At 43.2% G+C, this 72,089-nt stretch overlaps 3 long non-coding RNA genes across 4 annotated transcripts; 2 read left to right on the top strand and 1 right to left on the bottom strand.

The window, feature by feature from the left end:
• Positions 1 to 15,005: 15,005 nt before the first annotated feature.
• LOC139080799 (uncharacterized) lies at positions 15,006 to 16,428 on the bottom strand. 2 transcript variants are annotated; one of them, XR_011535594.1, is made up of 2 exons: positions 16,166 to 16,428; positions 15,006 to 15,287 (listed from the first exon to the last, which is right to left on the bottom strand). It is a non-coding gene; the product is annotated as an uncharacterized lncRNA (long non-coding RNA). The 2 variants fall into 2 exon arrangements; XR_011535593.1 differs by having other exon boundaries at positions 15,006 to 15,257.
• A 12,809-nt stretch (positions 16,429 to 29,237) lies between these two features.
• On the top strand, positions 29,238 to 47,659 carry LOC139080760 (uncharacterized). The gene is made up of 3 exons (XR_011535501.1): positions 29,238 to 29,630; positions 36,498 to 37,332; positions 44,791 to 47,659. It is a non-coding gene; the product is annotated as an uncharacterized lncRNA (long non-coding RNA).
• Positions 47,660 to 62,990: 15,331 nt separating this feature from the next.
• On the top strand, positions 62,991 to 65,597 carry LOC139080782 (uncharacterized). The gene is made up of 2 exons (XR_011535539.1): positions 62,991 to 63,396; positions 65,195 to 65,597. It is a non-coding gene; the product is annotated as an uncharacterized lncRNA (long non-coding RNA).
• Positions 65,598 to 72,089: the final 6,492 nt, after the last annotated feature.

Genomic DNA, 72,089 nt, shown 5'->3' with positions numbered 1-72,089 from the left:
CAGAGTAGTCACAAAAGCTCCCCATGTGGAGGCGGGCCAGACATTTGTAAAAAGCTGCAGCTGTGACGCTGAGTGTTTACAAAGAGCTTTAGAAGTAAGATAAGGTCTTTTTTATGATCTCTGTTCCCTTTTTTAAGGAGAAAATGTTTCTTGAGATAAATGCTCTCATCGCTTAGTAATCCTACAAGCCTGGTGCTGAAATCTACAGTGAGATTAATTTTTTTTTTTTTTTTTGGTCAGTCATACACAATTTTTTTCACATTCAATGGAAGAAGAGTGAGAAGAAGGGATGGTAAAAAGGATCAAAGTTACTTAAATGTACACCTTCTATGGATTTTTTTCCCTGTTAAAAAAGGCAGTAGATAGATGGAAGGAGCATTTGAATGGATTTACAAGAAGACTCAGGCCCTCAGTAACAGCTTATTGATTTCCTCCTCTGTGTAGGCCCCGCTTTAGGCTCTGAGAACAGAACTGGACAGAGACCCACTGTCCCAGAGTTATAATATAGCGTGGGAGAGAGACATTTATCAATTAACCACACAAATGAATGCACAATTATAAATGGCGTTGAGTATTACAGTGTTCAGGATGATGTGAGCACGTAGGATGCAAGATTGATCAACCCTATGGGAGGGATGTGGAGTGAAGTCAGCAGAAGAAGGGTGAGTGCCCCAGGCACAGGGAAGGGCATATGCAAAGGTCCCTGGGAGACGATAGAGCTTGGTGGAGGCCAGGAGCAGAAAGAAGGCTGGAGCATCTTGAGATTAGGGAGCAGGGGGAAGAGAGGGATGAGTTGGAACTGGAGAGGCTGGAAGGAACCGGACCACATAGGGCACCAGAGGCCACAATGAGAGTTTTGGTTTTTGTTCCATGAGATGTGAAACACACAAAATGGTTAAAACTATATAAAAGCACATGGGGAGGTTGAGAGGGCAGTGGGGGAGGGGAGTAATTAGATTTACATTCTAAGGATGCCCTGGCTGCAGGAGAAAGCCCGGAAGCTTGGAGGGAGGCCACTGCAGTGTGGGATTGCCAGGGCCCAGGGTCTGGACTAGGGGTGACTGGAGACAAGGAGAAATGAACCAGCCAAGAGATGTAGGGGTGAAACCGGAAGGACTCAGTCACAGATTGGATGTGGGGAGTGCTAGAGAGGGAAGTGCCAGGGCGACTCCAGGTTTTTCCTATGCACCTAACAGAAAACATTAGTTTTTTCAATTACTTTTGTTTATACTTGTGTCAGTTTCCTAGAGCTGCTGTAACAAAATTCATGCAAACTAGGTGGCTTGAAAGAACAGAAATTTATTCTTTCCTCCTTCTGGAGCCCAGAAACCTGAAGGAAGGTGTGGGCAGGGCCAGGCTCTCTCTGAAGGCCCTAGGGCAGGATGCTTCCCTGCCCCTCCTTGTTTCCGGTGTTGCCTGCAATCCTTGACCTTGCTTGTCTTGTAGCCGCCTCACGCTGCTCTCTGCCTCTGCCTTTGCATGTCCTTCTTCCTTAGTGTGTGTCCTGTCTCTACACGAAATCTCCCTCTCCTCTTCTTGTTAGGACACCACTCATTGGACTTAGGGTCTACCCTAATCCAGTACAGCCTCATGTTAACTTGGTTATATTTGCAGATACTCTTTCCAAATAAGGCCACATCCACAGGTACCTGGGATCAGGAATTTGGTATAACTTTTGGGGGCCACAATTCAAGCCACTACATCTTAGGATAACATTCTATTGTGGTTGTTGATGTTGTACATAAACATACAATATATTGATATTTTCTCTGCACGCCTCAGTGGTCCTCATTCTTGTATTCCAACTTGTCAGTTTTATATAGCATGGTCAATTTCAACAGCCCTACAAAGGAGTCAGAATTGATGGAATCTGTATTATGAATTCATTTGATAGCTTACTGGTTTCTCTATTGTTAAAGACATTCCTTGTTTCCCTAAAAGGTTTTCCAGTTGAAGTGTTATATGGCTAATTTCATTGATGACTTTTACATTTTCCTTAACAAAATATGGTGAAAGATCATAACTATGTTAGATGCAGTCTCCAAAGATGGTAGCTGTAGAAGTCTATTAAGAATATCACGTGTGAGGGGTCTTATTGCCCTGGAAGAGGGCTTTACCGGTCCACATCCCCCACTCCTAGAAGAACTTATGCACCTAAGCCTTACCAAATTTATGGCAGTTCTGCTATTGAAAAATAAGCCCTCCCAAATGCATTTCCGTAAAGACATCATCCCACGGTAAATATGTCGCCCTCAAGGCAGAACCATTGTAAGTTTTCCAGAGTTAACATATTGTGACAAACCTCAAATTGTTGCAATACTTGTATATTTATCTATGCACAGGTATGTTACTTTACCAAAAGCAATGAGCCTGAAAAATGACCCAATTTATTCTCCTAAGTCCTTAGGAAAAATGGATAAGTTATTGTAGTTTTTCCTGTCCTATCAACATGTATATTTTGTATGTTTGTATACCCAGAATATGCTTTTCGAGTTCAGGAATACAATTATTTTCCTTTGTTACTTGGTCTGTCCCATTTATTATAGTCTACACTGCTGTCAGGATTAGATCAGGGTAGGCCTTTCAACTTGCCCTCTACCAAGATGTATAGAGTGTATTTCAGCCTACAGACAGACCTGTTCATGCTCCTACTGGCTGTGGTAAGGAAGCACTCCACACCCCACCGAGATCCCTACCCGCTGGCACTTGGGTTTTTTGGCCTCCTAAACACACCTCTGGGTCCCCTGGAGTCTCAGGATCTTGAATATTCCTCCTTAATTCAATTATAGCAACAAGCATCTTAATCTCAAATTCCTTAAATTCCTCTAACTCGGACAACTAAACCTGCAAGTCAATTCCCCACCATTCTTTTTCCCCTAGATTTATTGAGAGATAATTGGCATATAACATTGTGTAAGTTTAAGGTGCACAACATGATGATTTGATATGTGCATATACTACAAAATCCTTACCACGATAAGATTAGTTAACATATCCATCACCTCACATAATTACCATTTTTGTTGTTGTGGTGGTGGTGCTTAAGATACTTAAGATCTACTCTCAGCAACTTTAAAGTGTACAATACAGTATTGTTAATTGTAGTCACCAGGCTGTGTATTATATCCCAGAACTTATTCATCTTATAACTGGAAGTTTGTACCCTTTGACCAAAATCTCCTCTTTTCCCCCACACTTCAGCCCCTGGTAACCACCATTCTACTCTCTGTTTCTACAAGTTTGGCTGTTTTAGATTCCACATATAAGCGAGATCACGGAGTATTTTTCTCTCTCTGTCTGACATTTCATTTAGCATAATGTCCTTAAGGTCCATCCATGTTCTTGCGAATGGCAGGATTTTCTTCATTCGCATTGAAAATATCCTTTGTTATCACATTTCCTTTATCCATTCATCCATCAGTGGACTCTTAGGTTGTTTCCATATCTTGGCTATTGTGAATAATGTTGCAAAATGAATATATGGGTACAGATATCTCTTTGGGATAGTGATTTCATTTCCATCAGATATATACCCAGAAGTGGGATTTCTGGGTAATATGGTAGTTCCACTTTTAATTTTTTGAGGAAACTTCATCCTGTTTTCCATACTGGCTGAACCAATGCACATTTTCATAAACAGTGCACAAAGGTTCCCTTTTCTCCACATCCTCACCAACACTTGTTATCTCTCGTCTTTTTGATGATAGCCATTCTAGCAGGTGTGAAGTGGTATCTCATGGTTTTGATTTTCATTTCCTTGATTATTAGTGATGTGGAACACCTCTTCATGTACTTATTGGCCATTTTTATGTCTTCTTTAGAAAAATATCTATTCAGGTCCTTTGACCATTTTTTAATTGGATTATCTGTTTTTTTGCTATTGAGTTGTGTGAGTTCTTTATATATGTTGGATATTAGCCCCCTTATTAGATAGATGCTTTGCAAATATTTCTTCCACTCTGTAGGCTGGCTTTTTGTTGATTGTTTCTTTTGCTGTGCAAAGCTTATTAATTTGATGTAGTCCCATTTGTTGACTTTTGTTTTTGCTGCTTGTGCTTTTGTTGGGATAGCCAAAAAGTGTTTGCCAAGACCAATGTCAGGAAGCTTTTTCCCTGTATTGACTTCTAGGAGTTTTACTCTTTGGGGTCTTATGTTTAAGTCCTTAATCCATTTTGAGTTAATTTGCATGAGTGGTTGTAAGATATAGGTCCAGTTTCATTTGTTTGCACGTGAATATCCAATTTTCCCAACTCCATTTATTGAAAAGACTATTCTTTCCCCACTGAGTATTCTTGGCTCCCTTGTCAAATATTAGTTTGCCATATATGCATAGATTTATTTTGGCTCCTGATTCTCTTCTATTGGTCTATGTGTCTATTTTTATGCCAGTACCTTTATATTTTGATTATGATGCTTTGTAACATAGTTTTAAATCAGGAAGTGTGATACCTCCAGCTTGGTTCTTCTTTCTCAGAATTGCCGTGGCTATTCAGGGTCTTTTGTGGTTCCATAGCAATTGTAGGATTATTTTCTCTATTTCTGTGAAAAATACCCTTGGAATTTTGGTAGAGATTGCTTGAACTTATAGATAGCTTCGGGTAGTATGGACATTTTAATGATGTTAATTCTTTTTATCCATGACCATCTTTCCATTTACTTGTGTCTTCTTCAATTTCTTTCATCAATGTCTTATAGTTTTCAGTGCATAGATCTTTCACCTCTTTAGTTAAACTTACTTGTAAGTATTTTATTCTTTTTGATGCAATTGTCAGTGGGATTGTTTTCTTAATTTCTCTTTCTGATAGTTCATTGTTAGTATATAGAAATGCAACTGGTTTTTGTATATTGATTTTGTATCCTGCAACTTTACTGAATTTTTTTGTTAGTTCTAACAGGTTTTTTGGTGGAGACTTTAGGATGTTCTAGATACAAGATCATGTCATTTCTTTTTCTTGCCTAATTGCTCTAGCTAGGACTTCCAGTAATATGTTGAATAGGAGTGGTGAGAATGGGCACTCTTACCTTGTTCCAGATTTTAGAGGAAAAGCTTTCAACCTTTCATTATTTGATGTTAGCTGTGGACTTGCCGTATCTGGCCTTTATTATGTTGAAGTATGTTCCTTCTATACTCACTTTGTTGAGATTTTTTGTCATCAAAGGATGTTGAATTTTGTCAGATGCTTTTTCCGCACCTATTGAGATGATCATATGATTTTTATCTTTCATTCTTTGAATGTGGTATATCACATTTATTGATTTGCATATGTTGCATCCCAGAGATAAATCCCTGTTAACCATGATGTCTGATCCTCTTAAGGTGCTGTTGAATTTGGTTTGCTAGTATTTTGTTGAGGATTTTTGCCTCTATATTCATCAGGAATGTTGGCCTACAGTTTTTCTTGTGGTGTCCTTATCTGGTTTTCATATCAGGGTAATGCTGGCCTCATCAAATGAGTTTAAGAGTGTTCCCTTCTCTTTCATTTTTTGGAAGAGTTTGAGAAGGATTGGCTTTCATTCTTTAAAGGTTTAGTAGACTTCACCCATGAGCCATCTGTTCCTGACATTTTCTCTGTTGGGAGGTTTTCGGTTACTAATTAAATCTTCTTACTTGTTATTGGTCTGTTCAGATTTTCTATCTCTTCATGATTCAGTCTTGGTAGGTTGTATGCTTCTAGGAATTTATTTGTTTCTTTAGGCTGTCCAATTTGTTGGTGTATAACTGTTCATGTAGTCTCTTATGATCTTTTGTATTCCTGTCACATCTGTAACACCTCCTCTTTCATACATAATTTTATTTATTTGAGTCCTCTCCCTTTTTTTCTTGGTAAGCCTAGCTGAAGATTTGTCAATTGTTTACCTTTTGAAAAAACTAAATCTTGGTTTCATTGATCTGCACTATTCGTGAAGACTGATTCTGGCCAAGGTAGAGAATTAAAAAGAACGGAGCTGCAATTCGGTAGCGGGCTGGAACTTCATTCGTTCAATCCACCACCATTTGTTGAGCATCTATCCTGCGTCAGACGTTCTGCAGTGAACTGCGTGCAGCTGAAGAGGCAGGCGCTTACTGCAAGAAGCTCACAGTCTGGCATGTGACATAGAACAGAGTGAGTCATTCATTAGAGTAGTGATTGCTTTGCAGTAACTACTGGGAGAAAATGTGCTCTGATGCTTCAGATTCTGATACCTCAAACTGTAAACCAGGTTGCCCTGATTCCCTGGTGCTCTGGCTGATGAACAGCCCCATCCTGTTGGAACCGGTACCTGGGCTGGACATTTTCTCTTTGATACTCTGACCTACTGTGCATCTTACTCTGTGCCCAGGGAGACTGTGTTCTATGGGCTGCTTCAACGTCATCCATTGGCCTCTGGCTTACAGTGACATTTACAAGCAGAAACTCAGAAGACAGAAGGAACTGAGGTGCAGGGGGTTTGTCAGTGGCTTCCCCAAAGGCTGCGACTCCCACCAGGCGATCCTCTTTCTCTCTCAGGAATCTGATGATCACTCCTGCCCTCCTCACCTGGTTTGGGGGATGAAGGCTCCTTGCTGTAGCTGGTCCTGTTATGCTTCACTGTTCCATGTTAGTTTCTTTTACGCTTATCCACATTTTTGCAAATAATCACAACATTAAACTTTCCTTAATTATCTCCATTTAAAGTGCCATCTTTTCCTGCTGGGATGCTTGGAGTCTGCTTTGCCCTTGAACTTGTTGCTGAAAGACATGAGATGTTGGGATCATTTCTAAGGAATGAGATAGGTTGATATTCAAGTACCAAAGTTTGCAAGTGATTTACTTTTTTATGTAAGTTAGAACTGATTCAAATACGTGTCCTTAACAGCATCACTCTCCCCTGCATTCTTCTGCACTTTCCTTTGCCAGAGTGAAGGGACGGAATCAGAGCAGTCTAGCTGGGACTTGCTCGTGGGTGTGACACATGTGGGAGCACCATCTTGTGTCCTCCCAATATTCTCCCTAGAGTGGATTCCCCAGCCTTGGATCCCCTTTCTACGGGATGCCTTGTGTGCTCATCCTTGGATTAATGTGCTCCTTACTCAATACATTAATGGGTTAATAAATTAATTAATTAACCAATACAGTCAATATTCAATGACTGAGTGTCTGAACATCTGTTTTGGGGCACAGCCTCTGTCCCACCCAGAGTCCCCTAGGCATGCCTTCCCCACCCTAGCCCTTGCTACATTAGCCATTGTTGCTTCACAGACACATCTGGTTTCTCTTTTTGGCTTTTCAGAAGAAAGTGAGGGACACTAAGGAAGTTTACAGAAGCCCTTTAACTGAACACACCCTGGGAATTCCTTTACAAATCCTTCTGGGTTGGGTGGGTTTCTGTCGCAGGCTTTGCCTGGACACGTCAGATTCACATTGAAGGAATTCGCTAAAAAAAAAAACCACCTGGTGCTATGGGGTTGTGCTTGGAGCCATCGTAAGATGTTTCAGTTAATCGGCAGGTAAGGAACAATCAATTATCAACTAAAGTCAAAAGAAAACATGTGAGAAGAAGAGGAAGGAGAGGGGAGACCAGACAATTCAGCGATGTAGGCGGGATAAACTCTCCCAAGAAGCCCATCTATGGCTGCCCAGAAGTACATTCCTCTGTGAATTCCACGCTCTCACCACATGGTGCGGACGAGCCACAGATCACAATAAAGTCACAGAGGGTCACAGTCCAGAGTTGGAGACCTTGTTCTTTATTCCATATAAGTCACAAAAATGGAAAGCCCTTTTTCTTTTGCTAAGAGATCAAATTACAAGTGGGTTTGGGAAGGCAGTGGGTAAGCTTGCTCAGTTGGTTGGAAGGCATAGGATCCAAGTCTTTCTTCATAGTCCATTTCCTCTTTGTAGAAAATCTGTTTCTACAAAAGACCTCTGTTCTGACTTATTTAATAAAAAATGGAGTTCAACGGTTATTTTAAAAGCTTGTGATTATACAATCAGATCCACAATTACTCATTAACGCGAGATTTGTGAAGATACACGGTAACTAAATAAACTGCTTAGGTTTTTGAGGCATTATATGTGACTATATTTTTAAAAGCCCTCTTTTAGCAGAATATGACCGTATCTGATACCCAACTGATATTGGGCCACCCAGGATAAAAGGACTTAAAGTGAATAAAGGACACCCGTAAAAGACATGTGAAGAGGACGGGAAACACACCAAGTATTTAAACAGCTACCACGGAAGAGACTATTTCATATATTCTGGAAGATTATATCACAAAGGAGAGTTTTCCAAACGGTAAACAACAAACAAAAAACAGTAGAACTCTTTCTGTAAATAAAATCTTGCTCATCTGGGCAACACATAAAACTGAAGAAGCTGCTCGTGTTGATGCTGGGATGGGGCCCCAGGTCCAGTTCCCCCATCGCCATTTCTCTGGAGTCCCTACTTAAACTCCTGGCACTCTAAAGGGAACAGTTTGGAAACTTCTAGATGCCCTTGCTGCACTGTTTTCCATATACATTCAAGACGGTCCAAGAGTAAATGATTTTAAAGTATGGGAGGAGGAATGTTAGATACAATAAAGGACTTTAAAAACATTGGACAGAAGCCCCCCTAAAGAATTCCAGTGGGTTCTAACTATTGACAAAAGGAAAGCCAAAAAACACCTCTTCAAGTCACCTATAATCTGGCCTCAACCTCTCTCCTGCCTAGCCTTCCATCATTCACCCACCTCCACCATGTAATGCGCTATAACCCTGCCCTGGCTGGTCTGCACCCCTCTGCCACATCTGAAATGGAGCGAGCCTGAACTGAGATGAGCTGTAAGAGTAAAACTGGATTTTGAAGATTTTGTATGAAAAAAGCGTATACATATCTCATCAATAATTTTTATATTGATGGCATCACATTTTTGATGTACGGGGTTAAATAAAAAATATTTTTAAAATTAACTTTACCTGTTTCTTTCTCCCTTTTTTAAATGGGGCTGCTGGAAAATGTACATTACATGTGTTGCTCTCATCCATGGCTGGAATTATATTTCCACTACATAGTGGGGCTCTAGCCCAGGGTCGCCAAGTCAAAGAATCACAGAGGCTGGCTGGTAACACAAGTAGCCTCTCTGGGGTATCTGTGGATGGTGGTGAGGACCACGGAGAACCAAAGTATGTGCCCACAGCTAGGCAGGAGTGTGGGTCCAATTGTCCCTAAATTGCTTAAGTTTTTAAAGAGAACACTTGGAAATCTGGGCTATAAATGTGTGTGGAAGTGAGTGTCCATTAGTGTGCATGAATTTTCCAAATTTTGAACTCTTGGCAACTATTGCATAATTTAAAAAACTAACGTAGCACAATACTGTTCAAGCCAAAAAAAAAAAGCATGTTGGGAGCCAGACCCGGCCCACGGGCTGCCAGCATGCACGACACTCTTCGCTCTCTCCATCTTCTTGAGGACTGTGCACAAAGTCGCTTTATGCCCCACTAGCTGCAAGGGCCTCCCAGACAGGCTGTCTCAGATCTTCCCATGCCCAGAATCTCATCTGGAATCTTCTTGTTTGGAGGTTCTTAAATGGGAAATACTTCCCTCTCTTTCCAGGGTCTGAGCTGTTGTCCCGCCCTGAAGGGAGAAAGAGGAACCCGCTTGTTCACCACCCAAGACCCTTCTCTTTCGAACAACCACTTCTGCAGAACATGTGCCTGTTGCTGGCAAAGGGAGTTACTGAAGTTCTCTTTGTGCTCGTGCTGAAATTTCAAACAAACCAACAAACAAACTTGAAACTACAATACTGGGACATAATTTTAAAGTAAAGCCTGAATTTTACCTGGAGCCACAGAATCAGGAAGGGCTTTGGGACTCTTTCCTTCCAGATTCTTCATTGCCCAGGCTGCAGACTGCATCCATGGGGGAAGTGACAGTGTCACAGTCTGTAAGTGGCCAGGCTGGGACCAGGTTTTGTGTGGGCTGGCTCTCAATCCAGGCTCCTCAAAACCAGGCAAAGCTGAATTTTCTACCTAACCTGGTACCCTGAGTCATCAGATACGAAGGAGAATGTGTGGGGGTGTGAAACCATATGCTTGTCAACATCATATTTTTTAATGTATTTGACATTTTAGAAATACTGGAGATTTAAATTCTTCAGACAGTTTTTTTTAATCTGGTGATTTAAAATGTAACAACTTAAGTTTTAACCCTAGGTGTTAAATTTCCTCTCTGAGCCCTGCAGCCTGGTCCACTGTCCCGAATCCATGAGAGGAGGAGCTGATACAGAAGCAAAGACACCTGCCATGTGGTCCCACAGGATAGCTGCTCACCCCTGTGTTTCTGTACTGTACGAACCTAAACAATTTTTACATCTGAGATCTTTTCACTTTTCTAATAACACCAGTAAACATAAATCAAGAATCCTAAGTACATTATGTCAGCATTTGGAAGCCGTCTAAAGTGCCCACCACAAAAACCAGCAGAAAATTAAGATGAGAGAGAAAGAGAAAGAGTTAAAAACAACTGTCTCTAGGGGAAAACGAGTCCAGGAGTTCAGAAACATGCCTTGCGAGAAACTAGTATATTTAAGAAAAGACGGGATTTTCCAGCCACTGGTACATTAGCCTTGGGCTCCGAATTTGCTCAGCTCCTTGCAAAATCTTGCGTGGACCCCAGCGATGAGTCCACAGGATCATGTTTTCGGTAAAGTGTGTGCAAGTAGGATATTTTGGCTGTTCGTGGTCACGACTGTTGTATCTCTACATGTCAACTGCCCCTTTGTCACTCTCCCCTTGATGTCAGGTGGCACCAAAGAGTCCGAGGGATTTTTTAGGATCTAAAGAGAAGTTGAGTTGCGCTTAGATATCTATCTATCTATCTATCTATCTATATATCTCCAGTCACTCCTGTGTGCAGTTAAGTCGTTGCCAGCTGTCCCGATACAGGAATGGCTTCCAGGAGTCTTCCTTCCACTGACCTGCTGACTCACCGAGGTCAGACACAGAGGTACAAGGACACAGGACTTATTGCAACATGAATGTGTCCTCCAGTGCCTGACGCTGGATGCATGTGGGCAGTGGAAGAGAAACAAGGTTTGAAATGTATAGAGTCAGAAGTTACCTCATAGAAACTTCTTCCAACATCATGCATGAAAACTGAAGCAGGGGACTTAGTTCTCCTGGATGCCTATTCAAAATCAGATTTCTCTCCTACGGAACATACTGCACAATGCAGTGTGTGGAATTGTAAGTGTGTTATACCACTTTGTTCTTTGATGGGAATCATGCAAAATAGAATTTATCAGACCTCCTGTGTTTGGAGGGCACAAACTTGCAGCCACGTTCCAAAAGGTTGCATACGTCCATAGCAGCTCCTACAGGAGGGAAAATTGATGAAGATTGTCTCAAGTTTGATAGTGATCCTAAAACTTTACGCAGCATCATCAAAAATGAGTTGAGGGGGGCTGACCCCTTGGTGTAGTGGTTAAGATCAGCATACTCTCCTTTGGCAGCCTGGGTTTGCAGGTTCAGGTCCCAGGTGTGGACTTACACTACTCGTCTGTGGCCATGCTGTGGCAGCATCCCACGTTCAAAATAGAGGAAGATTGGCACAGATGTTAGCTCAGGGCAAATCTTCCTCAGCAAAAAAAAAAAAAGAGTTGAAAAGCTGGAAGAAACTTTTCTAACCAATCAATGGGAAACAATCATGCTCAAGGAAGGACTGAAGAAGCTTTTGATTTTCTCTATGGAAAATATTATAGAAATGGTTGCTATATGAAGAGATGATCAGAGTATGCAGCCAAAAATGTAGGACAGAGTATTAGAGTCAGGCAGCTAATTAATAAAAATAGTGTGATATTTTTCCATATCTGATGTTTTATACTTGCTAGCTTTTTAAGATTTTTAATATTTTGTGGCTTCTTTTCTCATTCCAAATTAATATTTTCACTTTTGTACCTAATTCTATGTTAAAATTTTTATATTAGTTTTCTTAAAGAGGACCACTCCCAAATTGTGTAAGCTTCAGGCCCCACAAACCAAGATCCACCTCTGCCCTAGGGTGAAATTGGAGAATGACATTCAAGAGAAACATGAAACCCACGTTTTTCTACGGGTAAAGGGGAAAAAATATAAGGTAAAAAAAAAAAAATCCTACCAACAAAGTAACTCAAAACAGGAAAATCTGAAAATGGTTAAGAGTCAGCAAAGAGAAACGAATACTCTGGACCATAGGTTTGCATCCTCACTGCTCAGCAATTTTCCTTCCAGAATCAATAGCATCCCCAGGAGTCAGTCTGGATGACAGGCACTAAACAGGCTTCCAGAAAATGTCAACAAAATGTCCAGATTCAGAACCTGGCTTCTCCCCCTGCAAGACCTCAGCCTGGCCTCTGGAGCTCCAGGCCAGATAATGAAATCCAACCTCTGCCTCATCATCCTTGAAGACAGCTCATCTCCCACAGGCAGATGCTGTTCCCTGTAAATGGATGGAGAGGAACAGACCTAACTTCTGAAGGCCTTGCGCTTTGCGTTTCTTTTTCCTGCCACAGGGATGAAGTTGTCCTGAGCTATCGATGTTCTTTTCCACTGCTGGTTGCATAAGGACTGTCCATGTTAAGCATAAATTGTCCCTTCCAGCCTTGGCCATGTCAGTAATAGACCTGATCCGCCCATAAATCATGCATTGGTTGATTTATTAATGCAGACAAAAGCTAAAACACGTTTCCTGGGCAAGGCAAAGCTTTCCCTCCAACCCTGTCTATCTCACCCACAGCTGGTCCTTATTCCAACTTGATTTTGTCTTGCCAACTCTAGACTATGACACTGACACCATCTTCTGGCCTTGCTTCCGTTTTGGCAACTCTGTAAGCTCCATTCCTGGCTTGGGAGCCCTGGTTTTGCCATGCTGAGTCTGCCTTCATGCTCCCTCTCCACCCAGAGACAAGATCGCACGGTCTTGCAGAAGTCCCTACACCTCACAGAGTCTCCTGGTTCTACCTTCTCTTCCTCCTCTTTGTACCCTTGTCCTTGCCCGTGTCGGAGTCCCTGGTTGCAGTCTCATTGCTGCCCCCTTTCTGCCCAGTCCTTCCTAATCTTCCTACTCTGTCTGTTTGATTCTGAATGTTGATTTTTGGCTCTGGGTCTGCAGCCCCATCCCCCCTCCATGCCAGGCCAGCTCCTGGAAGCCAGGCCAAGGCCGGATCCCTGGATATCCACCGCCAAGGAAAGAAATTGGGGTACACGCAGCTCAGTTCTGCTTTTCCCTTTGGTCTGAACTTTCCTGTTGCCCCTTTCATGAGCACACCCATACTCCAGCCCCCACCGTACAGAATTTCCCTGGCTCACCTACTCCAATGGTGGTATGAGGACAGGATTTGGCAACTCAGTTTATCCGGATAGAAGTGTTGGGAGTTATCTGGCCCAACACTCAGCCTGAGGCTGTGGCCTCCCCAGCACCCTGTGGTACCCAGCTTTGCTGTCTCTGGGTTCACCCAGCTCGCCTCCCTCCTGGTCTAGAAACCAGCCAGCTTCCCAAGACCGAGAACGCCATGTGCAAAGCTTGCAAGAGATTATTTACTCTGCAGGCCTCATTGTCTGATTTAACCCTTGCCCAGGAGCATCTGAGGGTGAAAGTCAGGCAGAAGAAAGTGATCACATATATATACCCTTTATCTTTCTTCATAGCTAGGTGGTAAGATATTTTTTTGTCTTTCAGAATCAGGAGGTACAAATGGCTAGTGTGTTGAAGAAAACCTTCCAAACATATTTTTGTTTGAAATAAACTTAATCCAAATGTAATATAATGCAAATTAAGCAGAAAAACTATTTTTGACAGCAAAATATGTATCATTTCCTAAAACACAGCATTTTGTTCATTGCAGAAATGGTTTCCATTGTTTCCTCAAACCTTGAAGGTATGTCTGCAGAACTTAAAACATGCTGAAGGCAACTTACACAAAAGGGAGTGCCCATCGGGCACTGAAAACTGAAGTCGAACGGTTGACCAAGAATTCAGGATATCGTAATTCCAACTTCAAACAGTGAAATATCCCAATTCTCCACTTCAGCTGGATTCCAGCCAAGGGAAACATGGAGAAGTTAGGTCTTGGTCTTAATCAGACAGAGGAAAGCTGAGCCGTATGCAGTGGCAGGAGGGAGCAACTTCCTGGAGGACAGTTTCTCTGGGCTTCCTCCAGACTCTCGTGGTGGTGGGTCCCGCCTGGAATTGCCACTGTTCGTGAACGGATACCAAAGATCACATCTGGTAAAAGGACCACAGGCCAAAGTGACATTGCCAGCATGGGTTGGCCTGGATTCTGTCCCATGTTCTATCCTGAATTCCGTTTGAAACAGTGATCCCAACAAGCAAGCTGTGGGGGGCATGGCTGTTCTCCAAAGGCTTCAGATTTAAAAGTTGTACAATACTCCCTTAAATATCGCTCCTGTCACTAACTCATTTTGTGTTGTTAATTCATTAATTGCTCTAAGTCCTTCTTGAACCGATGCAAATCACATCCAATCCCCCTTCTAGACATATAAGAGCTCTGAGCTTCTGTTTCCACTTGGGATATGATGTTCTCAAACCCAGCCCTGAGTACGGGGTGGTTGTGGGGGGTGGGGAGGGCAGCACTTAACCACTAGATGCAATGAAAGGAGCCAATGGGAGTCAACTCCTTTTGGATCAACTGCAATCAAAGACAGGCACGTGGTCCAACTGAGTCTCTGATCCAATGAGGAAGGCAGGAAACCAGGCAATGGGAGAACGGCTAGGGAAGAGGGGAGCTTTCTGAGCAAAAGGATGAGAGACATAGTTTTGAGAAACAAATAATTCACAAGCAACTTCTCAAAGAACTAGTGTTTTCTAGTCTCGTTAACCTATGACTACAAAATAAATTGCTCTTCCTTTTAACATCATATTTTTCTAGTAAGAGTCCCCTAATGCCCTAATTGCCAGCAATAACACCTCTGGTTTATGTCTCTCCAGGTATTTTTAGCATGTTTTTAAGGTACTACTTGTAGTCGTTATCTGTTGCTCCATAACAAATAATCCCAAACTAGCAGTTTAAAACAACACACATTTATTATTTCAGTTCCTGTGAGTCAGGAACCCAAGCATCTTAGCAGGTCCTCTGCTTCAGGGTCTCTCACAGGCCACAATCAAATTGTCAGCTGGGGCTGAGGGCTCATCTGAAGGCTCCGCTGGGGAAGGATTCACCCAAGTCCAGGTGGCTGCAGGCAAGATTCAGTTCCTTGCAGGGTGTTGGCCTGAGACTGCCCTCAGTTCCTTATGCACAAGCCTCTCCAACACGGCTCCTTGAGGGCAAGACAAGAAGGCAGTTGAGTCTGCAAGCAAGACAGAAGTCACATCTTATATAACCTAATCAGAGAAGTGACATCCCATGACCTTTACTGTATTCTCTTGGTTAGAAGCAAGTCATGAGTTCTGCTCACTCTCAAGGGAAGGGATTACATAAGAATGTGAATGCCAAGGTGGGGTCTTCAGGGTCCATTTTAGAAGCTGCCTTCTACACCACACTACCAGAATGGGTTGCTTAGATTCCCTGGCTTACTTGCCTGGTTCCCACTGTGATGGCAGCCTTGGCAGCCAGTGGCCTTAGGGAGATCATTATGTTGATGCTCATAGCTCCTTATAGCATGAGTGAGATGGGGCTCTGCCCTAAATGACACTTTACCAAGAGCCCTTGGGATTAGGAAAGAACAACTCACAGAGTAACGCACAGCTGCCCCTGAGGGGTCTGCTCTTAGGGTCCACACACAGCTCCCATCATGACTTCAGGGGTGCCCTCCCAGAGAGCTGCTCACCTGGATCCCAGTCCACATCCATGTGGCAGGGCCTGGATCACACCCACCACCAGAAACCCTGCAACTCTCCATTGTTCACAGTTGAGCCTCACTCTCCCAACCCCATCCTCCTCCCCTCTCAGTTCCAAGGAAAGGAAGGTCTACCTCTCTTAGACATCCCACCCCAGGATTAACCTTTCCTCCAGTGACTGAGGTTGGAAGCATCCATTCCCTCCCAGTGAAAAACCCCCTCCCACCGAGAATGTGTGGTCTGGCTCCATGACCTGAACAAGACAATCACAATCAGTCAAGACTCCAAAGCAAGAAAGTCCAAAATCACCTGTTGTCCATTCCCTCAGTCTTACTTATTCAGCCTTAGAAAACACCATGCAGACGTCAGTGTACAGCCTGTTCCTTACCTTATTCTTCCCTCCAGGGACAGGGGAAGAGAAGGTCAGCTGGACGTCTCTGCTGCCCTCATCTTTAGCTCCCAAACTCTTGGGAGCAAGTTCTTGGACAATCCTAAGGATGATGATATTCAGGCACAGTGTGGCCTGGCCCCAAAGGGGAACAGTGCCAGTAAAATGCCCAGTTTACATTATTGAACGCAGCATCTCAGCCTGGAGACTCTCTATTTGGGTTACTTTGCTGCATTCTGGGTTCCTTCAGAGCAATGAGTAGGCAGTCCTTCTGGGACAGAAGAGAGATTAGAAGATATTCTAGTCTCTGTCTCAAAAGGGAAAAACATCTTTTTGGATCCAAAATATCTGTCTTTCCAGCTTCAACATAATTCAAAGTCCTGTCCCCACCAGGCACTCTCTCCCAGTCCCCAGGGTGTCGGGTGAGGGGATAAAAGGAGGCCTGGCCATGTTATTCCTTTGTTTTCTGTAGGATAAGGCAGCCCTTCAACATGCTCAGTTGACCCTTACTTCTTCCAAACTTCAAGTGGTACTTTCTTCTACTGCTCCGTATATAACAAAGGAATCTAGCTATCATTGTGCACCCAGTTCTATGCGGAGACAACATGTCAACTGGCCATTGTCATCACCACCATGACATGAAGCCAGAATCCATGGAAGGAGCAAAGCACATGTCTCCCCATTGGGTTGAACTGTCCTCTCCCCTGGAATGTCAAACACCTCCAGCCCCGTGCTTGAGCCATCTGAGAAAGAGAGGGAGACTTGCATGCTGGATGCTGCCCCCATTTCCATCCTTCGATACTTCAGAAGGATTTAGCAGATTGCCTGGTCTTAGGTGTTGTGTTCTGTGGCGTGTGTCACATTGGGTGGGGAAAGGATGGTTAGGAGGATGAAGAGGAGTCAGTTGGGGAGATTCTTCATGATGGAAGGTGGCCTCCACCCTTTTCAGGGGGACTCTTGTGCTGGTTGTGTGAAAGGTTTACAGGACAGAGAATCTTAGGGGTGAAGGGCTTAGGAATAATATTTCCTACCTTAGCTTGGTCTGTGAAAAATGAACCAATGCCAGATGAGAGCACAGCCAAGCACAAATTTATACACTTCAAAGAATTTTTATTTCTTCAATCAGAAGAAACATGAAATTCCAGACTCTAGACTCTCTATTTCAGTTCCAAATTGTCAAATTGCTGAGGATGCAGTCTTTCTTAGAATTTGTTTGAAGAAAGCAGCAAATGTACGAGAAGGAAAAACTGTATTTTCCCCAAATGAGCTCCCTGAATTTGTAGAGTGTATTATTAAGCAAAGCTGTGTTGGGACAAGAATCATTTGACATTCCTAAAGGGTGACGCTCTGAGACTCTTCGGTCCCGGGACTGGCAAAACTCTGGAGAAATAACAGAGGAGGAAAATTTTAAAATAACGGAGAATCTGGAGTTTAACGTGGGAAGGAAGAAAGGCAAGCACTTTTATACACTTGGCTTCCTTTGTTAGCCCACATGCTGCTGGAGTGAATCAGAATGCCCCTGGTTCCAGATGGGCAGCCCCGCACCAGGGCAGAGGGCCTGGGAGAGCTGGGCGTGGGTTGGAAGCCCCACTCACCCCAGCAGAAAGCTGCCTTTGTGCAGGAACCAAACTGCAAAACTCTCTGCAGAGCCCCACAGTCATCCATCATTTAACGCCCTCCATTCATATTGACTGAACATGTCCTGGCACATGGACTACGTAAGAGTGCAATTCAAATATTAAGAGTGCCTCCACAAATATTAAATGAGCGCCTGTAGAACGCCAGTCAGAGAGTTCCCAGGGAACTACTGGGGAGAACAGATGCACCAGCAATGCTACCCGTACATCGCCCACTCTCTGGGCTACAGCGAGCCAAAGGTAGGGAAGGCACTCTAGCTGGAATACCAATGTGGCACAGGCCGAGTTGGGGGACCTCGCTCCAGGTGGTGCCACAAGAAAGTTGTCTGTGTTTAAGATGGCCCTTTGCAGCCAACACACTTCATGGTTTTATTCCTATGTGGCCTTTATTGGGGAAAAAAAAATAAGGCTCTAGTGATCCATAATTCCTGCGTAGGCATCTTGAAACTCAAGCAAACTTTCAATGAGCGATTTCATGGGTCGCTTACTGTGTGTTTGATGTTGTGCTTGGCACAAAGAACACTAAAAAGACACACACACAAAAAACAACTAGAGAAGTAGAGACACTGAACCTGTCCTCAGGGCATGCCCAGTCTAGTGTAGAAAGAGTCCTGAAACACACTATAGGATGTGGTGTGTGGATTGCTTGAGTAAGAGGCTGGGTGAGAGATGGGGCCTGGAGGAGAGTCAGCAGAAGCAAAACTTGAAATGTCTCCTAAAGAAAGTGGAGTGTGCCAGGCGAACACAGCGGGGTGGGCAGGCAAGGAAGGAGATTCAGACAGAGGGCACGTTGGTGATAGAGCTGTGGCAGGTCCTAGGATGATCCAGTGAGGTGTGTGGGTACCAGGAGTGCGGCATGGGTGGGAAGGAGTCTGAGGAGGGGAGGGGGAGAGGTCAGGGAAGAGGGAGAAGGTGAGATCAGCAGCGGACCCAGGTCCTGGAGGCAGAGGCCCCAAGTCAAGCTTTCGGCAGCGGAAAGCCAATGAAGGTCCAAGGACAGATCTCAAGCTGGAGAGTAACAATATTTGCTTTTTGAAAAATAATGTGCATTGTTCTTTCTTCAAGTACAAGGTAACGCATGCTCATTGAAGAAAGCTTGGAGACTGCAGAAAAACTAAGAAGAAAGTGAAAACGAATAAAATTTGGAAAAATTAGAGACCACAACCCCACCACCTAGAAAGAATTATAAGCATATCAGACCACGAGCATTTGGTGTTTCTCTTGCTGTCTTTTGTAGATACTGGGGTTGGGGTTGCTGGTGGAGGATGAAGAGGAGAGAGACCCCTGAGAGGTCACCTCACCAGTCAAGGTGAATGGAAAGAAAAAGGTGATGCTAGGGCCAGATTTCAAGCAGTCTTTCAACAAGGTTACCAAGTAGTCATGGTTTGGCCGAGGGTCTGTTTACCTTCTTCCAGACGAAGAGAATGACATTTATATGTGTGTTATCTGAGAAATTTGAAAATATTGTAAGAATATTCTCAACAGCCGGAGCTGTTACTCATTTTTTCATGGGTTTTCTTTTCATAATGTCTAAAACGTTAGCCTAAGAAATAGAGAAGAGAGAATTAAGAAGTGATGGGTGATATGAAAATTCTTAAAGGCCTTGAGGGATCGCATTGACTTCTTGTCCTAAGAGATGGAAATTCTCATCTCTTTTCCCTGTCCTCGGTCTCAAGTGCCCTAGGTATTTTCTGTTAGGACATGCTTTGACCCCCAGAATTCTCTTTCCACTGTCGGAAAGAAGGATCCTTGAAGTGATCCAGAGCAAACTCTTGCTTTACTTATGAGAAAACTGAAACTCTGAGATGCAAAGAGATGTGCCCAGAGTCACAGACCTGGTTGGCCAGGACCAAGTCACATACCTTCCAGGTTCGTCTCTTCTGTCTAGTAACCATTCCAACCACACTGTTTCCTTTCGACGCTTCATAAGTGTATTCCCCATAGGTAGAAACACGCCTATTCATATTATTTAAGTATCGCAGAAATTAAAGGTGGGGCTAATACTGCAAATCATTTCAATATGCTTTGCTTGGCTTCAGGAAAACACAAAGTGCAAAATAGCTATATGTAATTTTTTTTTGCAAAATTTAATTTTACAAAGAAGACTAGTTAAAAGTAAGCATTCTCATTTTAAGAGACGGTGAGAGGGGCAGAGAGAGTGATCCACTGCTAGAAGGACAGCTCTTTATTCACTTCTTTACTTACCTGTTATTTGAGAATCTTTCAAGCATGCACCAGAATAGAATAGTATAGTGAGCCCCCATGCCCCCTTTGTTTAACTTCAAGATTATCAACATTTTGCCCACCCTGATGTCAGAGAGCTTGGAAAATGCAATTTAATCCACAAACATTGTATTTACATCCAGCTTTTCATGACTAAATCTACTATGTAAAGAAAGATAAGTTGCAATGCGTTTCCTGATCTGAATAGATGGGGAAGATTATATTTCTCAGTTGGTTGCTCTCTGATTTCTTCATTCTCAAAGGACTTCTGGGCACACCTTCTGGGCCCCAGGTGGAGAGCGCACCTGGTCCAGCCTAGAGACCTCTGCTGGTTGACTTGAGCCACTGGATCAGCCATCACTGGGAGCAGTGCAGCCTTGCGGGGAGCAAGGGGCTGCAGACAGGAATCTGGAGTTCTCACCTTGGCCTTGTTGCTAAGCCAACTTGTGGGATTTCTACTGGCCATTGGTGTCACGAAGCCCCAGAATCTCCCCGGTGACTTTAGTTCCTCCATCCACAGAGTGTACTTGGGGCTGACACATATCCCAGGAGTCTTGGAGAAGCAATTATTGAGCACTTAGAATGCACCACTGCATAGGTATGGCCCTGTGTGAGTCTCTACCGTCACACGGCGCTAGCGTTAAAAATGCCCATCATGAGCTAGTATTTTCTTGTTAATTTGTCACTTTATTCTGTTTTGTTTATTGTCCATCTCCTCCAACCAGAGTGTAAATTCCTTGGACATAGGAGAAGCGTGTTTCTTGTCTACCACTGAATCTCCATGAAGGACCGTCCACACCTCCCTCGGCTTGCTATCTGGTGAATCAGATGAGATAGTGCCTATGAAAACATCACGTGCAGTAAAATGTAGGGTGCTGTTTTTATGGTGTTGCTTTAGCTGACTCTTGACTTGCTGAGCCCTGTGCTCTGCAGATGTTTATCCAAAAGCGTAGCTGGGAGAAAAGTCCAGCAATCAGCTCTCTTCCCTCTCCAGCTGGCAGGTTCCTCTAGGGCTTGCACTGAACTGTTGGGTTTTCTGACCACTGTTGTATCCCACAGAGTCAGTGCAGGGCCCATGGAGTTCCATTAGTATTTATTCAGGAGATGCCTTCGCTGTTGATTTTTGATAATGAATCCACCACTTCTGCAGGAAAGCCGGTGTATGTTGAGGTGGTACCTATGGCAGACTGTATTTTTCAAAGGTGGCTGAACCAATATACTTCCCAGCCCACGCACTCTTACAGTGTGATCTGACGCATTTGCAGTGAGAGGTGGAGCCTATATTCCCTCCCCTTGAACCAGCTCAGGCCTTTGTGACCGCCTCTGCCAACAAAATACAGTGGAAGTGGTGCTGCATGCCCGCCAAGGCTAGGTCATAAAAGGCATGCAGCTCTGCCTGACTCTCTCTCTTTCTTGAGATGGTCTCACTTAGGAGCCAGGCATCATGTTGCGAGGGAGCCCAGGCCACAGGGAGAGGTCCCAAGTGGGTGCTCTGGCCCACAGCCCCAGCTAGGCCTCCAGCTAACAAGCAGCATCATCCATAAGATATGAGAGTGATGAGCCTTCTGATAATTGCAATGCCCAGCCTTTGAGTCTTCCATCTGAGACCCCAGGAGTCATAGAGCAGAGCCAGGCTATCCCTGCTGCGCCCTAGCTGAACTCCTGATGCACAGAAACGAAGAAATAATACAGGATGATTGTGGTTGAAGCCACTAAGTTTTGGGGTCATTTGTTACTCAGCAAACAGATAATTAACAGACAGACTTCTCAAGACCACTCTATTTTTACTCCCAGGACATGTGAGTCTCAATATATGAAATACAGGGGAGGGGGTTTGGCCATCCAATTAGAAGAAAGGTCTAGGGGATTTGTGCTGAAGCTCTGCTTGCATACCAAGCACACTATTTTCACTTGGGGTGAGTGGACATGAAGGACATGCTACTACTTGGCATCACTATGCCTGTGCAAACAACTCTGAAATGTACTAATCCCATCAGTGTGTTTAATAGCCCTTCCGCAACTTTATGAAGGCAATCCAAAGGTCCTTTGATTCACCCATCATAATAATTAAATAAGCTACTACCTTGAGAACTGGACACATTCTTGGGTCTATAATACAATTAGAGTCCCAGTGAATAGAAGTGACCCTACCCCATCCTCACTCTCACCCCATACACACTGGACCTCCAATTGTGTAAATGGTGGAAATGGTGCCAGCTCCTTCTTTAGAAGTTCAAGTCCTTTTGGGAACCGGTTAGGAAAAGACAAGCAATACTGGTTTAGGAGCCCAACACTCTCATGACCTCCAACCTTTTGTGTTATTGGTATGCATCTGGGATAAAACAAGAGGTGTGCATGACACCATAATAAGAGTCAAGAAGCCCAGAGAAGAAATGGCTTCAAAACAGTATGTTCCCTAGAAGCCTGCAAGTCTCAATGCTGATTAAGTAGCTGTGGGGTATGAGCCCAGTGAAGAGCAATCTGTGCATTTAGCGCATTTTTGTAAACAAATGGCTTTCCACATGTTGGCATGGCGCACATTCATCAGTGGGCTTTGAAAGCTTGCTCCCTGGTGACATTTCCTAGGAAAGGAGCAAGACTTTTCCAAAGTAGTCAAAACGTGTAAGAGAATAGATTTTTTAAAAAACCCAAAAAACAGCTTTGGAGAAGGGATAGAGCAGCGTCTTGTTTATGAAGCTTTCTTCCTTGACGACTTCTTGCTTGCCCTGTGATTCTCGCAGATTTCCCCTCCAGAGCCCAGGAGGGCTGTCATCTCAGGGTCACCCTTGAATGAACTGTGGTGAAAAATCCCTGAGGCCGCAAGTGTCACACTGATGGACTAATGTAAGGATAGCAGATAAATGAGAAATGCCGCGCTGCACCCTTTCCAGGGGATGTTTGAAAATCTGCCATTGTTCCTGAAAATCGGTGAACCACTTTCAAAGTTGGAGAAGGAAGAGGAAAAGTTTAGAGCTCCTAAAAGGGAGACGGGGGTGCATTTAGGGCTGGAGGAGAGATTGTTTCTGTATATTTAAAAGACTATTGTGAGTTTGTGCACTAGACTTCTTTCTCTCTGAGAAAGTTGCGCATTTTGTATTTTAAAGAAAAAAAGGAAGATCACTCCATCTCTATGTTTGTTAGGGGAAGAGACTTTATTATAAGAATCCTTGTGATTTACCTAAAAATGTATATTAAGGACTGCAACATAGAAAATAGGTATTTACAACATACCCATGTTACATCTCACCAGAGCTTAATCAGATCACTGACTTTAGAACCAAAGCCCTTCCCCACTCACTCCAAATATAACTCTGCAAAACCATTGCAGTAGGAGGAGAAAGATATCCATTGAGTGGATCCACAAAAGATAAAGTCAGCTTGGAAAACCAGGAAACAGATGGCTGAGTTCTTTTCTAAACTTTTTGAAGAACAGTGCTAATGTGGATATGTATTTCTGATTAATCTAAATATACATTTGAATCCAACAAACATTTTTGAGACCTCTTCTGTGCCAGAACCATATATCTATATACATATGATTTAGATATGTATGATTTACATACATATGATTTGTGTATATATACACGCATATATATGTATATATCAGAGACATACATAAATACAACACATACAGGCAGGAAAACATGATGGAGGTTATGAAAGCTTAATAACAAGATAGAATGGATTAAATTCCACGGGTACGGGAGCTCCTTATTCTCCCACTCACTTCTAGAGATCTGATAATTTTCTCAAAGGTGGAAGATCACCATGCCTTGAGGAACACCAGCTCCAGCGGTGGATTTAACTAACCCTGCGAAAGTAAAGCTGTGATTTGTTTCATTCCATAACAACCATTTATTGAGAGGACAATTTGCAATAAGTGCAAAGTACGAGAGGATGCAAAAAGGAAATAATACCCAGAGGCAGCCAGACCAAACCATTCATGGCCTCTTCAAGCAAAAACACGCTAAGAACTGCCGGCCTGCAGTGGCCCCAGGGCCAGGTGTCCTGAGCTGCCTGCAACCAGGACTTTCATCAAGCAGCTCCTGACCCATCCAGGGTTGGTCTGGCCTCTTGGACCAGAGGCCAGAGGAAGGAAGACTTGATTTCTCTTGCCGGCTTCATCTCCAAACTGTGCATCCTGTTTTTCTCCTTGTTCTCTACAAATTGCAGAAATGAGGTAGAAATATGCCCATAATCGGCTGAACCACAGTGAAATTTGATGGTCGAAAGGTTCTTGATGTGAATTGCTATCTAGGATCCAAAGGTTCTACATATTTAGATTTCATGCACAGAAGAGTGACAAGGACAGAGCTCGGAGTCCCACTTTCTGTAGTTACATCCTCAGCTATGGTGAGGAAGAAAACAGGGCAAGATCTTGGAAGCACAAGAGTGGAGTGAATAAATTTGAGAATATAGTGTGAGGTTTAGGAAATGTGGATTTTAGCTAGACACAGACATATCCCTTGAAGCCTCATTTTCCCCATTAAAAAAAATTCTCTTCTGACTTCCTAGGGATTTAGAGGTTACACATATCAAAACGTTTAAACGATTTAGGAGATAAGGTCTAAGTTCTCTATGAAACCATAATTACGATTTTCGGTATTTTTGTTATAATGCATAAACCTGGGACTGGCTAGGTAATTTGCAGGATCCAGTGCAAAATGAATCTGGGGGGTCCTTGTATAAAAGTTATTAAGAATGCCAGGCCGGCAACAGAGGAGCATTAATGTGAGCCTGAGGTCTTTGTGAGCAGGGCCTGTGTGATGGCACAGACCACATGCCCCTGAGGCCAGTCCTGCATAAACTAAAACCAAAAGGGGAATAAATGATTTCTGATGCTGCAGGAATATATAAGTGTGTTTTTATGAATATCACTTTATTTTTGTTCAATCCCGGTGACTCAGAGCCAAGGAAATCTCCAGCCTCTGGGTTTCCCACTGAGAGCACGGATGCTGTATTTTCAGAGCGGCCAGTGGGTTGCCAAAGTGGTGGGTTTGTGATGAAGTAAAGGACCTTCGAAATATTAGACAGTTCTTTGGGAGAGGTAAATAAATGGAAGAACTAAATGCTGTCACATAAGTGGGACGTAGGTCCAAACTCAGGGTTGCACAAGACCAAACTGCCTTGCACAGAAGCCCTGTGTCACCCCTGTCCTGTTGCTTCTGAGCTGCCAAATACACACTCCTCCTCTGGTCCTTCGTGTCCCTGGGAGACAGAACATGGTCCTGTCAGTAAAAAATCATTTGTAGAGAGAGCTAGTCCTCCCACCAAATACTAACCAGCTTTATAAGGCTTCTCCCCGGATTGTTTCCCTTTCCAAAGCGTGTAGGATTGCCAAATAAAATACAAGATGCTCAGTTAAATCTGAGCTGCAAATAAACTAAAAATAATTTTTTAGTATAAGTATTTCTCAAATATTGCATGGGATATACTTATACTAAAAAAATTGTTTTCTGATTATCTGAAATTAAGATTTCACTGGGCATCCTTTGTTGATTTTTTTCTTGCTAATTCTGGCATCCCGAGGAACATGGCATTTAGCAGAACATACTTTGGGTCTTAGTCAGGCTTTGCTGCTCTTCCATTCACGTTCCTATAGCAAACCCGCCCCAGAGCATAAAGGATGTAAAAGGTTTGTTGAGTGCCAGCAAGGTAACTGACACAGTAACACTGTCCGGAAGAAATGTAAATGGTGCGCCACCGATAGGGGGCTGGGGGTCTGGAGGGCCCTGGGCAGACGTACCCTGGGATGCGCTAAGTGTAGGAAGCTCCATGGAAGCAGGGACCACATGGGAGGGCTTGAGCCAGAGACCGTGTGTCCTGCTTGTGGTTTCCTTCTCTTAGAGAGGGAAACAGGATGCTGGCAGAAGTGTCTTTCTTGTCAGTTTTCATCGGGATATTTCTGCTTTGGCAAAATACTCATCAAAAATCTGAGTCAGCAAAAAGCACAGCTCTTGGGGGAAGGAAGTTTTGGGGGTGCCCCCAAGCCGATGTTGGGGAGGGTATAACATGCTAAGAGAGGATGAACACAGGGTCACGAGTAGAAGGCTTTGGCCTAAATGGGCGTATCAGGAAACCTGAGGTCCATTCTTCCTTTCCTTCTGGCAGAAGCACGTGGCTATTGGCAGAAAAGGCTGTGAAGTTTGAAACAAATTAATCTTTTTTCACATACTGAAAGAGAGATTTAAGTCACTGACTAGCTTTATCTTTAAGAAACAGACAGCGTTATTGTCTACCAGGCATTGCTCTAAGTGCCTTGCAAGTATCAATTCATTAAATCTCCTAATAATTCTAGAGGTAGTATTATCATTCACCCCATTTTGCAGAAGAAGAAACTGAGGCACAGCGAGATTAAGTACCTTGCCCAAGGTCACACAGCTAGGAGGTGGCTGAGCCCAGAATCATCCCAGGCAATCTTTTAACCACCTTGTTATACTTCAAGGAGGGCATGTGCCAGGATTAAACCAAGCAGCCAGCCTGTTATGTATGATGGTAACAATGATAAGAAGATGCGATAACGAAGACTCATTCACCAGGCACAAAGCTGGCTCTGGAGGAGTCCTAGATACGTGACAGGTGGCTGGCACATCATAGGTACTCAAAAATCGTGGCTGCTATTCTCACACCAACAAACCTTTCTGGTGTGTGCTGGGCTCTGTGCAAGCTGCTGGGGACACGTAGAAGAAGCAGGTTCTCACTGTTCTTACAGATTCTTGGTCGATTTTCTTACGTAATTTTCTCCATTTGCTTTATGCCCTTGGAACAATTTCCAGAGACTTTAAATGGCTTTGTTGTTATCGTTTTCACCAGCGATGCTTGCTTTGCAGAGGAATGGGCTGGTATAACTCCTCACATTGCCATTCTGGGTGTGGAACTCTGACATACATGTACTTTTCTTTCTGATTCCTTTCTGCATGTATGCTGCATGTACACAAAGAACCAACTTTCATGATTGTTTAAGTGATCCATATGAGGGGGAAAAAGACTTTTTTTTTTTTTTAAAGATTGGTACCTGAGCTAACATCTGTTGCCAATCTTCTTTTTTTTTTTTTCTTTCTCCCCAAAGCCCCCCAGTACCTAGTTATATATTCTAGTTGTAGGTCCTTCTGGTTGTGCTATGTGGGACACTGCTTCAGCATGGCCTGATGAGTGGTGCCATGTCTGTGCCCAGGATCCAAACCAGTGAAACCTTGGAACACCCAAGCAAAGCATGCAAACTTAACTCCTTGGCCACGGGGCCGGACCCCACAAAAAAGACTTTCCCTTATATTCACAATGTCACTGAACATACGTGGAATAAATACACGTTTCGAGTTTGGTTGGTTGGTTGTGTTGGTTTATGCCATCTGCATCAGACAGGATTGGAGGTGGTTTAACAGCTGCAGACACTATAGCAAGAAAAGTGAAAACCGAGGAAAGTAAGACAAAGGGAAATGAAGAATTGGTCAGAGATATTTTCAGTAACAGGGATGCATTTTGCTAAGGGTTTTCACTTTCTTGACTGCTCGCCAATGTAACCAGAAGCAGATGCAATTTTTCGAGGTGCCTGGTCTCCATACAGGGACTGAAACTTACAACCGGAGCCAGCATTTGGGTTCTTCCGGCTGCATTTGCCTACAGTACGTAACCTACGGGATCAGCTGCTCATTAGCACGGTTTTACGTGCATTTGTTTTTATGCAAATGTTCCTTTGGTCTTGAAACTGGTTAACAGTTAGCTATTGATGATTAGGCAGCTAGTAACTAAAGTGTTTTTTTGCAACTACTGGTTATAGCTTTTAGTTGTTCACCACTCATCGTTAACTGTGCTGCTTAGGCAATATACTATCTGACTCCCACTGGGCTCCTATAGATAACATCTCCCTGGAGCCTGGGTCACCATGGTAACAGATGTTTGAGCTGTTTTTCAGGAATTAGAACCCCGTGGCCAGTTCAGGCTGGTTGAGACCACCAACCCATCAACTGGGTCCATGCAAATGCTCAAGTGACATTTTTGATGTCGGGAGGCTGGAAACTCCACTCTCAGATCGTGCTAATGTCACCACACGGGTCCTATGAAAAGCCAAGAAACCTGACTACGCCTGCACGGATCATCAATTACCTCGCTTCTCCTCATCTCCAAGCGTCTATTCCCACACTTCAGACCACCTGGCCCCTCCCAGTGAGTATCCCTGAGTCCCCCATTTTCAGGGAGGCCGATCTGAGACTGATTCTCCCATCTCCTCACTTGGCCGCCTTGTGATTCAATCCTTTCTCTTTGCAAATTCGGCCTCTCCATGATTGGCTTAATCGTGCAGTGGGCAAAATGAACATGGGTCAGTCACAGTCTTGTGCCAATATTTATAAATCTCCACACTTATGAATTCACGACCTATCTTGTTCCTCAGAAAAATCCCACTAAAATGGATCGTTGTATTGTCTTCTATGAATACATAACTGAAGTTGAAATGTTTATGAGTAATTCATTTGGATTAATTTGGAATATCTTGTTTACAGCTCTGAGTCATTTTATACATAGGATACTAAATTCCCCATCTGTCTAATTACTGTTGGTTCATAACACTAATCTAATGTCTACTACCCTTGTTTCAGATTCTATTAAGTCATAAATATTAAATTCCATCACAATTGTCATTGGCTAAGAGATCGGCTTTTTGGGACAGTTTACTTGTAGCCAAGTAAAAGTGATTGCATCTCCCCTGGAATTTAAAACCTTACAGTTGTGTGATTCGGTTGTGATCAGATCTTCTGTTTACCAATATTTATTTCCATCTTTCTTCCTTGCTAACAAGGAGCTTGCTTGCTTGGAGCTTAAAGCATTCCTAATAAATACACTAGTCCTACTAAGTTGTTAGTTAAAGTTGGATGGTAAATGGAGGATTTTACAATGAAGGCAGAAGAATTAGAACCTAACCCCAGTGTAGGATAGTATTTAAAACAAAACTTGAGTGATTTACCAGATAGTTGTGTCACTACCAGACCCTGTGTTTAGTAGTTAATTGAAAACCCAAACAGAGCAGTACTCAAGTGAGCATAAGTGAGGCCATCTTGTTGGGCTAAATGGCCCCACCCCCTCCTCTGTGTGACTACTTGCTGCTCTGCACGTACTCTAAAAAATTCACATGCTCTCCTGATTTATGGCCTCTACTTATGTATGTACTCCCGGATAGCTTGATAAATTAAAACTTTGTTCTATGAGTTTTTCTCCAGGAACAGGCTGACCACAGGCGGGAAACACACCTACAAGGAATCCATCACAGCTGACAGAAGAATGGAACAATGTGATGCCTGGAGCCCGTCACGCCTGGACACCAACATCCCTGTACCCCCTCCTTACTGCCCGTTTTCCCTATATAACTGCCTCAAGATTCCGTAATCCTGGAAGATGGGTTTTTGAGACATTAGTCACTCATCTTCCGATTAACCAGCTAATCTAATTAAGCTTCCTTTCTCGATCTCTAACTTGTGATTAATTGGCTCAGATCGCAGCGAACAGAGTGAGCCCTTCCTCAGTATTAGCACTATTGCGTTCTTTTCCTCCAACCGTTTGCATCTGAATAGACCTGACTGGACTCTGCAGGAGACCCCTGGCTGATTTGCAAGGTACCTGCAAGAACCCTTATTCTGAATGGATCTCACCAAATACTTATTGCTTTTAGATGTCCTGCAAATTCCTATTTAGAGCTTGTCACGAAGGGTGTGTGAGCTCCTGCCTGTCTCTCAGGTTTCCTGTGAAAGGGGAGGGCTACCTTGTATCCCACTGCATCTCCTCACCCTCCCTTCCCACCTTTACTGTGCCATGGGCTACGTGTATGCTAAAGTAAGCAAACATCTATCCACGGGCTTATTTTTTTAGGGGTCTTTGCACCACCATGGTTGAGCTGTTCCACAATTCACTTCTGTTTCTAACTTAAAGACCCACCATGGGAAGCTAACTCAATGCATCTTTGTTACTATTTATAAAGTAGTGCGTCTGTTTCCCATTTCCTTTTCCTAAATGCATGGACTCGCTCTTCTACTCTTATTTCAAAATATAAGAGCAGAGCCCTCCAGAAGTTATTGGGCTCCTGCCTCCCACCAGGCCAACACCAAACCCTTACTAAAACAGATGGTTGTCTATTTTTATCCTATATGGCAACTAAATTGAGTAAGCATAGTCATGAATTATATTGGTATACGATTTAGAGTTTACAGGGTGCTTTTATAATAAACATTTTGTCGTTTAATGCACTAGCAATTTTATGAGTTGGGTATTTTATTCCTCTGTTTAAAAACAGGGAAGTTGAGAGCCAGAGAGATTTAGCGACTTACCTGGGATCGTGTGGTGACTCACAGAGAAATGTCCCACGTGTGTCTTCATTCTCCAGGGAGGCTAAGCAAATGAGATCAGGAAGGGGACTGTTCTGAAGGACCAGAGGCAAATATCAGCCAAGAAGCAACACTGATTCCTGGGTCTCCAGAGCAAGTGTACGATGGCGAAGGGACAGAGCAAGAGGCTGGGTATTGAGGGCATCAGGGCAAGTCTTGCAGGCCAAGAACACGGGACAAAATAATGTCATATAATTATATAATTCATGATGTGAGCTGTAAGTACAGAAAAACATCTTGAGTGGCCCTGACCAGGTGCTGGTCTGTGGCACTGGGAAATTATCCCACTGCAAGGCTAAAGAAACAAAATGATGGAAGTTTCCAGAATGAGTTTTCACAGTTACTCTAAAAGAACCATTGGTCAATACAAGTGTGAATCAGGTAGCACCAGGAACGCTCTAAAGAGAAGGTGAACTTTATTTTAAAATGTTACCCGTGAAACAAATACAAGAAATGTCTTTGAGCAGAGGCAATAGAGACATAACATTTCCTGTCGTTCAGAACGCACAAGGGAAGGAAAGAGGAAGCATCATCAGAGCCGACGAAGGTTCTTACGGACAAGCCAAGCATAGCGGTGGGGGTGGAGGGGGGGGCACAATCCAAAACGTTACTTTCTTACATCATCTTGGTTTAATAAGACCATAGGCGATTTTTAAGGCTAAAAATAGATAGCAACTTCTGAAAATCTTTAAGCTCATAATTTCCTCTGGGAAACGACACAGTCAAATTTGGAATCCGTTCTAGTTAAAAATGTGTATCTCTTGGATATGGGTAGGGCCTGTTTCAATGGACAGAGACTATGGTGCAAGGTGATCAACTGTCCCAGTTTGCCCAGGACTGAGGGAAATTTCCCCTGCACACGTGACTTTCAGTGCCACAACTGGGAAAGTTTTGGGAAAACCAGGACAAGCTGGCAATCTAGAGCCACAATTCTCCTGGGATGACACAATCCTTCTGAAAATAACCTTAGTTTCTGTAGCTGCCAGGAGGCCCCTCTGAGGCTCGCCGGTGACATCCTGGCAGGTCAGGGGCAGGATGGACAGATGGATGGGAGCTGGGGGAGGGCTTGGGAGGGGGAGGGCTGGGGACGATCTGACAGTGGTGGCTGGGGGTGGAATTAACCAGGGTTGGGTGGGTGGAATCCAGCTTGCCAGACACTTCAACAACCTGGCTCAGCAATGGTCTACCCTCTACTCCACTGCGTGATGATTTTAGTGGTCCATTTTCAAAGGAAGAAATAAATGTTAAGTCTCTTGTACGTGCGGTAGACCTTTAACAATTCTATGAAAAAAAATGGGGGGGTGGCTTTTCTTGTTGTTACCAAAAGAGAGAAAGTAACTCTGGCACTCATATCTTGATAAACTCCAAAATACCTCTCTCTGGGCCCCTTTCTTCATTCTCTGTCTGCATTAGTATGCCAGTTTATCATGGACAAATCAGTGGATAAAACGGGAATGACTTTTTCTACTTATTATGTCAATGTCAGTGTGATGGACTTTGCCAGTTCAAATGTGTGCTGCCTCAGAGTGGCATTGCATGAAAAAAAATTATTTCCTAATAAAAATATGAATGAACACCAAAATCATGTACCAAAATCTAAAATGAAAACGACAGGCCTGTAGTGATCTCTGCATGATGTAGAGTTGGTTGCAATAAGAATTGAGAAGGAAACTGAAAAGTGGAGGGATCGACTTTCCTTCATCTGTCCTGGGGTTTCAGTCTCTGAAAGGTAGGGATGTTCGTTTGTTTGATACAAAAAGTATTCAGAGACAATTATCAAACCTTACATAGATTTTAGCCTCTTGGATAGATTGCAAAACCAAGAATGTTCCATAAAGGCAATAGAAGACCATTCTAAATAAACCCTAGAACTGTAGTCAGTTTTTTTGCAGCTTGGTTGCTAGATATAGGGTAGGAAGATTATTTTCACTCCCTGTTTACAGGCTAAGAAATATGAATCTCGACACTCAGATGACTTTAAGATTTTGCCTAAGCTCGTATAACTTCCAAACGCTACCTAGGCCAAACCCTTCGATCCCAGCCCTATGCTTTTCCTACTGTCCCACATGGAAGTGTACCCCATGATGGGGAATTTCCCCTGGTTTCCTTCCCTCGCCTGCACTGTTCTTTGCACGTTGGTATGGTTTGGTAGATGCGAATAAGCGTAAACCCCAATCCTACCATTTGTTAGCTGCACGACTTTGAGAAAATTATTGAATCACTCTGAGTCACAATTGGCCATTTAAAAAATATGCATGTAGGGGCCGGTCCCATGGCCAAGCAGTTAAGTTTGCGCCTTCTGCTTCCGCGGCCCAGGGTTTGCCAGTACGGATCGTGGGCGCTGACCCAGCGCTATTCATCAAGCCATGCTGAGGCAGCGTCCCACATCACAGAACTAGAAGGACCTACAACTACGATATACAACTATGTACTGGGGGCTTTGGGGAGCGAAAAAAAGGGGGCAAGATTGGCAACAGATGTTAGTGCAGCTAACAAGATGCATAAAGAGCTATGAGTAGTCTTTGGCACATAGTAATTGCTCAATAAATGCAATTTTAAGGTAGTAAAGCAACATAAAATTACACCCTGAGGGTAAACTTATTTTCTGCAAAAATTGTCACTATTAAATGTCAAATTATTGTATTTGTGAAGCAGTTTGAGTCATCAGCACCACTCAGAAGTATTTATTAAACCTCTACCCTGTCTGGGGACTCTGTGTGTGTGTGTGTCTGTGTGTGTGTGTGCATGCATGGGTGTGTGTGGATGTGCAGTTGTGTCCGCAAGAAACAAGGGTGCAGTACAGGGAAAGTTTTAAATAAACGTGACACTGGAGCTAAGATTTCAGAGTTTCCAACCTTGATGAAGCGATAAAATCTGGATCTAAAAATTAACAACAATAGGATCAGGTGTTTTTTAGATGAATGACAGAAAGAATAAACCCTCCAGGAGCCAAGAGGAGGGGGAGGTCAGTTCTGGCTGGAGCCACCCAGGAGAGCTGAACTGAAGACTTGCAATTTGCGCCTACCCTGGAAGGAAGAGGCAGATTCAACAGGCAAAGAGGTACAGAGTCATAATCATGGGGCTCCAAAAAAGAGAAAAGGAATCCCGGAAATCCTCTCTCCCCCTGAAATTGGCCATCAATAATCCAGAAGTCGAGAAGTAATGACTGTCCCCATCAGAGAGCTCCAGGGTCTCTGTTGGCTCCCAGCTCTGCTGGCAGCTCAGCGGCGCAGGCAAGAGAAGGATGGAGAGTGGCATGCAGCAGGGACAAGGTGGGGAGGGGGGGTGCTCTGCGGGCAGAGGCACCACGTGAGCTGTGGCTCTGGGGTCAGGTATCCCATCTCTTGGTTATTGGTAGGCACTTTGCAAAACACAGAGTCCTGGGAAGACTTAAACAGCTCCCCTTTCACAGACAGACAGCGACACTGCAGGTGGCACTTTGGCTTCAATGTGCCAAAGCCTGTAGCGGGAAGAGTGCTGTGGGATTTCCACCAGCCCGCCCCTCCAGCCTGCTCCTGGTGCCGCACAGTGTGAATGGGACGTCTGAGCGAGCAAGTGACAGGCAGATTTTCACACTTTGACAATCTGGCTTCATGGCGATAGCAATCTGTTGCTGAATTTTAAGTAGAATTGTCCTTTTAGCCCTCAATCCTTACTGTATCCTTTTAGTGTTCAAGAATTCGGAAATTTTAATAAAGTTTGAACACAAGAGAATGACATTTATTCCACTCTGGGAAATAGTATTAATAACATTATCCCACACACCCACACTTTTTGACAGCTCCCACTGGTTCTACACAAAACTCAGTGTGGCTGTGGGGACCTGATTTCTTTGGAAATTCAAAAGAGTTCCAGAATGTTTTTGAAACAGACACAAAGTGCGATGGTTAATTTTATGTGTCAACCTGGCTGGTCTATGGAGCTCAGTTGTTTAGCCAAACACTAGTCTAGACATTGCTGTGAAGGCATTTTGTAGATGTGGTCAACACCTGTGATTAGTTGACTTTAAATATAGATTACCCTCCATAATGTGGGTGGGCCTCATCCAATCAGTTGACGGCCTTAAGAGCAAATATTGAAGTTTCTCTAAAGTGAAAGAATTCCGCCTCAAAGCTGCAACATAAAGACTCTGCCTGAATTTCCAGCCTGCTGCTCTACCCTACCGATTTTGGACTCGCCAGCCCCATAATCACACAAGTCCATTCCTTAAAATCTCTCTCTTGTATATATGTATATAAACCCTATTGCTTCTGTTTCTCCAGAGAACCCTGACTCGTAACCTCTGAAATAATCTCACGGGACCCAGGTAAAAGAGAACCCAGAAAGATGAAAGGAGTTCACGGTGGGGGAGGGGTGGTTGAGTTAGCTAAGAGCCTTTCTGTTCTGCCCAGGGCACCCAGCCTGGTGATCAACAGTGCACAGAACAAGAGAGTCAGAGACACTTTTGCAAATGCTACAAGTCTGTGCTCTTTTTAAAAAAGGTCATTGATTTTCCATTTAATTAAATAGTCTGCTCTAAGGTAGGACCGCCATGTTGTTTGATTGCAACAAGTATTAGGAACAATAAAGTTTCTTAGCTTCCATGGTACTAAATGGTGTACTCAAAACAGCATAGAAATAGGTCCGTTTGAAAGTTCTTGCAGCTGATTCTTCCCCTTCAACAGGACCTAGGTTGCTAATCTATCCCACGCTTTTCAGACTGCCTCTCAATTTGAATATAATCTCCTAAATCCACCTCAACACCAACCCTTTCTCCCCCCTTCCTCTAATCTCCTGCATGATTAATGAAAGGTCTTTATCTTCACAGTTCTAACTAATGGCTCATTACTCATTTCTGTAGCATTAGCCAAAAGAAACCTTGGTCAAGGCCATTTTGATAAGCATAATCAGCCTTCACTCTTGCATTTGAAAGGTCTTCATTCTTGTAATACTTTCGTGGCTACAGCAGCTGTTGGACGTTTTCTAGTTTTTGCAGAGCTTTGCAGCTATGGAAAAATCTCCGCTAAAGGTTCTGCAGCATAGTTTAATGTAGATGTCTCGCCCCGGCCTGGTTAGTATAAAAATTCAATTGCAGAGCAGTAATTATTATTATTTTTATTGTAATGTGCGAGGAGAAGATCCTGGCTTCCCAATTGGAAAGTCCTACAGTGAGCCAATAGAGTTTCCACCTCTGACCTCCTCGGAGGCGGGGATGGCGAGCACTGTGGTTTGGGGCCTGGGTTTGGGGGGCTCAGAGTGCATGGTCTTGTCAAAGTCAAGGCCCCGAGGCCCCATGACCGGGGCTGGGAGCAGGAAGAGTGGAGCTGAGGTCACTGTTGGCCTCTCTACTCACGGTTCCTGTGTGTCAATTGGGGCTGGCAATGGCCAGCATGCTCACACACAGCCCAGGGGATGGTTATGCATTTTCCTTTGTTTTTCCAGCCCCAACAAAAACATTTTCTGATGGATGCACTTGAGAGGGCTCCCTCGCTTTCGAAACTTGTAACATCACAAAGAGATTTGTGGCTGATCCTCTTAAAAGGAATTAAAAATGTCCAGGGTATTTACACTAAACCGCCGTGGTTCAGGGACTGCCCATGTGTAGGCCTTGGAGGTGAACAGTGCCAGGGTGCCAGGTCAGCACTGTCTTTCCTCCAGTCTCTGAATCAGAGTTTTTCTTCAACAAGTTGACAGGCTCTCATTGTCATGACTTGATTGCTCAGTACCTTTCACCCTAAGAGCTGATGGATGGTTTTGAACCCGTTACAAATGAATTTTGATTTACCAGGTATTTTCACTGCTCCAAGTTCACCTTTCACCAGATCTCCAGGTGAATGGGGAAGTATAAAAAGTCATCTTGAAATGGCCTTCTTTCTAGTTTCGAAAATACGAAGGGCGTAATTTTGTATCACGACACTATACCATATTTTAAAATTTTCTCATCTTGCAGGCAAGACTCACGATGTGAAGTGGTGATGGGTAAAAGGACCCCAAGCAGAGCGAGGAGATGGTGGACATTCAGTGTCTTTACAGATTCTTGGCAACTCGAGAGTAGTTTTAGACAGTAAAGTCAAAGGGCATCATAACATCACGACGTGACAAAATGTATCCTTCCACCCACAGGAAGAACGGGGCAGGGTCAAGAGAGCTCATGACCTGATGATCTGAGGACCCAACCTGAGGAAATAAGAGGACACTCAAAGGAACAGATGAGTAAGAGCGCTCAGAACTTACCCAACTTCAATGGCAATTCCACTGAGGAGTAACCACAGTGTTGTTTTTTCATAGAAACACCAAATTTGGAAATAAAACCCTGCTGGGTTTATGTGGCACCTCAATATTCCACTGATTTTTTTTCCAGAGGCCAGTGAGAAGGAGGAACCTTGTTCTTCCAGGCCTGGACAGCCAGCGCGTGACCGCATTCAGCCCCTCCCACTCTTTGTGTCCCCCTGATGGAGCTCTGAATGCTCTGGGCTGGAGACCATGGGACAGCACCTTTGAGAACCATGTCACTGCTCTGACACACCTGCTGAGATTCAGAAGGGTGGGGAGCAGGGGAGAGGCCCACTCTGCCTGTCCCCCAGGTGATGGGTGAATGTGCAATTCCTCCAACACTGGGTGGGAATGACTAACAGAGGAGTCCAGGCAGCTGCAGGGGGAATCAGTTTAGCAGCTTTCTGTTGTCGACTCCACGACTTCCACAGTGATGTCACACTCGGGTACATCAGTGCTGTCCTACTCCAGCAGCCACGCGGCAGGGAGCCATGGCCAGCATGGTGCTGAGGCCAGCGGGAGACGGAGGAGGGAACGGCATCTCTCCTGGGACTTCCCCTCTCTGGCTTTGCTGAACCCTGAGTGGACTCTCCTGGACCCCGAGTGGACTCTCTTGGACCCTGAGTGGACTCTTCCTGGCTCATGCCTCAGAGCTCATGGATGCAGTCCCCATGGGGATCACATGGTGAGGAGGGCTGGTTCTAAATTCCAGGGCCTATGGTGGCATACTGGCTAAGTTCACGCACTCTGCTTCAGGGGCCTGGGGTTCGCAGGTTCAGATCCCTGGTGGGGACCTAGCACCGCTCATCAGGCTGTGCTGTGGTGACATCCCATATACAAAAAATTAGAGGAAGATGAGCACAGATGTTAGCTCAGGGCCAATCTTCCTCACCAAATGAATAAATAAATAAATTCCAGGGCCCCAAACCATGAGGCCTACTTGGCTGTGTGAACCAATCTCCAGAGACTGTGCTCCCCCATCATCCCCCATAGGGGGCTGAATATGCAGTGTGATTTGAAGGAAAGTTCCCACCACCTCCCATGCTCCCACTCAAAATTCCTCTGTACTCATCTGAGCGAAGATAGTCATTACGTTGGAGCAAAGCTTCTCTAAGTGTCCTCCCTCAAAGTGTGTCTCAGGGGGGCAGGGCAGGTCAGTCACCACACCACTTATACCTCGTTTATCCCAGATTAGCTGGTTAGATATTTGGCAAAATGCTTAGAAAGAGCAAAAGGACAGACAGAATTCTGATAAGGGGAGTAAGATAGGGTAGTCCATGATATGGAGGACGGAGCAGGGTGACACAATATGGGAGCCATGGCAGGGAAACCCCCAAACCAGAGTGTTCCAGGAAATGAGACTATTGATCACCTGGAGGGAGGGAGAATGAAAGAGGAGCAGGGAATGTCCTGAAAGGAAGGAGGGAGCATAGAAGAAACATCCCCAGGACAACACCCCCCTCACACTTGTTCACTACAGACCCCCTGGGAAAACTCAATCACAGATGAAAATGATTCTGACCCATCTCACTTCCTTTGGGTCACCTTTAATGACCTTTGAATCAAGCCCCCTTGAAGTCTCTCCCCATTCTTCACAGCCCTGCCCAGCCAGCCAGTGGAGACAACTACTTTAGTCCATTTTACATGAACTAAATTAATTGATTAAGCAGACATTTAATCAATAGATAATAAAAGTCAGTGTCCCTGGATTTCATGTTTACTCATGCAAACAAATTCCAAGCATTAAAATCAACCTTTCTGGGGCCAGCCCCATGGCCGAGTGGCTAAGTTCCCACACTCTGCTTTGGTGGCCCAGGGTTTCACCGGTTCAGATCCTGGGCATGGACCTAGCACTGCTCATCAGGCCATGCTGAGGCAGTGTCCCACATAGCAGAACTAGAAGGATCTACAACTAGAATATACAACTATGTACTGGGGAGCTTTGGGGAGAAGAAGGGAAAAAAAAGATTGGCAACAGATGTTAACACAGGGCCAATCTTTAAAAAAAAACAAAATCAACCTTGCCCAGCATCCCACTTTCAGATAGCATCCTGTGAGCATTTGTCTGCTGAAACAGCTAACCGGGGTGCTCCCCTTATCCCTGACAGCTCCTGCCTTCCTAGGGCTGCCCACTAGAAGGTATGGCCCCTTCTCCAAACCTAACAAAGCTTTGCCCACCCAATACAAATTCCAAAATGAATCAACTGTGCTTGGCCCTTATCCTGAATAGTGTGTGCAAATGTGTGGTTAACATCACAACGCAAGCATTTTGAAATGACACTGACAGATCCTAACCAATCAATGGATGAAGGTGAGGCTGCCCAGGCTCTGCAGAGAGAAAGGATCTTCTGGTGGCCGGGGGGATGTGGGTGGGGAGAGAGAGAGAAAGAACACTTGTTTTTACCTACCCTATGATCTGTTAGTGTCTTAACACTGCAGGAACCACAAAGCTTGGCTTTATTTTGTCAGTAATGTGCAGACTTACAGAGAAGTCGTGGAACATGCGTGTTTCATAATAACCTCTACCATTTACTGAGCGTTGTGATCTTCAGGATCTGTGCTCAGGATCTTACAAATATAATCTCGCTGAAGCATCACATGGATTCTGAGAAGTTGATGCAATTGTGATCAACTTTCTGTAGATGAGGAAGCTACTTTCAGAGAGGACAAGTTAACTGACCCAAAGTCAGAGTCAGGAATATAATCTAGGTGAGTCTGATTCCAAAGCCTGAGCCTTAACCGCCACCACCACAGAGCCTCTTGTGATCTTTGTCAGTCGCACACTCTCCCGCCTCAGCCCTGGCCTCAGGCTAACCCTAATAAGTCTCCACAGCCCAGTAGGGTCTGCCTTTGCCTGTTTACCACGTAATCCTCAGGGTCAGGTACTCTAACATATCCTGCCTGGACCAAAAGTCTTAGCTGATTTTAATAGGAAACAATAATTTAAACTGGACACTGAAAAATTACCTGCAGTTGAATTAACGTCAGAGAGCTGACATTTCCTTTCATTTATGTTGAGGATGCAGACTTTCTTAAATGTACTTGGCGGCATAAGCACATCTTTTTTATGAGTCCTTTAAACGTGAACTCATTTAAAATTTCCTTGCCTTTATTAGGTTTCAGCTCAAAATGTGGCTGGCCCATTAGCCTGTCCCTGGAAAGCCCAGGTTTGACCACAGAAGCAAAGAGAACATTCAATAAAGAGCTTGCTGGAGGGCTCACGTGTGACTCACAGAGGTTGGACGATGGTTGTATATTATTCTGGGATGTCCATCACACTCTCGCCCCATACAGTTCAAGCAGCTAAAATTAACCACTGTCTCCTCTTTGAGTCACACTTCCTTTAGTATCTGAAATGTAACAGCAACCTCATTCTATATCTGCACCTTAAACTCTCATTCTATTTAAATCATTTCTCTTAAAGTCGTTCATTTTCTGATAGTCCAAGATTCTCAGGTCTGGCCAACCTATGATCTAGTGTCAGGATGAAAGGAAAAATGCACCTCATCTTGGAAACTCAGTGGGAAAATAAGGTCCTTCAACTCATGCTAAAATCACCAGGGCAGTTAGCAACACAAGAATTTTCATGCCTGCCACACCCAAGTGCAAAAACCATAATAGATACATCTTATATTTAGGTAACTTTTCAAATTATAACGTTTACATATCCTCTGGATTTACTTACAAAGTGTTTCAATTCAAATTGGCTTAAAATCAGTAGAGTTGCCTTAAGGTGATTACTTCTTGATTTTTCTCTTTATTATATGCATTTCAAGTATGTACAGAGAGGAACTATTTCTGGCCAGATTGGAGTAACTGGTGCCAGACTTACCCTTACATGATAAACAATTATAAAGTTGGACAAATATATGAGGATATTGTTCTCAGGCACTGAACAGTAGGCACTGCAGGTCTGGGATCCCTGAGAGAAGGGAAGTACACGTCGTGGGGCCTAGACTCACCCTGGCTGTCTGGTTGGGGACAATTTCTTGACTTTAGCATCAGAAGGTAGGACTCAAACAGAGTAGGGCAGTCCTGCTGAGCTGAGAAAGCATAATTTGGGGTTCATGGCTCAGGATACTAGAGAAAAGAGAGTTGTATTTGCAGCGAGAAGGTGAAAGTGGGAGGGGGCAGACGTCTGTGTGATGCTTCTCTGTGGGTTCTTGGTCAAAAGGTGCCTGCACGTTGCTCCAAGGGGCCTAGCAGAGAGAACTACTACAGGGTTGAAACAGAAACAAAGATGCCTAAAATGCACAGTTCTGGAAGACAGTGGGTTCTAGCCCAAACAGAATGAAGAGACTTCATTAACATCCCAGATATTCAGCTGGGGCACCAGAAATTTCACTCCTTAGGTGTAAGCACAACTTCCAAAATTAAAGGTCCTTTATGCTGCATTGCCTCAAATGTCCAGCATCTTAACAAAAATTTTTAGACACATGAAAAGCAGAAAATTTTGACTCATAATCAAGAATAAAAATAGTGAGCAGAAACAGACCCTGAAATGATCCAGACGTTAGAATTAGTATACAAGAACTTTAAAACAGGTATTACAAATATATTCAAAGTCTTGAAGCAAGCAGATAAGGATCTCAGGAGAGAGATGGAAGCTGCAAAAAAGGAACAAGTAGAAATTCCAGAAATAAAAAACACAAAATCTAAAATAAAAAATTAATTTGATGATCAGATTAGATATGACAGAAGAAAAGGTCAGTGAACTAAAAGATAGATCCATACAAATTATCCAATCTGAAGAACAGAGAGAAATAAGATCAAACCAAAACTAACAGAGCCTCAGTGACCTATGGGATAGCAAGTGGTCTACCATGAACATAATAAAGTCCCAGAAAAAGAGGAGAGTAAGAATGAGAGCAGGAAAAGATATTTGAAGAAAGTATGGTCAACGTTTCCCCAGATTTGGTGAAAATACACCAACTTACAGAGCCAATGATTCCAGAAAACCAAGCCAAGGCAGATCATAGTCAAAACTCTGAAAATGAAAGATAAAGAGAAAATCTTAAAATGAGGAGGAAAATAAACATGGAGTGGGAAGATATGATCTATTACCTTCAGAGGAACAATAATTCAAATGATGGCTGACGTCATCAGAAACAATGGAGGCCAGAAGACAATGTGATGAAAGCTTTAAAGCTGAGATTTAAAAAAAGAAGATATTTTCAGATAAATGAAAGCTGGGAAAATTCATTGCCAGCAGACCTTCATTACAGGAAATATTAAAAGAAGTTATTCAGTATGAAGGGAAATGATGCCACACAGAAACTCAGACCTATAGGAATGATTGAAAAACACAAGAAAGTTAAATACATGGGTAAATACAAAAGACAGGTTTTTTCTTAAGTTCTGTAACAGACAAATAATTGTTAAAGTAAAAATACTAGCATTGTAAGATGGGGTTCACGACATAGGTGAAGTAAAATATGTAACTTAAACCCAACCATATCCATGATTACACTGAGTATAAAAGGACTAGGTGCTCCAGTTAAAAGGCAGAGATTGTCTAATTAAAAGGCATATGATAAAGAAAACCCAACCATCTTCTGCAAGAGACACATTTCAAATATAAAGGCACAAATAGGTCAAAAGTAAGAGGATGGAAAGATAGACCAAGCAAATGGTAAACATACAAAAACTAGTATGACTATATTAATATCAGACAAAGTAGACTTTAAAACAAGGAGTATTATCAAAGACGAAGAGGGACATTTCATAAAAACAACAGGGTCAAATATACACATAAGCTATTTGTTAAGTATACACAAGTGTTTTCTTCTTTTAACTTTCAATTTTTTCTCCATTCTGTCCTGCTTCAGAACACTTTTCTGTGCTCCATAGTCTGATGATCTGCAATCCACAACTCTCAGACTCTCTTGCATCTAGGATCCACTAGGTGACCAAGGATTAGAACAATCAGATGTTCTCGAGTGAAATTTGGGAGGCAGAAGTGAGGCCGAAGCTGCGCATCTGCTGCCTCTGCTGGCAAGCTCAAAGATGTGCTTTGGGATTTTTTGCACCAGTGTTAGTAGAGGTCTCATTGTCTAGTAATTATCTTGGGTGTCAACTGACAAAGAATAGGTCATCCCTGCAGATCATAGCAAGTACTGGAACCAGGAGACACATCAGCTTTTCTGATTGTGGCTGCTTCCTCGTCATGGTGGCCCTTTATTTTGGGAGTGTGGTTCTGGAGCCAGTGGCTTCCTAATCACTGAAAAATCAACCACTCCCTCGGTGGGTCAGCGATGCAATGTGCCTTTGGGACACATTCCTGCAAACTCCACATAGAATCTGTTTCTTCAGCACTCCCAGTGATTCTCTAAGCCAATTATAGATCTGCAGTAAGTTCTTTCCTGTGTAAATTAACTAGGGAGTGTTCTATTTTCAGCAACTTAACCCAGCCAGATACAGGTGTGATCTTCTAGCCATGGTTATTCAACGTCAATACAAAATTAACCACTTGTAGTGACTGGAATGTGCCTGGAACATCATTCCTACCTTCTTCTTTAGGTGAATTTCTATTGTCCTTTAAGACGTAGTTTTCTCTTCTATGAAAGCTTCCCTGACTTTTGGAGATTTACTTATATCTCCTTCATCTAGGGTTCCACCACATTTTGCTGGTACCTTTTTTAGTGGACTTTTACTGTGTATCATATTATTTATTATTTGCACTGTGTCACGTAATTACTCTCTTTCTCCTCCACTAGTCCATACACTCCTTGAGATGACAGAATATCACATTCATTTCTGTACTCCCAGCACCTAACAGAGGGTATAATTTACTGCACATATTCAAAAAACGTTTATGATGAACGGATGAATGAGTAAGTAAAAAGTTTACAATACATATATCTATTTTTAGACCTGTGTGTGTGTCTTCCCTAATCCTCCCAAATTAAACAATGACAAATTTAATTTTGATTTCTTTCTATCCTGCTGGATAATATGGTGGGGGAGGATTAATAATGAAGAAGTGGAAAATATGAGCCTTATCCTTAGATCATCGTAACCTTTACAGCTACATGGACTGAATATACTAAGCACTTACTCTAAGCCAGACAGTAGGCTGGGAACTTGACATAATATCACTTTATCTGATCCTATGGCACACCTATGAGGCATCTTACTTTGTACCTTAATTGTAAATTAAGAGGTCTGAGGTTCAGAGAAGTTGAATATCCATAGTCACACAGCTGGTAAGTGACTGTAGCAGGCAATTAGGGCTCTCCAAATATGCATGCATCTCTGCATTTCCTAGCCTCTTTTGCAGTAAGATTAGGGCCATGTGACTAGTTCTGGTGAATGGATCATGTGTAGAAGTGATGTGTGTCACTTTTGAGTGGAGACAGTTAAAGGTTGATGTGCCTCCTTCATTCCCTCTTCCACTGCTACAGGGACCTCAGGAGGAGGCCTTAGGAGGAGAAGGAGGTCTGCAGGATGTAGACTACAAAAAGGAGGGCCTCCCAGCTTGCATCATGAGAGATAAACCTTTGTTGTGTTTGTCCACTAAAATGTTAGGGTTTGTTTGTTACAACAGCATACCCTAACTTATCCTGATAAATGCAGTGACTAAGCTGACCTTCTAACCTATGTCTGTCTAACTCCAAAGACCTGCTCTTAACCACCCTCTACTGCTTACAGTTCTCTTGGGCAGACAAAATGGATATACGGTCACAAGAGATTAGATAGCTATGCAAGGAGACAAGATGAATGTACATCCACGAGAGATGGAATAGTCATATGAGAAGACAAGATGGCCATACAGTCATGAGACATCGGACAGCCACACAAGGAGATGAGATGGATATACATCATGAGAGATCAAATAGCCATCCAAGGAGACAAAATAGGTATACAACCATGAGAGATCAAATAGCCATATAAGGAGACAAGATGAATACATAGCCATGAGAGATCAGATAGCCATGCAAGATGGAGAGGAAGGGCTCAAATGAGTGATATCGACAGTGATACTGTAGAAACGTATGTGCACACACGAGGAATGGGGATGGTGAGGAGATTTACGGCACAGTATTTGGACTGTGACTACATGTGTCAGACAGAGAAGAGGGAAGCTAGAGCTCTGTGGTTCTTCTCAGAGTCCGATTTCCTGATTCCCTCTCTGTCCCTTTAGCCACCTGACAGTGACAAACGCAAGCTGGATTCTACCACCATCACCATTTGGAGAAGAAATCCAGGGACTGCTCAACCTCTGTAGACCAAGGAGCTAATTGGGAGAGAAGACTGCATCAGTCATTGGTGCAAGGTCATTGGAGAAGTTTTGTTGATGGCGCCTTCTGGCCAGTGAACTTTAGCACATGTTACCCACCTGTCCCCACCTGTTCCTTGAAGCTTCTTAGTGAGACCTGTCAATGCACTAAGTGACAGTTGAGCCTGTGAGAAGAAATTCCAGCTTAGAAATACCAGTGTTTACAAGGAAGGAGAATGAATATATGTTCAAAAGTACGTCTCTAGCATTTTGTAGAATTGTTGCTCTTTTGAATTTCATTGGAATTAATTCATGCAGATGTGTACCTGGGGTTGTGCTTTTCCTGGTTAAAGAATTCTTTCCCCCCCATCAATGGCTGGAGAAGTTGCTCACTGCTTACGACCAAGGGCAATCCTTCATTAACCTCTCCTGCACAGATCAAGAGAGTTAAACTTAGAATAAAGAACACAGTTTTTGATCTGACAGGGCTGAGACATCACAAAGACAGGCACTGAAGCTCATCAACCCAAGCCCAACTAAAAACAACCTGGAACCCTGCATGCCCTGCTTGCATGCTGTTTTTGAGATTGAAATGGAAATTATTGAGAGTTTATGCAATCAACCCATCCTTGAATTCCTGATTAAGACAAAACTGTGAAATATCCAGCAGAAGAGATCTGGGGAGAGGTAAAGAGCTCAGAATTAGTAGTCAGCAAGGTCCACTGGGACAGCCCAAAGAGTACAGGACTGGAGAGTGCATAATGAAGTAGAGCATGTGGTTTAAACTCCAGGTCGGTCTCCATGCTGTGTGGACCTCAGAACACTACCTAACCTCGCAGAGGCTATGCACTGATATGGTTCTCTAAAAATGTGCCCAGTCTTGGTGAAAGCATTTTTAAAAATCCATATTTCACCAAATAATGTTTGGATTTTTTTTAAGTCCTTGTAATAACTAATTCTTTGAAGACAGTTTTTTCATAAGTTTCATGGAGGAAGTTATTTAATGTTTTTAAGTTATAGAGACAAACTGTCAAAGCAGCTGTTGTAAAATAAAATAATCTCATGAGCTGCTGTTTACGATCATCTATCTACTACAATAATAAGACTTATAGCTGGCCATCAACCTTCCCTGGTCCGTGTGCCTGTTCGAGTACCCCCTGCTTTGTTGAGATGAGCTTGGTACCTAGAGACACAGAACCAAGACAGAACCAGAACTGGCTCCCAGCAGCACTGAGTGGGGTGGCCTAGGGGGCATCCCCATGGAACTGCTTCCTGGTCCAGCAACTACAGACATCAGCTGACCAATATTAAGTCCCCAGTGTGTGCCAGGCCCTGTACTGACTGTTTTCTCATGAAGAAAAACAATGAATCCTCAGAACTCCCAGGGAGGCCGGCACTATTATTATCCTCATTTTACAGATGAGGAACTGGAAGCACAGAAAGACTAAGTACTTTTTCCAAAGTCAGCCCTTGGAGGGAACCAGAGAGATGTGCCTGGTTGACCACAGCCCATGCACCCAACCATGTCACTTGATACACAAAACCCACAAGCAGAACCAAGATGGACCCAGACATTAGCATGAAAAGCTGAAAGAGGAAGACCCAGCCTCAGCCCTGGCGAGGGCACTACCATGCCCACAGCTACCCTGCTCCATCCCCCATCCCTGGCCTGGACTTGGCCATGGGCCCCTTGTCAGGTCCCCTTGCTCCATCTGTATTGTCGACCCCAAGTGTCTCCTCAATGCATTGAACTCAACTTTCCCAGTTCAAGATTTTTTGATGGTTCTTTGGACACAGAGGGTGATTTTAGTTAAATGATGTTCATAATTAGTTGTTCCCACGAACTCAGTCATGAGTTTCAGCATTTGCCAATTGCTGAGTTATTCACAGCTGAAAATTGGCCTGTGCACATGTACAACAGCAGCCTTTGAAGGACTTCTGGGTCCCACTCACTTTGTTTGAAAAGTGTATTAACTTCTGCCCTGGCCAGCAGCTGGGAAAAATGACGATCCTAGTTTTGCAAGTGACTATGATGAATCATGGCTCCAGCTCTCTCAGTGGCAGATGCCAACTACTCTTAACCAGCAATGGGGGTAGGGCGGGGGATCCAGCCGTGAAATCTTCCACTGTCCATCCCCACATGCATCTGTGGACATTTCTGGTTTATGTTTCCAGTGGGTTTTATTAAGGATGAATCTCGATGGCTCCACAGTCGGCTAATATGGTCACAACTCATTTAAAGAAAAAAAAATGGAGGCAGAGAGAAAATTAAGGACTCCACAAAGCTGACAAGGGGCAGAGGCAAAGGGACAGGCAGGCCCCACATACCTGCCTGGCCAAGGCTTTGGGTTCAGACAAACCGTGAGAAGCCCACACTCCTAAAAATGGCTCTGAGGACAGCTCCAAGCCATAAGCCTTGTGAGAGTCAGTCATCCTTCCGAGATCTGAGAGGTGATGCTGTGGGTGTTAACATGAGCAACTAGCAAGAGATCTGCTCGGAGAATGTTTCTCCAAACAGTCAACTGGAGCTTTGGGTCTCTGATTTGTAGGGAGCTGGGCAGGGTCAAGTGGTGCTGAAGAAAGAGAAGGAGAGGTTGTTTTTCAGGCAAAAGAGTTCATGAAGTCACAATGGCCTGGCTCATGATCTGGCTGGTGATTGTCCAAAGTGTGAGAAGTCCCAGAGGAAATAAAAATGGAAAAATTAAGATAAATAAGAGTAGAAAAACGAACTCTAAAACTTGTGATACAACCAACAAGTCACTGGATGATTTGGTTTGTGCCTGAAATGTTTCATGAAATACTTCATTAATACGAAATAATGTCTCTAATCTCTATGTTGGTTGTAAAACAAAATTATAAAAGGAACATCTGAGAACCATCACTCAACTCAAGAACCAGACCAGCACTTTTGAAATGACCTAGATGTTTCCTTGATGGGTTGGCCTGTAATAAGCAAAACCTTAAACTTGTGTTTATCATTGCAGCTTGTTAAAATGGTTTATGTACATATCTTTATGCAATACGTTGTTTAGTTTTGCTTGTTTTTAAGCTTTATAAAAGTGGTACCACAGTGAATACGCAACCTTCTTCATCTTGCTTTTTGCACTCAGAATTTTTTCCAAGATTGATCTAGTTTGTTGCATGTTGCTAAAGTTTGTTCATAGTCCTTGGTACTTCATATTCCCTTGTGTGTGTAGGTAACACATTTATTCATCTAGTCCTGACAATGAACATTTGGCCTGTTTCCAGTTTTTTGCTTTTAAGAATAACACTATTAAGGATGTGGTTGTACCTGTTTTCCAGTGCACATACAAAAATTTTCCCTAGGGTACACGCACACCCCTAGGAGTGGAATTGCTGGGTTCGAGAGTATGTTTGTTATGTCCTCAACTTTACAAGATAATGCCAAATTATTCCTCAATGTAACTGTAGCAATTTACACTTTTAACTATACAGTATTTAAACCTTCCCACGCTCTTCATATTTTCAGATGTATTGATTTTTGTTAATACAGTTGAGTCAAAGTATATCTCATATGTTTTTAGTTTACATTTCTCTAATTATAAAAGATATTGACCATATTTTATATGCTTATTTACCATTCATATTTCTTCTTCCATGAAATACCCATCACAGCCTATCTCTCTTTTTTGATCACATTATTTGTCTTTTTCTTGTCCCCTTGAAGGAATTTTTAATATATAACGAGTAATAATAATTTGCTGCTTATATGTGCTAAAAATATCTTCCAAATTGGGGCATGTTCATTTTCCTTTTGCTGTATTTGATATACAGAAATCCTTCATCTCAATGCAGTTGATTATGTCAATCTTTTCTTTTATAGTTAATGCTTAGTGTACTTTGTTTAAATAAAACTTCTCTACCTCCAAAGTCTTAAAGATTTTCCCCAGTATTTTCTTCTTAAGGTTTGAATCTTTTGCCTTTCATAATGAAGTCTTTAAATCCATCTGGAATTGATGTTTGTGTATGGTGTGAGGTTGGGATCTAATTTCATTTTTTCTCGTATAGATAACGAATGGCCCCAACAGCATTTATGGAATAGTTCTGCCTTTTCTAGTAATCTACACTGACACCTCTATCATATTGCAAGTTCAAAAAAGATGTGGAACTACTTTGGGTTCTCTGTTCTGTTCCAAGGGTCAGTACGTCTTCACTGAGCCAATACCACAGTGTTTTAGTTACCCTAAATTTAAAAGAAATATAGACACCTGTTTGGACAAGTTTTTTTTAACCTTATTTTTCCCCTTTATGACTATTCTGGAGCCTTTGTCTTCCATTTAAGTGGTAGAGAAACACTGTTGTGTTCCATGAAAAACTGGTTGGGAATTTAAGGCAATTGACTTTACTGGATAGCCTTTTAAACCAACGACATGTTCTCTCTCCTTTTATTTAGATCTTTGATGTCTTTTAGTAGCACTTAAAATGTTTCTTCATGCAGGTCTTGCACATCTTTTGTTAGATATATTTCTATCTCATTTTTGGGGCATGTGTGTACCACTGCAAATAGTAGCTGGTTTATTTTTATTATATTTTATAAATTGCTGCTGACATAAAGAAATGCAATTGATTTTTTATATTGATCCTAAATCCAGTCAGCTTGCAAAAACGCTCTTAATTTTAATGAATTTTCTATAATTTTTTGAGGTTTTTGACTGAACTATATCACCTAACAGTAATGATAGTTCTGTTTTTTTCCTTCCTATCCTCAGTACTTTTTTGTTTTCTTACTGTGCTCACTAGGACTTCTACTATCATAGAAACAGTGATCGTGGTATCTTCCTTGTTCCTGAATTTAAAATTAATACCTCTAGCATTCACCATTGAGAATGATATTGGCTATCATTTTGGTAGACACCATACATCAATCATTAAGGAAGTTCCCTCCCATTCCTATTTTACTACAAACGTTTTTTTTTTTTTTACTTTTATCAAATGCTGTGTATCCATCTACTAAGAGGCAAAAGGTACTGTGTCACATCTATAGATAGATTTTTTAAAAATTTATAAACCATCCATGCATTATTGAGATAAACTCAATTTGATCTTGGTGTATTTTCTCTTTCATTACAATACTATATTTGGTTTGCTAGTGTTTTATTTAAGATTTTTGCATTCATGTTAATGAGTGAGATTGTCTTAAAACTTTCCTTTATAAAGTCCTTGTCTGGCTTTGGTCTTAAGGTTATGGTGGCCTCTTACAATACATTGAGGAGTGTTTCCTCTTTTGTGCACTCTATGAATGGTTTATATAAGATTGGATGAACAATTATTTATAAGTTTGTTTAAAACTCACCTGTAAAACCCTCTGGGCCTCTGAGGAAAAGTTACAATCTTCATTCAAATTCTTTAATGGTAGAATTATCAGAGCTTTGTAATTCATCTTGAGCACAGTTGATAAGTTATCCTTTTCTATTTCTTCCTGAGTTTATTTTGATAAGTTATCCTTTCCTAGAATTTGTTCATTTTATACATATTTTCACAGTATTATTTCTTTTTGAAATATCTCTGTTGTACCTGTATTTATGTCACCTTTTCATTCTTAATATTTTTTATTTGTGACATCTATATTTTTACTGATCAATCTCAGCAAAGGTTTGTCTATTTTATTAATCTTTTTAAGAAATTGCTTTTGATGTTGCTGATTCTATTATGTCTTTACTTCCTACTTCCTTTATTTTTGCTCATTCCTTCTTTCTGCATTTAAAAAATTTTCTGGAGTTATTTTTCTTACTTCTTAAGTTGGATATTCAGCTCCTCAAGTTTCTGCCTTTCTTTTTTTCTAATAAAAACTTTTAAAGCATAATTGTATCTCAAAATATTGCTTTGCCAGTATCCCATGAGTTTTAATATATATTATTTTTGTCATCATTCAGTCATAAGTATTTTAAATTTCCACTAAATTCAATGTGATTTGGGGCTGGCCCCGTGGCCGAGTGGTTAAGTTCGCGCGCTCCGCTGCAGGCGGCCCAGTGTTTCGTTAGTTCGAATCCTGGGCGCGGACATGGCACTGCTCATCAGACCACGCTGAGGCGGCGTCCCACATGCCACAACTAGAAGAACCCACAACGAAGAATACACAACTATGTACTGGGGGGCTTTGGGGAGAAAAAGGAAAAAATAAAATCTTTAAAAAAAAAAATTCAATGTGATTTCTTCTTTTACACATTATTCAGAAGTATACTTCTTAAATTTTCAAATGTATAGGTTTTTAAATTTATATTTTTGTTATTAATTTCAACTTACTTGCATAGTAGTCAAAGAATACACTGTGTATGACTCCAGTTCTTTGAATTTATTAAGATCTGTTTATGGCTTAGCATCAGGTCTAATTTTTGTAAATGTCCCACTTGTAGAATGTAGAGATGAATATGTATTCTCTAATTTCTGATTCTATAAGTGTCCATTAAATCTAGCAAGTCAATTATTTTGTTCAATTTTTTTCTATATTTAAATATATATTTTAGTTTGTTTTACCTAGTAATAATTGAAAGAAGTCTGTTAAATTCTCACACTATGATGATGAATTTGTTTGTTTCCCTCTGTGAATCTACCACATTTTTAGACTATTTTATCAAACGCTTACAATTTAGAGCTGTATATTTCTAATGAATTTAATCTTTTTTATGTAGTGATCCTTTCTATCACTAATAATTGCTTTGTCTTAAAGTCTATGTGTCAGATGCTAATGTAGCTGTCAGGTTTTTTGTTTTGTTTTGTTTACATTTGCATGGTATATAGTTTTCCATTTTGTTTTTCCAACTTTCCATGTCTTTAAGTTTTAATTGTGTATTTATTAATACCAAATAGTCAACTTGATTTGGGGACTGCAGCTGTAATCCTATCTTCTTATCTCTGTTTTTTAACAGGAGAATTTAATCCCTTTACATTCATTGTGATGACTGATATATATTCAGAGGTAGTCTCTACCTCCCTTCTTTGTGTTTTCTGCTTGTTCCACTTTTGCTATGCTTCTTTTTTAAAAAACTATTTTTACCATTTTAGAATTGAGATTTTTTTTGTGTCTTGTCTTTCCTACTCCCCTTTTCTCCCTCTGCAAGGCTGAAAAGTCAGGCACTTTATTTTCTTTCTTTTAGTGTTTACACAATGAAAACAATAATAATTGTAGTAAAACATATAAGTAAATTAATATATATGGTAAACAGACACTATGTGACAGACTGTGTTCTGAATATTTTAAATGTATCAACTTATTTAATCCCCACAGCAACTCTGGGAGATAGAAAGTATTAACAAAGTCTAAGATTAACAGCTTAACTCCCTCTGAACAATAAAAAACAAAAACTCATTAACTCTAATCATTCTCCTCCCAAATTATAGACTATTTTTTCTGTATTTCAGTTATCATTTTTCCTTGTGTTACTTTCTTTCTTTCTGAATTGTCTCCTTTAGACATTCTTTTAGAGAAATATTGCAAAACTCTGTTTTTGTGTGAAATTGTCCCATTTTGTTCTCATTTTAAAAAGTTTTTTTACTATGAATATTTTCAAATATTTGGCAAAGTTGAAAGAATTTTATGGTGAACACCTGTATGTTTACCATCTGGATTCTACTGTTAACATTTTATTATACTTGTCTTATCAAGATATATTGATCTATTAATGATTTTATTTATCTATCAATTCATCTTATTTTTGATGCAATTCAAAGTAAATTGATTGCATCTGTACTCTGCTCGCCAATACTGCAGCAAGGCTATCATTTATGCCATAGGTTCAGGGGTTAAAAAAGAAGAACATTCACAAGAACCTTTTAGTTGTCAAGCTTTCTTATCTGCATGAATCCTCACCACAACCCTACAAAGGACACATTCCCAAAGAGGAGACCCCAATTCAGCAAGTTTCCCTCAGTCAACAGCTGGTATCTGCAGAGGAGAGCTGTGAATTCCCATACTGTCATTGCCTCATTGCTTGAATTTCCACTGAGAGAATTTAATCCTTTAGTTAAAAGCATGATTTGTAGCCTAAAATATCTTTGGTTTGACATCTTAGAGTCCAGCTTTTTGCTATTCACACCTTTGGTTTTTGTTAGCTCCGTTCTCCCTGCTAGTAACTTGACCTGGAAGTTGAGGAAATGAAATGTTGATGAGACCCAGGAAAGATGAAGAGGCTCTAAGTGTGGTCCCTGCTTAGGGAAGAAAAGCCTGATGGGGGGCTCCCCGGGGAGGAAGGGATGGTCACCACCACTTATTGAGCACTTATGCATAGCAGGTTCTGTTCTTCTACTCTGCTTGCATTTCTCACTCATTCCTCACAACAACTCTTGGCAGTAGATTCTAGTCCTATCCCCCTTGTATTACAGATGAAGAAAATGCATGCTAAATAAATAACTCACTCAAGATCTCTCAGTTTACGAGTGGCGGAGGCAGAATTTAAACTCTGGTCTTGATAGCTCCAGAGCCAAGATCTTAGCAGCTACACTAAACAGTTAGGTCAGGGGTCTCATGGAGAGAAAGTACAGAACAAGGACTCATAAACCATCTACTTCACAGTTTAGCTTCAGCCAGGTCTGGGGAAAGTGGGGGTAATGCTTACAGTCTCTTTGAGTTCCCCTGAGTCTCAAACCAGTCATTTCACTATAAAAGCTCTATTGCCCCAATGAGTTTGATTTAGATGCATGTTAGTCTAAGACTGAATTGGGTGTGGTTGGGGGAGTATGCAGAGGGTGCCCAGTTTTGTTTCAGATCAGATAAAATGGATTTTAGAACCACATTCCCATAGATAAAAGTGAACCGAACCCTCAAGGGACCCCAGAACAGCACAGCACATAATGTGAGTACGATCACTCTTTCCAAGAGACTTCAACAAACGGAGGCGTCTGATTGCTCTGAAAATGAAGACTTGGGAAATTATAAGCTATGATATTTGTAAAGGGACAAGCCGTTTTGTGAATGTTGGAACAAACAGTACATAGGGTAAAGAAGGCAAGAAGCCAAGAGACATTAGGGGGAAGATTGGTAATGCTCTATTTAAACCAAAGCAGACATACCTAATATGCTGGCTCTGAGGTTTTAGAAGCTGGGGGAGGAAGGAATGGTAGAAGCCACAAGCCACTGTTTTAAGGAACTCATTGAAGGCTGGAGAAGCACTGGAAATTCTAAAGGAACTTTAAGAAAGAGGAAAAGACGAGCTTGGAAATTTCATTTGAGGACCCACTTGTATTGTTTAGGGCTGGCAAACGTCAAGGGATACAGGTTGTCCCTTCCCTCTCAGTCTTGCCTGTCGTCTCCGTGTTCCTTGAGTGCAGGAACTGGGCCTAAATCACCACTTTCCCTTCACCTCCTAACAGTGTACCTGACACCACGTGGGGTCTCAATAACGTGTCTGACCTTAGAGCCTCAAGGAACGTAAGCCCAGTTCAGCAGGGTAGGGCGTGCAGATCGGAACCAGAGTCCAGCTTCTGGAAATTCAGACCCAGAAGCTGACAGGTGACTTGTGCTGACTGGTCAACCTTCTTTCTACTGACTCTGTGTGGCTACCAGCCTGACCAGCACCCCACAAACAGGCCATGCCTCTGAGTCTTGCTGCCTGGAGAACTTCCATGGATCCTTGCAATATAAGAGACGATTGCCACTCCTTATCTCACTTTATTTCTTGCTCAATTTCTTGTGAAATGAAAAACCACAGGGAATGGAGCCTTAAAATAGTACACTTCGTTTTCCGCGTGCTGTTGACTCACCCTGTTCTCTGTTGCTTGAGGAAGAAGGAAAGTGCAATGTGCCTGGAATGAGAACACTGAAATCCTGTGATGATGTTCATCTTTGTGACTGAAAAAAGTCAGAAGGTGTAAAGAGACATCAGTGAACACCCCCTAGCTTGTTAGGGAAAGTGTTTTAAACATTGAGAAGTTAACAGTACCATTTCAATGTGTGAAGATAAGCATATAAACATACATGTTTTATAATGGCTTCTTCTGAACATGACTACCAACTGAAGTTAAGTGTAAAAGTTGTTACAAAGAAAATGTTATACATGTCTTAAGGTTAACAAGGCTTTTAAAATTCATTATGTTTACTTTTTGTAAGAACTTTTTCCATCATTAAGCAAAGTTGGATTAAAATAATCACAAAAGTGGCCATGGCGCTGAGTCCACAGAAACATGCCTGTACAGAGCTTGGTGAGTCAGCATGGCTGATGCTTATGTATGGAAGAGCCGAGTGCACATGCAAAGGTGCGCAGGGTTCCCATCTCAGGGCCTTGGAAGTCACATTAGGACTATGTCCTAAAATCAATGGACGCTCACTGAAGTGCTTTGAGCGAAAGTGTGGTGTGATAGACAGGCTCCAAGTTGGCTCCAGTGACCTCCATCTCCCATGATATTCACACCCTGGTGCGATGCTCACCCTATGAGTATGGGCTGGATTTAGTGAGTTACTTCTAATGAATAGAAAACAGCAAAAGTGATAGAATGTCATTTCTGAGATTAGGCTATAAAAAGACTGTGGCTTCCATCTTGGTTTCTCTCTCTCTCTCTCTCTCTCTGTTATGCTCTGTGTGTGTGTATGTATGTGTGTCTCTCTCTCATTGAGAGAAATAAGCTGCCACATTGTGAGTAACCCTACGGAGAGACCCATGTGGCAAGGGACTGATGTCTTCAGCCACGTGAGTGAGCTGGGAGCTGAGCTTCCCTTGAGATGATTGCAGCCTTGGGAGAGACCCAGAACCAGAGCCGCCCAGCAAAGCTGCTGCAAGATTTCTGAACTTTAGGAGCTGTGAGATAATAAATGCTGTTGTTTTCAACTGCTAGATTTTTGGGGTAATTTGTGACATATTAGTAGATAACAAATACATGTGATCTATTGTTTGTATGTTTAAAGAAATGGCCCTGGCACCTTGTGGAGGATGGAAACTGTGGAGACAGTGGCCTGGATTAGACTAGCAATGGTTAGCCTAGTAAGAAAGAGGCATTTGGAGATACTTAGGAGGAAGGGAAAACCAAGTGGTGCATTGCTTGCATGTGAGGAATGAGGTGGGAGAGGAAGCAGAGCTGATGCTCTGGTTTCTGATTTGAGCATCCTGGTGGGCAGAGAAACCACTCACTGGCAGAGCAGCAGGAGTGGAGGTGAGATGATGAGCTCAGTCTGGGAAAGGTCAATTTAAAGATGCCTTTGCACATCCAGGTGAAGTCATCTCGTAGGCAGCTGGAGATGTAAGTCAGGAATTCTGGAGGGAGAATCGATGCCTGGAGCTATGGATTTTGAGGTCAGTGGTGTTTAAACAGTAAGGGGTAGAGGGCAAGAGCACAGACTCCAGCCAAGTGGCTCCATGAAAGTTACTTCCCTGTGCCTCAGTTTCCCAGTTGGAAACAGATATGTTGAGGGTGTAAATTAGCTATCATGTAAGATACCTAGGAAAGGACCTGGCTTATAGTAAATATTCAAGAATGGCTAATATTAATTAACATCTTTAGAGAAGAGAAGAGAATTTCCAAAGGCAGGACGGCCCAGGAATTGAACCTAAATTAGTTTTCAGTCACACTCATTACGTACTTTGGTTTTTCTCTTCTACGAATAGTTGCCCATCCCTCAAGAGAAATCTACTGTGCCGAAAAAATCTCAGATCTGTTCATGAAAGGACAATGTGAATAAAGGATGCCATAGCTCTGGTTTCAGGATCCAAGACATATTCGGTGGGAAAGAAATCTCACAATAATTTCTCTACTGGATGAGAAAAGTTTGAGGGATTGTGAGTGACAAGGAGGAGACATTAACCTCCCTTGAGGCTTTCAAAACAGTCCATTCAGGAACCTGAGATAAGAAATCCTGACACAGTCAAGTTGGGACCAGAAAATGCCTCAGGCATCAAGTACCAGAATGGAGCCTGCTTTTTTTATTTTGTTCATCTTAATTAGGATGTGTCAAATGAGAGGAGCAGGGGCCCACTCACGTCTCCAGCCATTCGTAAGTAGTTGAAGCTGACACCAAACAAAATCCCGATTGTGTTAATCAGCCTTTCTGCCCGCCTGTTGATCAGCCTGCCATCCTTGTAGGGAGCGCCTGGCTAAGCTGATGGATAACACAACAGCTTAATTATTGAAGTTGGGGTTTCATGAGAAACGTGTGCTTTGTTAACCGTAGCAATGCCTTAAAGCTGGGGCTAGCACATAAATGTGAATGAATAAATGAATAAAAGTAGGAGCGTTGCCCATGAACAAAGCTACCTGAAGCCATTCAGACCATCAACATGGATTCAAATCGGACAGAAGGCAGCAGTCACTTTGAGAACATTCCACTTGCTTGTCTAGTAGTCCAATCCTTCTCTCTTCATCCAAGAAGTCATGCTCCAGTCGTTCATCCATTCCCGAGGGCGTTTACAGAGCGTCTCCTGCAGGTTCGGTCCTGCACCAGGGCAAAGAGACAAAGCTGAGCATCACAACCCCTGCCTTCAAGGGGCTCAGAGTGGTGGGGCAATCACACTTGTCAGCAGATTACTTAAATAACAGAAAAGAGGAAAACCGAAATTCAATATTATAATAAAGTAAAAATAACGCATTAAGTTAATCAGAAATAAAACAGAGATATGTGTGAGAGCGGTGTTAGCACAGAGAAAGCAGTAGTTAACTATTTGGAAGAGCCAGTGTTCTCCAGAAACAGAACAAATAGAACGTGTGTGTATATAAATAGAGAGAGAGAGAGAGGGAGAGAGAGAGAGATTCATTTTAAAGAATTGGCTCAAGCGGTTGTTGGGGTTGGCAAACCTGAAATTTGTAGGGCAGGCTGGCAGGCAGGAAACCCACGTAGAAGTTGATGTTGGAGTCTTGAGTTCAAGTTCCACAGGCAGCAGGCTAGAAGCTCAGGCACGATTTCTATTTACAGTCTTCAGGCAGAATTTCTTCTTCTTCTGGGACCTCGGTCTTTGCTCTTAAGGCCTTCAACTTATTGGATGAGGCCCACTCCCAGTATGGAGGATCATCTGCTTTACGCAAAGTCTGCTGCTAGCAAAATAGCAGTCTCCTCTAAGAAATACCTTCACAGCAGCATCTAGACTGTGTTTGACCAACGTCTGGGCACCACGGCCCAGCCAAGTTGACACATACAATTATGGTCCACTGTCAGGAAAGCCTTCTCAGAGGAAACAGTCATTTCTTTTGGTGTGGTCGGCTTGTTTGAGAAGGGATCCCAGGCAGCATAGATGTGTGGGGACAAAGGTTATTAAGGGAATGGAGAAAAGCCGAGAAGGGATGTGTTCATGAGCAGGTTGTCACTGTGGACAACTGGGATGCAGTCCCTCTAGGGACCCTCTGTGGCCTTTGGGGCTTTGAATGATAGCCAACTGGTGAGGGCACTTGTGCAGTGAAACATGGTGGCCTCATCCTAAGCCGGACCCCTGGAGACAGGACTTCCCGGGATGCCTGTTAATGAACCTGCCACTGGGCTTTATAAGTGAGGGCGATTGACCTCTGTGTTCCTGCCCCAGGATGTAACTCCAGCCTGGTGACATCCCCAGATGGTGGCTCCTCGACCGTCCCAGTCTGGATGATCTGCCCAGTGTGTGGGTCGAGCAAGTTCCCAGTGGGACTGGAGGACGGTCCCAGGCACGGAAGCAGAAAGACTCAGGCGGGAGGTGAAAGCGTCAGCATTCACAGGGCCCACCCAGCACCCACCAAAAGTGGGCCAAGGAGTTGGGGTGAGGTATTAGCATCATCTGCCAGCCACGCCCAGCTCTGCCATTTACCATGTGACCTTGGCAAGCTAATTTAACCTCTCTGAGCCTCATTTTCCCTTTATGTAAATGGGTGGATTTGAAAAGTAGCGAGATAATGCACTTAAAGTGCTTAGAACAAGGCTGAACTTCAAGCTGACCCTTCTCCTCTCAGCGCCCTGGGCCAAGTTCGGCAGTCTGGATTCACTCCTCTTCCAAGATGGGAAGCTCCACTTTCTTCTAGTGTCTGCCAGCTTTGAAGCATTCTGGCAAACGAGGAGGTCTATGCCGAGGGGTCACGGTGACACAGCTGTCTGGTCACCAGCGTTGCCTCTCGTTCATGATTCACTTTCTCACAAAAGACAAGCAGAAGATGCCAACAGCGAGGAGGAGGCTTTCTTCAATTCTCTAGAGTCAAGTTCGTTCTTGACGTAAATGTCTCCTAACCCATTTCCCACACCATCAACTCCCACACAGTCCTATCTTCCAATGACTCAGACCATGGGTCAAAAAGCTGGCAGACATTTTTACAGTAACCTTCTCACAGCCTCCTCATCAATTCTGTTGTCTGGGGACAATGCAGCTGCACTGTGAACAGGGAGCTATTGCTCCATCTGCATTGACCGTTGAGGCTTTCGCGGCAATGTCCTGCATTCGGTTGCCTCCCTTTTGACCACGGCTTGCAGACCAAATGTGGGCAGTTCCACTCCCCTGAAGTGGTTCACATGTTGCCCAGCCCTTGGCCCTCTGTAGGGGACGCCTTGCCCAGCTCTTGAGCCATTACACGCTTTTCCAGGAACTGCCCTCCTTCCTTGATCCAGATGGTGACAAGGGTCTTCTAAGAGTTTTCAGAATAATTGTAGCTACTATTTACTGGGTACTTACGATGTGCCAGGTACAGTGCTCGGTGGCTCATTTGAGCCTCACAGAAACTCTGTGAGGTAGGCGCTGCTCTTTGCTCCATCAAGCATGAGGAAACTGAGGCAGGAGGGGTTTAATAACGCGGCTAATCCATAATCAGGATGTGGTGGAGTCGGAATCAGAGCCCATGAAGTCCAACTCCCAAATCTGTAGTCCTATCTGCCACGCTGTCTTTGTTCCTGTATATTACACATCCCGACCGCTCTGGCTGGGGTTCATCAAACCGGTGGTGGGCCTGACCCAGCAGGGAAAGATTCCTCTGTCTGTGTATTTAGAATTAAGACTGGAACTACGTGTGTGAGAGGGAGAGAGAAGCCACGCGGGAGAATTGTGCTGTGTGAATGAGGATGAGCATCTTCCCCGAATCCTGCCCGAGCAGCTGAGGACAGGTGGCCAGGACAGCCGTGTAGACACACAAACCCCACGGGGAAAGGGCCCTCCTTGGAAGGCCTGCGGTGCTGGCTGCCAGCCCTCCTTCACCCAGCTGCATTGCCAGCCTCAATCCTATGGCACATCCCAGAATCTGGGCCACACTAACCCCTTGCGAGAAACCAGAGAAGACTGAGTCCTCTCTACCCCTGCATAAGTCACTAAAAATAAAAACAGTGCTCAACTACAAGCCAAAGGAAGCTCTGTAAATTATGATTTGCGCCTAACTACTTTATTTTTTAAAAATTGCGGATCAGATTCTTTTTTAAAAAAATTTGTTTCTGCTTTGCTGGTGCTCAAGCATCTTCTTGGTCTATCTTTTGCACGAGTCTAGCACTGCTTGTATATTTATAATAAATTCTTGGACCAGCCCCGTGGCTGAGTGGTTAAGTTTGTGCATTCCACTTCAGCGGCATGGTATTCACCAGTTCAGATCCTGGACACAGACCTACACGCCGCTCATCAAGCCATGCAGTGGCGGCATCTCACACAGAAGAACTAGAATGACCTACAACTAGGATATACAACTCTGTACTGGGGATTTGGGGAGGAAAAAAAAAGAGGAAGATTGGCAACAGATGTTAGCTCAGGGCCAATCTTCTTCACCAAAAACACACATACTTATACTAAATTCCCCTTTTTCAAGAGGTAGCCCATTTTGGTTTCCGCTCCTTGTTCTGAACTTTGCGAGAGTTGCTCAGCCATATCTGAATTTGCAATAGGTTCATAGCTTAGGCCCCCATGCAGAGCTCCCCGCAAACACACCAACCACTTGCAACGAATTAGAGAGGCATTTTTAGGCTATGTTTTGATCCGTTACTCTGAGTCTTGTTTTCAGTTGAACACAGGTCTTTTATGAATGTGTTTTCCTTAGGATGTACTCAATGTGAGTTTTTAACTCCATCTTCCTAGAGACTTCGAAAGAGACTGTAAGCGGGAAGTCACTGTAAATGGGAGCACTGGGTGCTGAGCGTTGGGCCAGGCCTTCAGAACACCATTTGCTACTGAAGGACGTGTGATCGACAGGTTTCACTGTACATGCACATACATGTGACTTCTCACAGATACTTCGGGAAGAGAGCAGTAGACGTCACGGCCATAATTGCCTCATGAGCAGGTTTTCTGCTGTTACGAGAGGTACTAACGTGGTGGACGACATCTGCTCCTGCAGCTGCAGAACACAGCCTCTGCCAGGGCACCTGACACACACATGGCATTGGAATAGGCCCGTTTCAAAGGGATGAACTTAACCAGCATCTCTGTATTCATCTCCCGTGGTCATATTTACAAAGTACTGGGCAGCTGAAACAACAGAAATGTATTCTCTCACGGTTCTGGAAGCCAGAAGTCCAAAATCAAGGTGTCAGCAAGGCCACATCTCTTGAAGGCTCTAGAGGAAGGATCTGCTCCTGCCTTCCTCTTCATTCTGGGGCTCCTGGCAGTCCTTGGTGTCCTTGGCTTGCTGACGCATCCCTCCGACCTCCGTTGTCACATGGTGACTTCACATGTGTGTTCTTCCATCTGTGCGTGTCTGTCTCTGCGTCTCCCCCTCTTCTTCAAAGGATATCAGTCACATGGATTAGAGTCCACTCTAATGACCTCATCTTAACTTGATTTCACCTGCAAAGACCCTATTTCCAAATCAGGTCACCTCACAGGTATAGGGGGTTAGGACTTCAGCGTGTCTCTTGGGGGGACACAATTCAGCTCATAACAATGTCCCAACAGCCCTCAACTTCTCCATGCTTTGCCCCCAGCTCTTAGCAGGATCCCAAGGCCCTCCCCATTCTACTCCTGCTAACCCTCCAGGCGGGCTTTCCCAGCTCCCCACGCACACTCTGGGCTTAGCCAGTTAGCGTCAGGGTCTCAGACTCCTTCCTGTGAGCTCCCTTCCATCCCAGGCTCTACCTTCCATCCTCCAAGGACCTACTCAAATGCCACCTTCCCTGAGTTAATTCCAGGAGGGATTCTGGAAATCCCTCAGTGCTGCATCGGCCGTTAGCCATGGGGACCAAGGCCCGCTACTGAGGCTGGCCTTGCTTTGCCTCTTCCATGTGAGTAAAGCACAATCTATCTGCGTGGGTTGTGTCTTTCTTGGCCACCCTAAACCACAAGGAGGTTGACATCTGGGACTGCTGCTCCTGGTGGAGGGGACTCCTCCCCGGGAGGTGAAAAGAGCTGTCACTCGCTCAACAATTTTGTCTCATCTTGTCTCTGAAACGTTGAGTGCATTAAGGGTTCACAATACTTTGTAACTCGCAGAAGGTGCATAAGGTCATATGTGGGTGCTGAAGCATTTCTAGAGCAAATGGACAAGCGAACTGTTTTCTCTGTGTGACGTAGCAAATAATTGGATTTGATGCTGTCACTGAATTGACCAAATTATTTGGGCATCTTCAAGCCAATGACCGTCAACTTGAGTTTGCAAAAGGATTCCCTCAGGATGTTCCTGAAACTCCAGATTTCTGGGCCCCACTTCAGAGATTCCAGTGCAGTAGGGGTGGGGGGAGCCCAGGAAGTCCTTTCAACAAGTCCCTCCTCCCAGTGACTGATGTGGGCTCTTCCAAATGCTCTGAGAGGAAGCAACGCAAATGCAGCCTAGGACGAGAGCGAGCATGTTTTGAATTTGTGACTTTACACGCACACCCCACACACATTCACACACACATACCTCTTCAATCAGTTTTAACTAAATTGGTTGGCCACTTCTGCTTTTAATGTCTTGTGACAGGGGCTGGCCCGTAGTGGTTAAGTTTGCGCGCTCTGCTTCAGTGGCCTGGGGTTCACTGGTTTGGATCCCAGATGTGGACCTACACATCGCTCATCAAGCCATGCTGTGGTGGCACCCCGCATAAAATAGAGGAAGACTGGCACAGATGTTAGCTCAGCGACAATCTTCCTCAAGCAAAAAGAGAAAGATTGGCAATAGATGTTAGCTCTGGGCCAATCTTCCTCACCAAAAAAATAAATAAATAAAATCATGTGGCATATATGATGATAATTGGTTATTTTTGTCCCTGTGTCCAAACAAATGTGTGGGGTACTTTGTTTCCAGCACAGTATTGTGATGTATGCATCATCATCACTATTCTATTTCTAGAACCTTCACCTTAAGACCACAGAGAACTCAGCTTCTTGGAAGAGTAGCAAGGAGACTAAACCAGGATGTGAGGGAAATGGTGCTGGAGAGGACGATCTGTCCCCAGACGGAGAGCCCCACCTCCCATGCATGGTGTCCAGAGGCTGGTGGGGATGACAGTCTGACACCAGGTTCCTGACATGCAAGGATGGATCACGACTAGAGGAAGTTGCAGCAGCTGGGGTGATAGCGTGCCGGCCACTGCCACGGGATCACCAGGCCGACAACTGCAGGAGGCACAGTTCCCAGCACAGTCCATTTGAACGGCACCTGGGGCAAGACATTTACTGTCCCTCGAAGCCCCATGCACTTCCTTTATTCGCTGATCTTGCACCGGCCAGGCCTTGGGACTAACCCTGCTCAGTGAGTTCTGCTTGGCATGTGTCATTTTGGGGTCCAAAAATATTCAAGAGCCTTCTCTCTTCCCTCGAGAGAGTCCTGAGGATGATCGATTCTTGGGGAGGGTGGGTGGGGTGGGAGGAATGGCAAAAGCAATCTTACTCAGGGATAGAAACAGTGCACGCACAGATAGGCAGCATATCCGTGGGACGAAATTTTCGTAAGCGGAGCAATGAGGCAAAAAAAAATCTAAAACATTTCCTCGGGTGAGGAGTTGGGGTGATAACAAAAGTAAGGTTGGAAGTACTGATTTTATTAATCCAATGGATTTTCATGCCATCCCTAGGAAGGAGGTACCATTGAAACCTTCATTTGATAAATGAGAAAACATTGGTACTAAGAGTTAAGAAACTGACCCAAGGTCCTGCGTGCACTGAGGGAAATACCCCAGACTCACAGCCGGCTGGTCCAGGCCCTCAGCCTCTGGGCCTCTCTGCCTCTCCTGGGTGGGGCGGTGAGCAGCACAGGGAACAGCCAAGACAGCAGGAACGCCCCCTGCGCGGCTCCAGGATCTGAGGGCCTGCGTGTTCCCGGAGCTCAGTCTCCCACTTTGCCTTTCGATTTTAGTCTTCCTTCACTCTTAGATGTGTCTGTGTGGGGAAAGAGAAGAGGAGAGAGGCCGTGAGCAGGAAGATAAACAGCACAGTGGTCCCTGTCTTTACTCACTTATGTCATTTTCTCAGTCACAGTGTCTCACCCTGTCCCACCCCGGGACGTGGATTGTCCCTTTGTCTGGCGGATCCACACTGCAGACGCCATGCGCCCGTTAGTCACTTAGTAGCCACCTGGGTTACCAGATCGACTGTCAGCACTGCAATGCTGGTGTTCAAGTGGCCCTTATTTTACATAATAATGGCTCCAAAAATGCAAGAGCAGTGTTGCGACAGTTTGGATATGTCAAAGAGAAGCCGTAAATTGTTTCCTTTACGCGAAAAAATGAAAGTTCCCCCCTTAAGGAAAGAAAAAAAATCTTGTGCTGAGCTTGCTAAGATCTACGGTAACTTTTATCACAGTTTATCATCATAATTGTTCTATTTTGTTAGTAGTTATTGCTGTTAATCTCTTACCGAGCCTAATTTATAAATTAAACTTTATCATAGGTATGTATGTATGGGAAAAAGCACAGTATATATGGGGTTTGGTACCATCCGTGGTTTCAGGCATCCCCTGGGGGTCTTGGAACATATCCCGCATGGAGAAAGGGGGGCCACTGTACCAGAGCTGTAATTCACACCTACAGAGAAAGACCGAAATCGTTGGCCAGCACAAAGGACAACCATCCTTCAGTTCCTGCTCAGTGCACCCAAGGTCTTTATTTGAGCTTCAGTGAACTTTGCAGTTTTCAACGGCTGTCTTCGTTTTTGTTCCTAGTACATGGGGAGTATAATTTGAATTTCTTCTTAACTCTATTTCTTTTTTCCCTTCTGGGAAGATTTCCTGCATAAACCATCTCTCTAAAAGTTCATTTCCAGGGGCTTGTTTTTCTTTAAAAAAAAAAAAAAAGGGCACAGATTCTTCTCTGCAGACTTAACGTCTGAAGCACACCCAGTTCCCGCTCCCAAATAGTTTCCTCTGTACGTTTCTCCATGTGGGTTTCATTCCAAACGGAGCCAGTGTTGCCACAGGCCAGACAGGCCCTTTCTGAGCCCATCTGAGAGCCCAGGGATGTTTCTGCAGGTTACAAACACAGAGAGAAAACACTTTCCCCACCCAAACCCTTGTCAGAGCGCTCTTTTTTTCTTAGACAAATGATGTTTTACAGGTTCCCCTTCATGAGAAAGACTGTCTTGGATTCTGTGCTGCAGATGTGGAAACCTCTGTACACACCACGCATTATAATCAGATAAAGCCCTGGACCCCGTGACGGATGGCCACGGCATACCAGCTGCTGTCCACTGACTTCTCTCACTGAGGCTCTTGTCCAGCAGAAGAACTGGGCATGCTCATGTTGGCAAGAAAATGAACCTGAAATGTGGAATGTATTCAGAGACTGGAAGGAGCGAGCCCTTTATTTGCTTAAGGCTGCTTCCTTGCACCTGATATTAATAAATGAAATGAAGGCTGAACAGTGTTTCAAACAACTATACAAATTGGAACATGCTCGTCTAGTCAACAGAAGACGAAGAAAATCCAGAAGTCGGCAATAAATAAACTGAATAAGCTCAGTCAGTCATTTCAACTTTCTTTTTGTAAGATATTCATGGGAATTGGAATTCTGGAGGATTGCCATGAGTTTTTACTTCTTGCATTGAATTTGGACTCCCTTTTGCTTTGCGGCATCGATCAGAAGAAGGGACTGGGTATGCCCAGGTCTAATGCAAATTTTGCTTCCTGCTAAAAATTTTTGCAACTATCAAAAATGTATGGGAAGACCACATTCATTAAAATAATAATAACTAACATTTTTCTAATATGGGCCAGATACTGGGCTAAGCGGTTTACATAAATTAGCTCATTTAACCCTAACTCAGCCTCTTTATATGTTATGAGTTCCATTTTATGGATGGGAAAACTGAGATCCGGAGAGGCCCAGGAACTCACCCAAGGTTACACATCTAGTAGCTGTTGACACAGGAATTCAACTCCATTACCACTATATCATTAGCTGACATCTCCATCACACCACATAATGACGATTTCTTTTGTGTGGTGGGAACATTTAAGATCTACTCTCTTAACAACTTTCAAGTAGATAATACAGTGTTATTAACTATAATCAGCATGCTGTATATTAGATCTCCAGAACTTACTCATCCTATAACTGGAAGTTTGTACCCTTTGACCAGTATCTCATTTCCTCCATCTCCCAACTCCTGGAAACCACCAGTCTACTCTGTTTCTATGAGTTCAGCTTCTTTAGGTTCCACATATAAGTGATATCATACAGTATTTGTCTTTCTCTGACTTATTTCACTGAGCAAAATGCCCTCAGAGTTCATTCATGTTGTCACAAATGGGAGGATTTCCTTCTGTCTCATGGATGAATAATATTCCATTGTATGTATACAGTAAACATCTTCTTTATCCATTCATCTGTTGATGGACACTGGGGTTGTTTCCAAGGCTTGACTATTGTGAATAATGCAGCAATGAACATGAGGGGGCCGATATCTCTTCGAGATCCTGGTTGCATTTCCTTTGCATGTATACCTGGTTTTATCTTGTATTATATGAGTAGCACACGCCAATAGTTTGCACACAGCAGAGGCAGTAAAATCAGCCACATTAACAATTTCCTGTGAAAGGCACAAAGTTAATGTACATGAGGCCTCTGCCTATCAGAAATTTATAATCCATTGGTAGAGACAAGACGAACAATTAACTAAACTGTTACAATCAAGCTAATGTAGAATCTTCATTGAAATCATAGCATATTTTATCAAAGCTCAGAATTTTGTCATAAAAAGACCAACATGAATAACCACCACCTCGCATGCCCAAATCTCCCACAGGATGAGGTCAGTGTGCCTATTGCATAGAAGCTTCTATTTGAGTGCCTCAGAAGCTTCAGAATTCTAGGGTGAAGACAGGGACTAGCAGAGGGCAGAGGGCACATGGAGAAGGGAAGGAGGGGTCAGAGGTCAGGAGAGAAGCATGAAGAGCCCCTGGCCAGTCCCAATTTCCCTCTAGTCATGCCCCCCATCTTTGATGCCTTTGCCACCGCATCCCTGCTTTCTTTCCCTGTTGGGGAAGGAGAGGTGGGAGAGAAGAGAATAGAAAGAGAGAAGAAAATGAAGAATATTGAGGAAAGGATAAAAGAAAATTGCCACGAAAAGAAAAGGCTTTAAAAGTTCTTTGCATTGCTCTGAAGGTGAGAAAGTGAAATAAAACCACAAAAAGCAATCCCTTCACTGTTAGCAATCTCAAGCAATGGCTTTATAATATCTGCTTCTGTGGAGAAGAGAATATGAAAGAAAATGCAATGAATGGATATTTCAAGGAATGTTACATAATGACATAACATAACAGGGGCTTGTGTGCCTTCTGATGACATGACAATTTGTAGGATCAATCCATTTGGCCTATTCTTTCCAACAGGGCTTCTCAGCTTGGGATGCATGGACCTCAGAGGGATCCATAAACCTGAAGAATGTGCAAATTATTGTGTTTCTGTGGTTTTTCTGGGGAATGGATCGGGAGCTCCCATCAGTGTCTCAAGAGATTTCCCAACCCAGCTGAGGAGGGCGGATTAAGAACTGCAGATTAGGCAAATGTATTTTAGAAGCTCTAGCTTTAAAGTTCCTACTTGGCAGGCCATTGTGAATCTTTCCCCAGGATGCCTTCCCCCAAAGGATAATAGTGACTTTATCAGACTTTCCAGAAGCCCAGATATCGCACAGTTCTTTCCAGGCAAACATCCACATCTGTTAACCACGTCTCTTACGATAAGGCTTCCAGTTTTCTCACCATACCCGGGTTGCTTCTAAGTATGTGCCAGCCTGTCGATCTCTCTCTTAACATGTGGCATCCACAAAGTGAGCATTGTACTCCAGGGCAAGTCTCACCAGCTTGGAGAAAAGAGAATTCTCAGCCTTATTTTCAACACTCTACCTCTGCTGATACCACCTAAGAGCACATGAACTTTTTTGATAGATGCATGACCGTTTTGTCTTGCATCAAGTCTTTTTGACAAGTAAAATTTCTAAAAATGTGTTGTCTCTCAACTGAGTCACTTTCCATTTCTCTCACACTGATACAGTTGATTTTGAGAACCTAAAGGGAAAAAGGTTATGTTTATTTCTACTAAATTTCATCTTGTTGGATTCATTGTTTATCCTATCAATATATTTCAGGATACTGATTTCTCAGCCAATCTAACAGTTTCCCTCCCGGCGTCATGCCACTCATAGACATATTTATCATGATCTCAATGGCCTATTCAAGCCATTGGTTTCATACCAGGAGAAGCAGACCAAGGACTAGCAGCTCCTCCTATTTGATGTTGATTTAGGTTGATCAATGAATCACTGCTCTGAAGCAGAAAGTATTCAACCAGCTGTCAGTCCAGCTCACTGTCACAGCATCCAGCCCACATCTCTCCATCTTGGCAATTTGAATATCATAAAATTCTTTCTTAAGGAACTTGCTGGGTATAAGGAGGGGGGATTGGAGGTGAGTAGTCAAAAGGTACAAAGTTCCAGCTATAAGATTAATAAATACTAGAGCTATAAGGTACGGCATGATGACTACAGTTAACATTGTTGTATGATAAATAGGAAAGCTGTTAAGAAAGTAAATCCTAAGAGTTCTCATTGCAAGGAAAAGGTTTTTTCTTTTTCTTTTTATTGTGTCTATGTGAGATGATGGATATTAACTAAACTTATTGTGATAATCATTTCAGAGTATGTGTAAGTCAAACCTTTATGCTGTACACTTTAAACTTGTACCATGATGTATGGCAATATCTCAATGAAATTGAAAAAATAAAAATAAAAAAGGAACTTGATGAAACTTAAATATTCTTCTTATATGTAGTATTCTTAGATATTTCAGTTTGCCTCATGGAAACTATTGTAGAGGGACATATTTGGCTCAACAATTAAAGCTGCTTGGAGATAGAATGGGTGCTCCATATGGTGAGCTCTCTGTCATTGATGGTTTTCTAATGTCTGGTCATAGATCAGGAATAAAATAAGAAAGATTCAGGTATCATAATTGGGATTGGATTCTGCCATCCGTATGGTGACTTGCAGTTCCAAAATCTTTTGACTGTAGATGACTTCTAGTAGGTAATGAATAAATCAAATTGTAGCTTCAGGTGCAGCTTGATTCAGGGTCCAATGATGTCATTATGATCTCTCTCCCTGCTCTTCTCCCTCTGTGTGTTAGTTTCACCCTAGGCTGTCTCCTCTTGCTACAATCAGATGGCTACAGCATCTGACTGAGACTGTTGCTTGTGCCATCAAACCCAGAGGAGAAGAGACCATCTGTGTTCTAGCATTCTTAGCTAAGGCTTGCACTGATTAGACTGGACCGGGTCCCATGCCCGCCCTACAACAATCACTGTGGCTAAAGAGATGAGACATACTGTCCTTGTTGTCTATTGCTGCAGAGCAAATCACTCCAAAATTTAGGGACTAAAACAACAATTATCTCATTATTCTCATGGTTTCTGTGGGTTAGGAATTTGGCTAAACTCAGCTGGGTGATTCTGGCTTGGGGCCCCTGGTGGATTTGCAGTTAGATGGTGCTGGGAGCTGGAACAGTGAGGGAGGGAGAGTGGGTGCTAGGAGGGGGGACAGTGGGGGAAGAAGAGGGGATGCTGGGAGCTGGAATGGGGTGGGGGTGTGTGCTGGGAGCTGGTTGGGTATATCTCTCTCTTCCTGAGGTCTTGGGGCCTCTCCATGTGGTCTCTCCAGTTGGACCAGTTTGAGCTTCCCCACATCATTGAGGTCTCAGGATAGCAGACAGCTTATACAGCAGCCTCCTGGGAGAACAAGGCGCAAGCATTTGGCATTCTTATGGCCTAGCCTCAGAAAATCATAGTGTCACTTCGCCCTACGCTGTGGGTTGAAACACAAAAACCCACCCAGGTTTAAGAGGAGGGTACATAAACTCTACCACTTGATGGAAGGGTGACAAGGTTCTAGAACAACGATCTTTGGAAAACACAATCTGCCATATACACTAATGAGCTTAGTATATAATCAAAACCCAGTCCTGAGCTGTGAACCCCATGGTTGACAGTCCCCAAAGTAAACCTGGGTGTTACTGATGGAGAAGAGGGACACGGACAGCAGTGAGAGACAGAACAATCCCTCACTTCTGCGTGGCATGGAGCTGAAGGACAGGTGAGGAGGTGTCACTAGCCACAGCCTCTGACCTTTTCTGTCTTGTCTTGTCTGAGCTAATTCTCTTGTCTTATTAAAAGATGCAGATGTTCCTTTCTCTAATGTCTTTGGGGTCTTAAGGTTGTCGGTCTCAGCTGTGTTCCAAGAAGAAGATCTAAATGCCAACTGCCCTGGACCCAGCATCTCAGAACTGGTCCAGACAGAAACTGCAGGAGTGACACCTGCACAGATGGGCAGAGAACTGTACCTAAGTAACCTTTGCCTCATTATAATACTAGAATCACCACCCCAGGGGCAGCTAAAGCCTTATTAGCATAACACGATGTATGTGAAGGTATGTTGCCAACCTACATGTGCTCAAGCTTGTACCCACCTCTACATGCAATGATGAAACTTCCACTTCTGAATATTTATTCCCTACCCTAAATAAAGGTATACACCTCCCCTTGCTCAGGGGGCCACACTTTGTGTAATTATTCCCTGTACTCTCCTTTGAGTTGCTGCATGCTGCAAATAAAATTTTGCTTTGTGTGGCAACTACTTCTGGTGTGGGTTTTGATTTTAACTCACCAAGGTGTGGACTCACTTTGGTCTGGTAACAGAGGTAACTGTTTTCTTCCTACTTTGTTGTTTTAATATACTATTTCTATAATGACTTTATCATATTTAAATTTTGCAGAAAACATATTTTTAGTCAAAACTAAACACAAGGGGCCATGCTGGTGGCGTAGTGGTTAAGTTTGCATGCTCCACTTTCACAGCCTTGGGTTCACTGGTTCGGATCCTGGGCGTGGACCTACACATTGTTCATCAAGCCATGCTGTGGAGGCATCCCCCATAGAAGAACTAGAAGGACCTACAATGAGGATATACAACTATGTGCTGGGGTTTTGGGGAGAAAAAAAAAGAGGAAGATTGGCAACAGATGTTAGCTCAGGGCCAATCTTCCTCACCAAAAAAAAAGACCAAGAAAAACAAAAAGGCTAAACACAAAAGTTTAATTTTAAAAAGAAGACATTATTGAGTTACACCTCATTAACTAGATCCACCAATTTAGAAGCAATCTGACACATTGGGCTGAGTTTTCTTTGTGCTGCTTATAAACAGATTAATGGTATTGACAAAGATGAGAGCCAATAAACTATTTTGGGGGCATGGGCCAACAGTTTTAGTCTTGTGGAAGGGAACGTGCTAATTACAAATATTTGTGAGGCTCTGTTCATTAAGCACTTTTGAAATTACAAAATTTCTTTCCTACCCTCATCCTGTTATAGCATTATTAAATTCAAGTAAGAATTTAGTAAATGCAGGCAAAATGTGTCAAAAATAAAGCCTTATTTTTCTCTAAATAGTCAATAATTCCATTTTTATGCATATGCCAAAGTGGCATTGACCCTCTCCTCATTTAAGTCAGGGTTTAAATTGTTTATAATTGAGGGAAACATCTACCAAAGAAGTATGAAATTTATTATTAAAAATTCACAACTGAGGAGAAGATCCAAGATGGCGCCGTGAGTAGTCCTCTTTGCCTCTCCCCCTTCGAGTCTACAATTGTTTGGGCACTCATCGCTTAACAAAGGATATCCAGATAGCATCTCAGGATGTCTGAGAGACCCACGCAACTATACATCAGAAGGCGGACGGACTTCCCTCCGGGAGGAGGTGGAGATAGGTGAAAACTCTCCGACCCCGACCGAACAGCCTAGTACCTGCAAGTGGCTTTCTTCCCACAGACGCCCCCAGAAGATCAACACACACCTAGGGCAGGAGCGAGCACACACCAGAGGAGCGACGGCGGAAACAGGTGACCAGAGCCCTACCTAAACCTCCTGCAATTACTCCTAAACGCAGAGGGAAACTCCAGAG

Source organism: Equus przewalskii, chromosome 32, assembly GCF_037783145.1.
Source record: "Equus przewalskii isolate Varuska chromosome 32, EquPr2, whole genome shotgun sequence".
Lineage (NCBI taxonomy): Eukaryota > Metazoa > Chordata > Mammalia > Perissodactyla > Equidae > Equus > Equus przewalskii.
The sequence above is the reverse complement of the archived record's forward strand: the minus strand, read 5'-3'. Positions and strand labels throughout refer to the sequence as shown.